This window comes from Salvia hispanica, chromosome 4, assembly GCF_029641045.1.
Source record: "Salvia hispanica isolate PSC_SH4W2 chromosome 4, Shi_PSC_v1, whole genome shotgun sequence".
Taxonomy (NCBI): Eukaryota; Viridiplantae; Streptophyta; class Magnoliopsida; order Lamiales; family Lamiaceae; genus Salvia; species Salvia hispanica.
The window spans coordinates 34,591,963-34,664,051 of record NC_142695.1 but is presented as its reverse complement, the minus strand read 5'-3'; the positions used below and the strand labels follow the sequence as shown (position 1 = coordinate 34,664,051).

Sequence of the window (72,089 nt, the reverse complement as noted above, 5' to 3'; positions counted from 1 at the left end):
TAGCTAATACAATCAAGATCAATGGTGTTGATGATGATATTGTGAGGGTAAGACTTTTTCCCTTTTCCTTAACTGATGCTGCTAAAGAATGGTATGATTGTCTGTCTACAGATAAAACCACCAATTGGAAGGATCTAGTGGTACTCTTTCTCGACAAGTACTACCCGCCTGGCACCATCCTTAAGCTTAAGTGTGAGATTTTTCAATTCATGCAAGGATCCGATGAGCCTCTATATGAAGCTCTCGCACATTTCAAAACTCTCCTCAGCAAATGCCCGAACCATGGTTTTGGAATAGACCATCAGGTAGGAATCCTTTATAATGGGTTTAACGAAAAAATCTCTAGTTTATTGGATTCAGGGGCGAATGGGGGATTCTTGAGGAAAGGAGGAGTTGCTGCTATGGAGGTGATAGAGGAATTAGCTACCAACAGTCGGGGATGGTCCAAAGAGAAGCACAAAGCTGAAAGGCTAGATGCAGTGAAGAGACCATGTGGGAATGAGACATCTCAAGAATTGGCATCCATCAGAGCAAGACTTGAAAAATTAGAAGCTACAGGCAAAGAGGGGAATGTCATCAAAGATGTTAAATATGTCCAAAATGGGGGTGATCCCAATAGGCTTCATAATAATAATTATCGCCCTAATCAGGGGGGTGGTAGTTTTAATAATTATAATGGAAATCACCCACATCCAAATGTATCTCATGCTAATAATCATAACTTTGTCCAATCACCTGCAGGGTTCAATGTGAACAAAGAAAAAGGAGTGGAGCCACCTACCAATGAAGAAAAATATGAGATGGGCATCCAAAAGATCTTGGAGGTGATGCTTGAGGATAGAAGAAACAATGAGGCCAGGATTGGATTTATAGAGGAGAGAGTGAACAACCTCGAGCAAGGAATAAGTACAATTACCACTGCCGTCATGAACATTCAAACTCTAATGGACCAAGTCCACAAGAAACTTGAAGAAGACAAGGGAAAGGCAGCAGCACGAGTGGCGGACATAAACAAGAAGTGGGTCGCAAAGCAGAAGAAGGACGAAGGCAGCACCTCCGGAACGAAATTTGAGGACTGCCCGACATCCAGCGGACCGCCGCACACCCCGCGGCGGGCCGCCACTGAGAAGGCAGAAACGTCCACTAAGCAGGAGCTCGTGCGGCACAACGGGATTGTACTCCCTTTTCAGCCAAAGAGGAAGTTCAAGCTTGAAGAGCAGTTCAAGCAATTCCTTAACATGTTTTGCAAGGTCCATACTAACATTCCACTTGTTGAATCGTTGCAGGAGATACCAAAGTATGCAAAGCTACTAAAGGAGGCGGTAATGAGGAAGAAAAAGCCGACTAAAGCCGACCTTAAGCTACCGCATCATTGCAGCGAGACCATCCAAAAGGAAAGGGCAGTGAAGCAAAGAGATCCGGGCCAGTTCATCATTAGGTGCCGAATTGGAGAAGGAAAAGTTGATAAGGCCCTCTGTGATTTGGGAGCAAGCATCAACATCATGCCGCTGAAGTACTATGAAAAGCTCAACATCGGGCCACTCAAGACCTCGGATGTGACCATAAGGTTGGCCGATAACACGGCCATCAAAACGGTGGGTATGATTGAGGATGTCTTGGTGAAGGTAGACGATTTCATCTTTCCTGCCGACTTCATTATTCTTGATATGAAAGTAGACAAGAATGTACCTCTAATCTTAGGCAGAGATTTTCTAGCCACATGCAAAGCTCTTATTGATGTAGGTAGAGGAGAAATCACAATAAGTGACCATGGAGGAAAGTCGACCTACAACATCGAAAGCGCGATGCTTAAGTATGAAGAGGCGAAACAAGCTAAGATGGAGCATGATTGCAGGGAGGTCATGGTGACCGATTTGTCTAAGCCTTATGATCCATTTGGAGGGGAAGATCCTTCTAACCCTACTATTTTCATTGTTAACACTTTACCTCAAGCTCCTAAAAAGGGCGAGCCTAATCCTACTAAGCCTATCTTGCAGGAAAAGCCCAAGAAAAAGAAGAGGAAGAAGACTTCACCTCAAGATGACCCTGAAATCTACGTGATCAAAACCTCGAATGGAAACTTCAAATGGTGGAAGAAAGTTCTCAACAAGTTGGTTCCATTCGCGGTGGCAGAGACTAAGATTGTTGGTACAAAGGCATCCCAAAGGAATCCTCACGATGGGGGATAACTCATGAGCTTCAAAGAACGTCAAGCTAAAGACGAAAAATAAGCGCTTGTTGGGAGGCAACCCAACCATTTTTGAAAATTTTTGTTTAAGTTTTTAATAGCTTTTTGGTTTTGGTTTAATTTTGTGCTTTGCAAAAATTTTCGCAGGTTCTGACCTCTCCGTGGCGACCGCCGCAAGCTCTGCGGCGGTCCGCCACCTGAACGCTGGAAAGCATCTTTGACGTGCGGCGACCGCCGAACAGCTGCGGCGGACCGCCACCTGGGCACAATTTTCCAGCGCGATTTTTTGAAATTCTTCGAAATTTCGCCCCGCTCAACCTCTATGCGAAATTTTTCAGGGTACGTTTTTGTTTTCAGTAGTTTACTCACGTCCCTACCGACTCTACAAACTTATTTTACACTTTGTTGTAAATAAGTTTGGGGGGATGAAGTGGTGGACCGTGAGTTTAGGGTTTTCTTTTTGTTTGTTTTTGCTTTAATTTTCCAAAAACCCGTAGGAGATTTTTGTGTTCTAAAAATGTTTTCTTGAATCTATGTCATGAACATAACATGAAGAACTTAGAAACACGCATGCTTAGGGACACATTAGACCGAGTTGCCAATGATATTATATTCCATCTATGTTTAAGTGTGGCTTAACGTTTTGATATGATGGTTGGGTGAAAAGGTGCATAATTAGTGAATTGCTTGTTCGCCTTGAATCGTGCTTCTATCTTGTGAGATTTGAGCCTTAAATTCTTTCTTGTGTGATTTATCTGTATGCATGTATATGTTTCTAGAACTTGCTCTTAGTCTGCCTAAGTTTACATAGTGTTTAAGCTGATTTAGGAGGATGTTAGGCCGTCTTTTCTTAGCTACTTTTATATCCAATTTTGAGCCTTTAAGCCTTTTCTTTGGAAGCCAAAATAAATGGGGGAACAATTCCTTGGGTTAGTATAGTTTTTGTTATCCTCTTTTGTAAAGGAATTGGAGAGATAAGGAGGAAAGTATAAAAAGTAGTGTGCTTAATATTAAGAAAGTACAAGTTGTGAAATTTTGAGAAAAATTCCAAATATGTGCTTGATCTTAGGAAAAAAAGAAAGGATGTGTAAAAGAAAAAAAAAAAAAAAGAAAGAAGGAAAAGAAGAAGAAAGAAAGAAAAAATGTGTGAAAGGTTGTGAAAAGAAAATAAAATCAAAGGATTGAAAGTAAATTGAAGGAGAAAAATAAAGTGTTAGAAGTGCCTTAAGTTTTAGAAAAGTGGAGTCATCTTAACTCTACTTGGGATATTTTTATATTTGAGTCACTTTTTAGCCAAATATTCCTCACCTACCAAAGAGCCTATGTTATAACCGAAAAGAAAGACCTTTCGGACTTTTGATGCTTAATCACATTGAGTAGAGGAGGGATTAGACTTTGAGCAAGCCTATGGTAAACTTTGCATGATGCATGATTTGAGTGATTTACACTTTACCTTTATACACTTTGAGAGTGAGAGAAAGAACACTTCCCATCTTTGGAAGTTTGCCACATGTGAGTGCTTGAATTCAAGGTGTTCCACGAGTTAGTAATGAAAGTGCACTATTAAGCCTTGCTTGATTTGATTGTGTTAATCCATGCTTAATCTATTCTTTCATCTTTTGAGGCAATTATGACGTCTAGTCTTTGTGCATTCCGTGCGTCTATTTTTGTGTCTTTAGTGTTTTGTTCGAGGACAAACAAAAATGTAAGTTTGGGGGAGTTGATACGCCCGGATTTTGCACTGTTTTAAGGCCATTATTTGGTCCGTTTTTGTCATCAAAATCACTCTACATGTCCATTATTTGCATATTCTATACATTTTGGTATTTTGACGTGTTTTGTGAGGAATGTGCATATTTGAGCCGAAAAGGGGAGTAAAAACGCATAGTCTGGAAATCTGGAGTCAGACGCGACCAGCGACCGCCGCGAAGTTGTACGGCGACCGCCGGCGCCCGGCGGTCAGAGCTATGTGGCGGCCCGCCTCGGAAATTTACGCTAGGAGAAGAGTCTTGCCCGGCGACCGCCGGAGGACATGTGGCGGTCCGCCACCGAAGGGTCAGAGTCTCTGGACTCCAACGCGGCGACCGCCGGCCAAGGTGCGGCGGCCCGCCGGAGAAAGGCGGCGAATCCGACCAGCCCTAGATTTGCTCCAAGATTTACCAAATTTTGAAGATCTTTTCCTTCTATGATGAGGAATAATCTTCCCCTATAAATAGGACCTCAAGCTTCATCAAAAAAGAAGTTTTTTTCCGACACACAACAAGAACACATTCATAGAGATCAAAAGCTAGAGTACTTCAATTGTGCAAGGAGTTGAAGAAGGATTTCAAGAACATCAAGAACGACAAGGATTCAACCTACGGGTTTTATTTGCTTTAGTTTTATGTTCAGATTGCTTTCCCTTCAATCTATGTTTTTAGTTTATTCAGTCATGTGTAACTAAACTCTCATAGGATTCTAGGGATGTGTTAGTAGCAACTTTGGTTATACAATTCCGTTTTCTATTTAATATCCGTTTTGTTTTTACTTTGTTTCTTCCCTAAGTTAATCATGATGCTTCATAATTGAGTGACACAATTATGTATGATTCAATACAACTTGCTTCATAACTGTGACAGAGTTCTAGCGAGTTAGATCCACTTAGTAGACACTACAGTTAGCTTCCTTTAAAACGGCACTGTTAATTGAGAGTGAGGACTTTTCAAGGGTCTTAGGAGCTTTTTGGAGTTACGTGTTAGGATTGACAACCCTAATGTTAGTAATCAACGTTTCTATCGCATGAGCATAAGCTAGGTGACTCGTCCTTTCAAAGTATTAACTGTGCTAGGGTATTGTAGTTTGGAATTTGTATAACCATAAAAGCGAACGCACATCCCTGGAATTCCCCTCATCTCTATACTTTTCTCTCCGTGATTTGCTTGTTTTTAGTTGTTTACTGTTTTTAATATTTACTGTTTTCAAAAAGTTTCCAATAATTCTTGTTTCTCCAGATAGTAATTGAGTTCTAGTAGAAGATAGACACTTTGCGTACATCTTCCCCGTGTTCGATACCCGGTACTAACCTTTTGCTATACTATACCTACTCTGTATACTTGCAGGTATTTATAGTGCAAATAAAAAGTGCATCAGGGATAGAAGTAGATGGATGGGATGATTCGGAACAAATCTTACATGCTAGGTTGGTTTCACCGGCTTTACTTGCGCCTTGGTTTATCTCTGTGGCTTATGGAAAATGCTTCAGGGAAGAAAGGCATGGGATGTGGAACAAGCTGCGGGAGCTAGCAACAAAGATGGATGGTTTGCCATGGATTGTGGGTGGTGATTTTAATATTTTTTTGACTGAAGATGAGAGACAAGGAAGTAATAAAAATAGATCCAGGGAAATGATGGACTTTGCAGAGGCAGTGAATGATTGCCAACTTCTGGATGTGGGTGCGGATGGCCCTAAGTTTACATGGGCGAGGGGGAGTATCTTTGAGAGGCTGGATAGAGTGCTTTTGGGAGAAGGCTGGGCGAATATGTTTGAATCTACCAGAGTGACAAACCTTCCTAGAATTCAGTCGGATCATTGCCCTCTTCTTATAAGATGTCAAGTTCCAGGGCCGCGACCTAGGCCTTCTTTTCGGTTTCAGAATATGTGGGTGAGGCATCATCTTTTTTTGAAAGAAGTTGAAAGGAGTTGGAAGGAGGAGACAGGCACGACTGGGATGATCAACGTGCAACTCAAGTTGAGCCGCTTAAAGAAATGCTTGAGAATCTGGAATCGAGTGGTCTTTCGTAACATTTTTGAAAGAATCAAGAAGGCAGAGAGTGAGGCTCAGGAGGCTGTGGAGAATTTTGAGCGAGATCCGTCCCCGGCTTTGAGAACTGAGATGAACAGATCAGCAGCTGAGTATTTACTACGATTGAAGATTGAAGAGGATTTTTGGAAACAGAAGGCAGCCATAAAATGGGTAACTGAAGGAGAAAGAAACACAAGGTTTTTCCAAGGATGGGTAAAACAAAAAAGAGTCAAAGCAAGAATCCATATGATAGAGGATAAGGGTCAGATTCTTACAGAAGAAACGGACATTAGGAATTCAGCTGAGAAGTTTTTTAAAGATCTACTAACTGAGGATGTGGGCCTCTGGGAGAACCGGAACTGGAGTTACTCTCAGCTCTTCCATCTCATGTTAACATGGAGTTGCTGGAGATGGCTCCTACGGCAGAGGAAGTTATGAAAATTGTGTTTCAGATCAGTCCAGAAAGTGTGGCAGGACCTGATGGGTACTCAGCTTTATTTTTTCAAGCTTGTTGGGAGATTATCGGATGGGATGTGGTTGAAGCTGTAAGGGATTTCTTCGCTGGATCTTTAATTCCAAGTGGAATTGCGGCTACTTTGATAGTCCTTATCCCTAAGAAGAAGGATCCAGCAAGGTGGGCTGAGTTTAGACCTATTAGCCTATGTAATGTTTTGAACAAAATCATCTCTAAACTAATTGCAACAAGGATGGCTCCTTTGCTTCCATTGATTACAGCTCCAAACCAGAGTGGTTTCATTAAAGGACGTCTCCTAAGCGACAATGTCCTTTTGGCTAAGGAACTATTTCATGAAATATGGAAGGGAGTTTCTTCTCCGAATATGGTGCTTAAATTGGATATGGAGAAAGCTTATGATCGGGTCCAATGGCCATTCCTTCTTAAAGTTCTCAAGCGCATGGGATTTTCTAATAAGTGGGTGAAGTTGATTGAGAACTGCATATCTCCCTGCTGGTTTTCAGTGCTAATCAATGGATGTTCAGCTGGATTCTTTAAATCGACAAGGGGACTCAGGCAATGAGATCCGATATCCCCATCCCTCTTTATTTTAGCGGCAGACTATCTGTCAAGATTGCTGGATCGTCTCATTTTGGGAAGAAAGGACATGATGTACCGTACAACAAGGTACACCATGGGGGTCTCACATCTAGCTTATGCGGATGATATCATTATTTTCTCGCAGGCACAAAGGTCGGCCATCTTGAATCTACATGAGTGTTTAAAGCACTATATGGAGGCCTCGGGGCAAAAGGTGAATGTGGGTAAGAGCTGTTTTTACCTGGATAAAAAACATTTCTCGTGGGCGGATGAGATTAAGGAGGTTAGTGGATTTCAACAAGGGTGTCTTCCGTTCATTTACCTGGGTGTGCCTATCTACGGAGGTCCAAAGAAAAATAGTTTGTTCATGTTCATTCGGGATAAGATTTCAGCGAGAATACATGGATGGAGTCATAGACATCTATCATTTGGGGGGCGTTTGACATTGATTAAGAGTGTTCTTGAAGCCATTCCAATTCATATCATGCAGGTTCTTGACCCAACAAAAGGAGCCATGAAGCAGATGGAGCAAGTGATGGCTCGTTTCCTATGGGGCTCCTGTACTACCTTGAGAAAGACTCACTGGGTCAAGTGGCAGAGAATCTGCCTCCCAACGAATGAAGGGGGTCTGGGGATACGGCGGTTGGTGGATGTGGTGGAGGCTTTTAGTATCAAAATGTGGTGGAGGTTTCGAGAACAGGGGTCACTTTGGGCAAGATATATGTTCCAGAAGTATTGTTCGGCCTCCATCCCTTTGGTGACATACCGATCTAACCGTTTCAGCCCGATGTGGAGGCGCATGTTCAGGGTTGGAGATTTGTGTAGAGGACAGATCAGGTGGGTGCTCGGGGAAGGTAATATCAGCTTTTGGCATGATGAGTGGGTGTCGAAAATGCCTCTGGCATCATTATGCAATCCAGATGCATCCTTACTGTTAGGTTTGGTATACTGAAAAGCATGTTTCGAGCAAGTTTCGCTCGAATAGAATCTTGCTTGTATACGTAAAACTCTATAATCCACTTTTAATCCGATTCAGTATTATTCGAGCAGTTCCGCACGAATAGAATCACTATTATTATTACATTGTGTTTGCTTGTGCATTTATAAGATGTTTTATAAACATTTAAATGCATAAGAAGTAAACAAAGTCTAATTTTTTTGCTTAGTAGACCGGTTGTGGGCGTCGTCCACTTTAAGGTAACACGGTCAGATCTATGCAATGCTTTGCAAAAGAAAAAGAAGAATTTCACAACCTAGATAGGCTTTGGCTACCTATCGTGAAAGGTTGCAATGTCAGTCCGATTATTTCTAAGCCTTTCTGAAATAAGATGACGTTGGTGTGGTATAGCACTGAATGGATCTAACAGCAAGACGTGTCTTTATGCTATCTACTGAAAGACTAGGTCTTGATAAAATACTATTTCTTAATCTACATACGTTAGCATTGAGCATACGGTATTGATTATGCACTACTTTGACTTATCAAATGGTGCGGGTTTTTCGCAACCCAATAATCCTGATATATTGGGTAGTGGTGATTAATATCTAGCGGTGCTAGGATTGCTATTATGTTGAAACGTGCGCGAGGTGAGTCTCGTTTGATAATGTCCTCAAGAGGAGCTCGAACAGGGTTTTATTATTCGGAAAACTGGCCAGTTGGAGTTTTATTACTCTATGAATAATAAATAAGTGTTTCTTGCTAATTCCACTCTTGGAATTAATAAGATATTAATTAATTAAGTCCATAGCAGACATTAATCAATTAATGGACATTTATATCTTAAGCGCGGGAAATAAATAATAAAAGTGGAAACCCGAATTACTTATAATTTCGGTTTTGGATGGAGAGAGTTCAATATTACTTCTGTAGTGGCTGCTCGTAATATTCCAATATAAGCTTTTATTAAATTGTGGGTTCAATTTAATTAGTAAAAAGATAATTGGGCGAGCCCATATCCAAAACCTTCCATAGATCCCTGTCTGGGCCCATAAGGAACTTAATATAAATAGGAGAATAAAGGAGACAGAATGAACACAATTTTCATACTTGAAATTTTCGAAATTTTCGCCCCCCCAGCTTAAGGAGATTTCGATTTCTACTCCTTTTCCCAAAAGGATTTCTTCTGTCTTCTTTATTCGAGTCCTAGTATTTTGATAAGATCAGCTCACCCTGATATCGAGATACAGTTCGGGAACCAGAGAGAAGATCCGTGGTCTAGTATTGAAGATCATCGTGGAGAAGGCGCAAGCAATCGACGATTCTTTGGAGAATCAAATCGGTAACCCTAAACCGTAGAATTCATGTTTTAGGATTTACTTTCTTAGAGCATAAATTATTTGCGTTCTAGCATGCAATTATCTGTTTAACATGTGAATTGAATAATCGCATAATCGGTCAAATGATCCGTATCTGATTTATTTGTTTTGTACAAGTCTTCCGCTGTGCAAGGGGCACCAAACCCCAACAATTGGTATCAGAGCCAATTTTTTGCTCTTATTTTGTGGATTAATTTCATGTTATGTGAATTGCTTGAGTGCATGTTTTGATTCGCGCCTAAGACTTCCCCTCCAACTTCGTTTAGTTTTTGTCGGCATATGACAATCCAATCTAATTCCTTTTATTTGTAATTATTACATGGTGGAATTATTTGGAATTACATAAATCGTTATTTGAATGAATTAATTTGTTCATGTCGGTATGTAATAGGGTCAGATTGCTTTAGTTTCAATTTGGAGTACATATAACTTGTGACGTGAAATTAAACCACGATCAGGCTCGGTACTCCATGCGAATTGATTATTGCAGTAACGGTGGGTTTCGAGTGGGAGCCCCTCGTGGGCAGTTTCCCGGGCTCGGAAAAACACCAAGGCAGCAGCGCCGACGGATTCAGCAGCTCCGATAGCGACTGCAGGCAGCAGCAGCGGCGGTCTGGCGGCGACGGGTGCGACAGCAGCGTCGGAGATCGCCAAGACAGCAGCCGCTGCGCAGGCAGCGTCGCAGCAGCAGCCATGAACGGAGAGTTTTTCCCGGGCTCGAACGTCGATGGAGATGGCTGCGTTGTGCACGATTTTGTGACAGCAGAGACGTCTCTGAGCAACGACAGTTTTTGTTCGAGTGGGAGGCCGAAGGTGGGGTGCGTGCAGCTGTGACGAGTACGATGCAGCAGCGACGTCGTCACGCAGGCAAAAGCGGCGAATTTCGAGTGGGAGTACGATGGCGCAAGATTAGGGTTTCCCTATGCACGAAGTCGCACTCCTCGTTCTCGTGACTTGGCTTTCCAAATTTGATTAGGATTTTCAAATCCTTGGATTCAATTTTGGAAATAATTCAAGATTAATTTAGAATTAAGATTTGAATATATCTTGTGGATTTTATATATTATATTTGATTTTGTATTAAATCATGGATTAATTATAGATTTTATCCTTATGGATTTGTAGGGATTTAAATCCTAGATGAATTCTAGTTAAATTTGGATAATGACAATCTAATATTATCTATATCCTATGGATTAATGTGGATTTATCCCTAGACAAATCCTAGTTGGATTTAGATAATGACTAATATTATTTTACTCTTATCCTATGAGTTTATATGAATTTATTCATAGATAAATTCTAGATGGATTTGGATAGTGATAATATAATAATTTATTCTTATCTTATAGATTTATATGGATTTGTTCCTAGATAAATCTTGGATAGATTTGAATGATTATAATATAATATTATCTTATTCTATGGATTTGTATGGATTTATTCCAAGATAAATCCTAGATGAATTAGGATAAATATTTATATTAATTTATTTTATCCTATAGATTTGAATAGATTTAATTCTATTAAGAAAAATCTTAGATGGATTAAAAAAGTATTAATCCAATTTATCCTTATTTAATTGGATTTAGATAAATTTATTTATCTAAGAAATCCTAAGAAATGTTTGATATATTCTGGATGTCTATTCTAAATAGAATCAAGATTTGTATAAATCTTGGTTGATTGGATTTTATTTATCTTAAGGATTATGATGGAAGTGTTTCTATCTAGTAATATCCCAGTACGATTTAAATAATGATAATCCTAGATCAACGTTATCTTGAATTGTAGGATTTGATTTTATCGAAATAAAATCTAGAATAATCCTAAATGGATTTAGATAGTTAACTCTATCTTGATAAATCTTATCAGTAATTGGATAATTATGATCCAATATAAAACCTAAATTATTTAATTGATTCTCCCTCTTGACTAGATTAAATAACTGTCGTTAATTATCCTGTGTATTTAAATGCCATGCATTAAATGGATTTATCTATTTATTTGGTGTTTATCTATTTTAAGAGGATTATCTGTTTTATCTGCTTATGTGATAATTATGCAAAAACCATACAAAATATCTAAGTGATGATTACAACAAGTGCGTTGTATACGGTCTCCATCGGTTGGACTGCAAAATTTTGTGAAGCTGATTTTCTAATATTATCGCCACCTACAAAGTAGGGACAATAATCCTACGAAAACAGTAAGTTCATAAGGGCGGACTTCTCACATAATAAATAGAATGAACTAGAAAGTGGTTCCCAATATTATTGCCACCTGCAAAGTGGGGACAATAATCCTAGGGAACTGCGAGTTTCAGAGTTCAATCAGAATTTATGAGATAGCTTGGTTTTATTATCAGCACATGAACATTGTTATGGGAGTGTGTTGTAGAAATAAAATTCTGTAATGCTAAATCTGATGGTCGTGCTTAGGCAGCATTAGACGTGTTGACCTCCAAAGGAGGAAGATATTGATGCGTCGGTGTTGTGACCAGTAAAATTGTCAAAATTTTAATGCGTATTAACCTCCAAAGGAGGATACAATTTATTAATTTTGCTGTTGTAAGATACATAATTGTTTTGTGGTTATTAGTGATTATGTATTGAGCATGAGTACGTGATAATAAGTTTCTTTGCCAAATCTTCATTATGTCATTTAATATTTGTCTGCGATCCTTAAAGAAAGAAAACTCGAATGCCTAAATTATGTAGACCGGAAACGAAAATGGATAAAATTCTCATCGCTGAAAGCTTGGAGTTTATACTCAATGATTCATGTCCTCCATTTCCTCGACATAATTCACGAAGAATGTTCGAGAATGCATTATGCATGTACTTGACAAGCTCTTTGAGGAATAAGGTCAAGCTATTTTCCTTTAAGTAGCTCGACAAGTCTTGGTTAATGACGATGAAAGATGGATATCAATAGAATCTGTCAAGATGATTCGATTGGAATATCCTAGAGTGACAGAATGTTTTGAGGATCTTTTGATCACTCAAATAGTTTCTGACACAAATCATCGCCTAAAGTAACAAGAAATGACTATAAGAAGGTTTAACTGAAAAGTAGAAAATCTTCAGAACAATAGTCGTTGTGTTACTATTAGAGGAAAGTAACATGATAGATGACGAATTCATAAAGGCTGCATTTTTCTTAAATCCTAGTTCATTTGAACAAAAGACTAGATATGAAAATGGGAGAGCCTGGATTGTCATCAAAGTTTGTTTAAAGCGAGAAAAGATGCTTTGTGAGTTTGATTGACCTATTTTATAGAAGGACAATGACTTACATGACAATGCAACTTCTAAGTAAGAGATCGTGATCCAGTTAGGTTTTTGTTGCAGTGGAAGCTATTAATGCTCAACTATTGTTTTATAGTTGATGCTTAAGGCATCATAGTATTAAAATAATATAAGTGCGACAAGGTTGAGTATTCAACAACACATCAACTTCTTACTCATTGAATGATAAAGTATTTATGGCTCTTAGCCTTAAGGCCAAGAAAATACTTAGAAATTGTTCGAACTGATCTAGACTATCAAGATTTTAATATTTCGTTAAATAGCTTGAGAGTTGAGAAAGTCTATTTGATGCACTGTGAGTTAGAATCATTTGATTTTGCAAGAGATTCAGAATACTTATAGAAGTGCAACATAGAAAGACTAGCAAGTCTTAATGGTTTACACCATAAGGAGACAAGCAAAGGGTTATGATCAGTAGCGGGAGTCTAATCTCCATTGACGAATCCAAGCATTCATCTAATGAATGGGATAGTTATGTAAGAAGGAATCGAAGTCTTTCTAAGACAAGTTTGATTATGTGATGAGTTGTACTCATTAAAATCTTATCATTGATGGGATAAACATTAAAGAAACTACCAACATCAGTACCTTCTACAAAACACGAGTTGTGGACTAGAGCGTCTCTAGTCTAGCACATCTCAAGGTGTAATGTTGTTCCAACACGTATTGGAAAAGTGTCCAAGAAATTGGAGTTGTGTACTGAGGCATGTTTTAAGGTTTGTCCCAAATGATGTAAGGTTATAAGTTCTGTAATCTTCAAAGATATAATTCTTGTATGAAGATCAGATCTAGAGATGAACTACAAGCCTAACAGCGTGATAACTCTCAAAATAAAGAGAGAGATATCAGATTTTCCACATTACCAATAAGTCATACCATTAGAAACTTTTGCACTAATAAAATCAACTTCAGTACCTTAGATTGTAAGAATCATATCGTAGTGGGAGCGTTCCACTGGAACACAACAAGTTCATGGGTCTAAGAGTGTCGTAAGACTAAGTCTTAGATCAACTTGAACATAATCCCTTTAACTACAATGTAGTATTGGTTCATTTGGATATTCATCCTTGAAAAGGTGATAGATTCCAAACTACAATCTAAGATAGACAACATATTTTACAAGACTTGCAAAACTACCTATAGGCTGTGTCAGTCAGGGGGAGCTAGTATATTTGCAAGTGTAAATATGGATCTCAAATGGCTAGACAATGACAATGGGTTATGCCCAAAGAGATTTCTCTTCTCGCTATCGTTGTGCCAGGATTTATTCGATCATATTGTCTATTAGAACTTACATAAATTAGAATGTATGTATTATGATTGTCAAGACAGCCTTCTATAAATAGAAGTCTTGAGGAAATCATCTACTAGAAACTAATTACATTCTTAGCATCTAAGTCCTTTTAAGATGCTAGAAAGAATGTTGAGATTCTCTTAGGAATCCTATATCTACACATTGCTTGGAACATTTAAGCATTAGAAATTCCATGGAAAGGTTTATACCTCTCAAGATGGAATTGTCTTGTCTCTAGTCAAGTGTCGTTTGACGCTTAGTGAGATCAAGAATTATGAGACTATTTTCGGAGATAGTTGTCTCATGTATGCTATAATGTGTACTAAGTTTGATATTAGTTGTGCTTATGCATAGCAAGTATATATCATATTAACCATGGCAAAGGATTTTGATTGAGGTAATGAATATACCCTAGTGCTTGAGAAAGACTAGTAATTATATTCTAGTTTACCAGTCATTCATGTATTGTCCTTGGGGTTACACTGTCTTAGTTTTATGACTAATCAGTGATCGAGTAAGTCATCCTCTGAATATGTGTTTACCTTAGGAATATCTTCCTAATAGCTTTAATTGTAAGTTTGAGTACGCCTACGAGTATTATTTTTGGATTACTCTAGTAAAGGCCAACTCAAGGGACACACGAGTTTATTAAGCTAAGCAATCACATATGGGGATGAAATTAATTAAAGATCAAGTACGCAGCAAAGACATTATGGTGAAAAAGATATAATCAGAGAACAACCAAGTAGATTCTTCTTTCACCTTGTGAAATGAATGGTAGTTCGATATATCTAGTATCAATACCTGCTTTGTGTATAAGTGGAGAGTTTTTGGCAGTGGGTATACTCGAAAGCATGTTTGAGTATAAGTGGGAGATTGTTAGGTTTGGTATACTGAAAAGCATGTTTCGAGCAAGTTTCGCTCGAATAGAATCTTGCTTGTATACGTAAAACTCTATAATCCACTTTTAACCCGATTCAGTATTATTCGAGCAGTTCCGCACGAATAGAATCACTATTATTATTACATTGTGTTTGCTTGTGCATTTATAAGATGTTTTATAAACATTTAAATGCATAAGAAGTAAACAAAGTCTAATTTTTTTGCTTAGTAGACCGGTTGTGGACGTCGTCCACTTTAAGGTAACACGGTCAGATCTATGCAATGCTTTGCAAAAGAAAAAGAAGAATTTCACAACCTAGATAGGCTTTGGCTACCTATCGTGAAAGGTTGCAATGTCAGTCCGATTATTTCTAAGCCTTTCTGAAATAAGATGACGTTGGTGTGGTATAGCACTGAATGGATCTAACAGCAAGACGTGTCTTTATGCTATCTACTGAAAGACTAGGTCTTGATAAAATACTATTTCTTAATCTACATACGTTAGCATTGAGCATACGGTATTGATAATGCACTACTTTGACTTATCAAATGGTGCGGGTTTTTCGCAACCCAATAATCCTGATATATTGGGTAGTGGTGATTAATATCTAGCGGTGCTAGGATTGCTATTATGTTGAAACGTGCGCGAGGTGAGTCTCGTTTGATAATGTCCTCAAGAGGAGCTCGAACAGGGTTTTATTATTCGGAAAACTGGCCAGTTGGAGTTTTATTACTCTATGAATAATAAATAAGTGTTTCTTGCTAATTCCACTCTTGGAATTAATAAGATATTAATTAATTAAGTCCATAGCAGACATTAATAATTAATGGACATTTATATCTTAAGCGCGGGAAATAAATAATAAAAGTGGAAACCCGAATTACTTATAATTTCGGTTTTGGATGGAGAGAGTTCAATATTACTTCTGTAGTGGCTGCTCGTAATATTCCAATATAAGCTTTTATTAAATTGTGGGTTCAATTTAATTAGTAAAAAGATAATTGGGCGAGCCCATATCCAAAACCTTCCATAGATCCCTGTCTGGGCCCATAAGGAACTTAATATAAATAGGAGAATAAAGGAGACAGAATGAACACAATTTTCATACTTGAAATTTTCGAAATTTTCGCCCCCCCAGCTTAAGGAGATTTCGATTTCTACTCCTTTTCCCAAAAGGATTTCTTCTGTCTTCTTTATTCGAGTCCTAGTATTTTGATAAGATCAGCCCACCCTGATATCGAGATACAGTTCGGGACCAGAGAGAAGATCCGTGGTCTAGTATTGAAGATCATCGTGGAGAAGGCGCAAGCAATCGACGATTCTTTGGAGAATCAAATCGGTAACCCTAAACCGTAGAATTCATGTTTTAGGATTTACTTTCTTAGAGCATAAATTATTTGCGTTCTAGCATGCAATTATCTGTTTAACATGTGAATTGATTAATCGCATAATCGGTCAAATAGATCCGTATCTGATTTATTTGTTTTTTACAAGTCTTCCGCTGTGCAAGGGGCACCAAACCCCAACAATTACTTCACTTAACTGTCAATAAATTCTGGGTGGGGGATCAGTGGAACGAATGGGAGCTGCGGATGCTGGCGGATGAGGTGGGTCTTCCAGATGAGGTTGTAGAGGAAATTTTGCAGGTTCCATTTGACAGGAGGGAGAAGGATAGAGGAAGGTGGAAACTATCCAGCTGTGGTAATTTTTCATCCTCCTCAGCTTGGGAATTGGTGAGATCCAGGGCGGAGAGAAGATTGGTGTATGAGATGATTTGGGGAAAATGTATCGGCCCTTCAATATCCTTTTTCTTGTGGGGGCTACTAGCAAATAGAATACCGGTGGACATGAAGCTGCAATGGAGGGGGATCTCTTTGGCTTCTAAATGCAGATGTTGTGAGAAATCGGGCATTGAGTCTAGAATCCATTTATTTGTTAATGGAGAGGCAGCAAGAAAGGTATGGATGCATTTTGCAAGATGGTTCCCTCAGGTGCCAACTTTTGCTGAGGAAGGTGAGAACATTGATTCGAGGCTAAGGTGGTGGCAGAGACATCTTGGCGTTCGTTCTAAGCTTCATATCTGTGTCATAATTCCTTGCCTTATTTTCTGGTTTATATGGATAGAAAGGAATGAAAATGTGTATAGGGAGAAAGTTTTTGAAGGGGAGAATGTGATTAAAAGAGTTAATGTGCAGTTGAGGAACCTTGTTTTGGCTAGATTGATTGGACCAGAGCAATGGAGAGGGTGCTGTCCGAGATTAGAGGTTATGACAGATCAACAAATAAGTGGCTCACGAACTAGGAAGGTGGGTAGAGTGCAGTGGAGACCACCAGATCCTTCCTGGATCAAACTTAATGTTGACGGTGCCTATCTATAATCGGTTCGGAGAGTTGGAGGAGGGGAAGTTATAAGGGACTCAGATGGTGAAATCCTAGCAGCTTTTGCTGCTGAAATGAAAGGAAGCTCGGGGCTGGAGGCCGAGGTTTTAGCTTTACTGATGGGTTTGGCTCTAGCTAAACAGCATGGAGAGAGGATATGGATTGAGATGGATGCAGAGATCGTGGTTCGGTGGCTGGATTCAGGACATCTGGGAGCGGCGGAGGTGTGCACCACTATGGTTAGAGTCAGGAAGGAGCTTGAGGGAGTCACCTGGAAAGTTTCTCATATATTTAGAGAAGGAAACAAAGCTGCGGACTTCCTAGCGGGGATTGGTATACAGACAGGGGTGACGAACCTATACACAAAAGAATCGTGCTTAGCAAGAGTGAAAGCGCTGTGTAGGCTGGACCAGCTCGGGCTCCCAAATTTTCGGTTTTGATGGTTATAGTTTTGGTTTTGCTTTGTAATAGTCTTGGCTTGGTTGTTTCTTTTTACAAGATGATCCACTTTTGGGATTGTCGCGTTGTAAACATTTCATTTGGATGATATATAGGGGATGAGGGTCCTACTCAACCCTCCACCGTGAAGGTGTTTGATAAAAATTTTCTTCCTATGAAATGTATAGCATCTCTAGACATTAATTATAATTTCCTAAGTTATCAAATTTTTTGGTCTATGAAAAATTCTCAGAAGTCAAAATAGTAGAAAATCAATGAGTGACGTATGCTTATTCACATAAAACTAGGGAATAGCCGCTTGAACCATGCTTTTAGTATAGAGTGATGATAAATAACTAAATTTTGTATTAATTATATATTAAAATAATAAATGTAGTAAGTGAATAAGTTAAAAAGACTTATTAACCTTTAATCTTATTTTTTATTTTTATATTTGAATTTCTTTTCCATTGTTATTAAAATTTGAATTAAAGTATGCACTAATTACATTTATGGTTTCAAAAAAGTAAAAAAACTATACACAAATCATAAATATATAACCACAACATTATGCACTTTCCATGTACTATATATGCATCGATATATTTTAATTAAATGCACAAATAAACCTATCTTTTTTTCAAATAAACTAGTTTTTGGTTGTACAAAATTTGGTCACATAGATTTGTTATTTAGTATGTACCATGATATACATGATGTTGGTGGTGCATGTTGAATACTACCATATATGTGTTGGACCAATCCAACCTGATTGTAGTACACCGAAAATCCGCTCAACGTTCTTCCTTGTTGCCAACTACTTTTTTTTTTCGATAAAAAGGCTCAAACCAAAAGAAGGTGAGCAGTAGTTCAACAACACAACCCTAACAAAAACAAATCTACCAAGACTAACAAAAAAACTACGCACCGACGAAAACCAAAGTAAAAACATATAACCGACCAAAGCTCATACCACACGCAAAAGCCACTAAGCAAGCAAGGCCAACAAAGCAATACATCAAACCAAGGACAAGATGAACCTCATTAGTGGTCTTTGATTGCAACCTTAGCCTTATGCTTGATGTCAGTCCATGATCTAATCCAGCTCAACTCCTCATAAATTTGCTCTGGTAAAAATGGAAACTTTGGACACCATCCTTTAGCCTACGAACCTAGCCTCCACAGTAACAGTCTCTTCTCAGTTTCCCAACTAGGGACAATCTTCTCGAAAACAATTTTGTTCCTAAGCCATCAAATGGACTAAGCTGTCACATATCAAATTTGGTGAAGGGAGCGTCCATCCAGCTGAGGAAGCACGGGACCGGGTCTTTGGGAAAACAAAGAGATAAATTTCAACAGCAGCAGCAGAAGTATCACAACCTACTAGAGCATCTGCATCCGAAAATGACATGATCAACAATCTTTGGCTCTTTGCAAAAGACACATAAGTTATCTTCAATCCCAGGGAGCCCAAATCTGAATAATCTCTCCTTCGTGTTGAGCCGTCCTTGGAGAATAAACCACACTAGGAGAGTTGTGCACGTGGTGGAGCAACTTTCCTCCATGCTAGTCTTCCATGACCAACCCGATTGCTCATGATCCCGCTCGAACGGGTAACCTGCAAATAAAAGTCAGAAACAGAGAACGGCTTAGAATTATCAAAGGCCCAAACTCTCTTATCGCTCTCACTCCCACTCTCTTATCAAAGGCCCAAACTCTCTTGTTGCCAACTACTTTGGAGAAAACAATGCTCTCTTTGGATCCACCGAACGCGTAATAGATTTGACGAACACCAACTACCGTGAATAGATTTTATCCACCAAGTAGTAGCCTATACTGTATAATTTACTATTGGTAGTGAATTTTAAGGCCAATATATTATCGACGCTTACTTTGTTAAACATAGGTGATTGGTTCAAGAAGTTGAAGTTTTTGTTCTACTTAGTCACAATAAAGTATGCATGTCAGATCCATAAACATTGATGAACTACTACTTTGAGAATCAACTTTAGATGTGTGTCACCAGTGTAGGCACGTCTTCTGCCAACGGACAATTCTTCCATTTCAAATGCATGCAATCTATGCTACCGAGCATGTTGCTGGGGAAACCACGTACCATCTCATGCAAATTCATCGAGAATTAGACGTCATGCACAGTCGACCTTCTCAAACAAGTGTCGCAAAAATCCTCGATGATTGCAATAAAATTTATTCACACGCTAATGACTTGTGGACTTAGTAACTTGGAGGCACTTGTTAAATAGGTCTTGAGAACTATTGCATGCAAGCTGCCGAATCAATGTGGTGCACTTCTGCAATGTCGAGAGTCCATCACTTCCAATTTCGTTGGGGCGCTACTGGAAATGCTCCTCATGCTCTGTCAAAGTGTTAGCAATGCGAAAAAACAACTATCTACGCATGCAAAACTAACACCTAAACAAAGATGGACATCTTTGGTGCTCGTAAGCAAAATAGTCATGGATGAGGCATGCAACAACTTCTCCCGTTCTCGTGGTACATATGACCTAGGTCGCCAAGGCATTGAAACTACCGCCCTCGGTTGCATCTGTCTTTCCACCATTCGGTTGGGTGCCAATAATTGAACAATATCCTCGATATCAGAAGTATCATCTTTTCCGTGAGTAACCATCGAATTGTAGAGATAAAATTATAGATGACGATGAATTGCAATTGTTTAGTTTCATATTTATAGACAAAAACTAAATAACAATGTAAAAAATGAAAATTTTAAATTAAAAATAGGTCAATGCAGTATTACGCCCTGCAAGCAACCGCTTCCAGTCGGACCCAATACCAAACCTCCACTACATCTTGCCTCTGGTATGGCTCCAACGGCGCGCCACCACCACACCCCACCCCACTCCACCAATCCGAGCGATGCTGTCTCATTTGGGGCTGCGATGAGTTCGGTGTGGTAACCAGTCAAATGTTCATTTTACTATGTGACCTAATTTTGTTATTTTTGTGTCAATATATGACCTTTGATTTATTTTTTGAAAATGCAGAACTTAATAATTTGTTTAATTTAGTCTACAATAAAAAACTACAACTTTCGAGTATCTAATTGCGCTCACCAATAATAAGCTACGGCGCAAGGAACACTATTCTAAGTGAGCCTAGACGGATATCCTATGCCAAAAGTTTTAATACATGATAAAATTACAGATTTTCTGAAAGAAATAAATTTGGTATAATAGTTTTTACAGATAATGGCAGACTGCAGATTAGAGATTTACCTACATGTGTTTCACTCAAAGAAATAACACAATGATCATTTTCGTTAAGTAGAACATCGTCATGCGTTGATGTCAAATACCCAGAACGCTATTATACATGAATTGCAAAAATCCTCAAACTATCTAATCATGAAAATGATGTGTGACCTGACTAGTGAAAACGTTACAATAATAAAAGAGGAAAAGAGAAAAAATCACTCCTACAAAAATGTCACATTCGAACAAAATCCGCAGCAAATTACTGTAAGTTAAAACAGATGCAGCACGAGATCAGGCTGCTGGTACACAGTAAGACGAGCTGAAGGCCGGAGGTAAGACGCATACCAAATGCGGCCCCGGTGGGTTGCAACTTATATTTGCCTTGTCGACATCCGGCAATCCGAGTTGAGGTGGCCGAACATATCCAGCAACAAGAGGAAGGCATAGTATTGAGATCACTATTCTGGAACCTGTTAGAATATCATGAACTGTGAAGTGTCCATAGCTTAATAGGAGATGGCAACGACAATCAGACGGCATTACATACCTTGTTTTGTGGAGAGTGATGTGTATCCTCTTTTTCTTCCAGCTACCATCCAGTTTTCTGAATTAACATTGACTTCATACAACACTTCATCCTGTCACACAGGAAAAATAATGATTTACGAGTATGAATGCTATGCGAATAGTACACAGTCAATGGTAGCTGACTGCGTAAAACAGAGTAGATTCTTTGAAACAGTGGGAACATGATATTCTCCAACCATCTATATCATTATGGTCTATAATCTACTATAATTAGCAATTCTTGTGTCAATTGTCCTAGAGACCGTGCCATTCAGCCACGGTGAATCCAACTTGGACAGCTCCATTTATCATTCCAAACTTGGGAATACTCGTTTTGGACCAATAGAATATTGAAATACAGAACAGAAAGTAAAATTACGTACAAGGTCATCAGAATCCTCGTCCTTGCCCGAGTCCTTCAACCTTTCAACTCTCCAGTTCATGGTAACAAGTTGCCCAACTCGGAGACCATTTGAAGGAAGAGGAAGAAAACCAACTGCAAAGCAAGGGTCAAGTACTGGTCTTTGTAAAACAAGAGCGCTCCTAAAGGTCAAAGGGTCTGTTTCACTTTCAGGTCCAGTAAGTTCCTTAGTTACGGGGCTATGAGCTCCAAGATTTCTTTCACCAGATATTGTATATCTGATATTTAATACACTGATTGGATCTGATTCCTCTCCTTCATCTGCAAAAGTAAGATTAATAAATTAGATAGAAACACATGGCAGTTATCTGTTATAGAATAAATTATAAAAGAATAGACGAGAAGCACCAGTTCATACTATAAGTATAGATACACATACACTTATTTTGGATATTATGCATAGATTATATGTGAGCCTATTTCAGTTATCAATAAGAAAATGCTTTAAAAGTGGCAGATATGAAAGAACGAAGAAAGAAATGTGTGAACTTAACCAGAAAGCTGGGCCTACCTTTGGCTGGTGTATCTACCACACAGATGCTAAACAGAATTCCAGCTCTTGATTTAGAAGAAACAATAAGAGGAAAGAACTTGGACACCGGTCTCCCATCACCTTTTCCAGTATGAGCAAAGCCATCCTGAAGATCTAGCCAAGCATCGGAGACGGTCAGCGAAGCTTTCACCTGTGACTGCAAAATTACCTGAGAAAGATGGGAGGAAAAGGGAACCAACAATTAGAAGGCACTGACCAATTCACACTGATGAGGTTGGTCGATATATCACTAAGATTTAGAGTCTAGCTTCATGTGAACTTCAACATGTACATTATTTTTCACATTTTCTGGTTCTAGTCATTTTTGTAGATCTGTTCTGTTCCGATTTATCTTCAGACAATTCCTTCAACTTCTATCATTTCCTTCTGCTTCTTATTCCCCACCATCTGTTTCATTTTATTTATTTGTTTATTTTGTTTGGGGAAACCGGGGGTGGGGTTTTAAAAGGACAGGATATCAAATGATCAGGTGAAAACTTGGTACAGCTGTAATATTATGCCATAACTTAAACAACTACTCCCTCCATCCCACTTTAGGAGTCTCGTTTACCATTTTTGGGTGTCTCACTTTAGGAGTCCCGGTTGGAATATTCCATAAATGGTATTAGGCCCCACATTCCACTAACCTTTTTCCACTCACATTTTATTATAAAACTAATATAAAAATATAGGACCCACATTCCACTATCTTTTTTCACCAACTTCCCTTTACATGTATTAAACCCCGTGCCGAACTCAAGTGGGACTCTTAAAGTGGGACGGAGGGAGTACTATTTGTTACACTAAAAAATGAAAAGAAAAAGAAAAGAAAAGTGTAGGGTAATTTGAAGAGTGTGCATTGTAAAGTTGCACAGTGAAATTGCAGCATATATACCTGCAAGAGCAAAGTACCATCACTGCATTTGTCTGCAACGCGTGTAGTCACATGGAAAGGATCCGTAAAATGCACAGCTACTGTCCTGTGATGTAATCCTATTTATTTCAGTCTTGAGTAACTACTAAAAGTAGGATTCAGAAGAAAACTAATAAAAGCAAAATAAAAATTCAGGTACTTCTCAAATGTCTGGTTATGAGAAACTCCAAAATCAAGTTTCAGAGCAATCGTCCTCAATCCATCCACAACACTTTGTCTCTGAGGAACTGTACCTGAAAAGAACACAAAAAAGAAATAGTTACTCAAAGTATTAAATCATAAATCTTTTGAAGTTCGAGGTATCAAAACTTTTGTGATACCAACCTGCAGGAGTCCCTTCAGCTAAGCCATGACTGATGGCCTTTAATGGAATCCATAAGACTGAAGTTATATTGCTTGTCCAGTCAGGCAAATTGATCTTGCCATCTTCTAGGCTCAATTGCTTAACGTCAGCAGATACTGGAGAATGATTGTCAGGTGGACTATCCGAGTGGTCAGAGTTATTTGCCCCAAATTCATGCTTCTCAATTTCGATTTCATGCTTCTCTGCAATGCTCAAGCCAGGGCCGGTGTCTATGTGCAGTACAGCACCCTTAAGGGAATAATTTATTGGTTTAACAATTATCCCAACCCACTGTGTTTCATTCATCAGTAAAGCAGATGAAACAGCAGCCGCAAGATCAACCAGAGACCTTGGTCTGGCCACCTATATAAATATATAAAGTTAGAAACCTCTATTCTTACTATGCACAACATACAGTATGATATGTAAATTAATGTGCCATCATCACATGTAAAATTCTATATCACCAGCTCAGCAGAATGTGTAGCTCAACTCATGAAAAAAGAACTACACACATAATACCTTCAAGACGGGTCTTGTTGGCTTTTCAAAACTCATAAAATCATCAGTGTCTGCAGGCCCACCTTTCGAGAAACTATGTGATCTAAATCTTAATTGACCAATCTGTCCTGTGAGAGCCCCTAACACATAGGAACCTGGTTTCTGTGGGGGCAAAGAAACTGTAATATTGTTCCTGCCGGGCCTTAGCACAATAGCTTCGGAGCTCTTTATTGCCTGAATACATAAGAAGCTTGGGTTACCCTTTTTATGCAAACGATGCAGGTGTGGAAACATGGCATGGAGGAAGTTTGATGATCACAAGGAAAGTGTACCTTAGCACCCTCATCAGTACTATTGGTAGCTGTAAGCATAACACTAAGTGATTCAAGAGTAATATCATCTGGAAACCCACTCCATAGAGCAACTGTGAGTGTGCCAGGGTCCCCATCACAAAGCTCTAGAGGAGGCCCCTGATTGCTTGAAAATGTTATTAAGGAGGAGACATCTAGTGGCACAGGATGCTCCATTTCACTATGAGCAAGACGGACAACTTCAGACTGAAATGCTTGTCGTTCCTTGGGTAAGAACAACCCTTGATCTAAGGACAACAATCTCACACAAGAAGATAAGTAGCCAGCTTGATCATTCAATATCTTTTGACACTCGGCCAAATTTGGAAGAACTTCTGCCAGCAAGTTCTCCCATCCTTCACCCGCATAAAGAGCACAAACTTTCTCATAGAGATTTGCTGCAAGATCATAATTTTCGTGCTTATGATGCACAGCTGCAATTTCACCATCAAGGACAACTCCATGTCTCTTCCACCAAGAACGATGATAACTGTCTGCAGCACCCTTGCACAGATCTAGATATTTTTTCTGGAAAATGAAAATGAAAATCAAACAGATATTTGATGAAATGATAGTAGCACATAGCTCTGGAGAAATTATAACACAGTAGAGGTAACTTAACATAGGTCAGTAAAGGACTAAACTTTAACAATTACGGACTACTATTAAATAAAGAAAAAGTGTTCTCTAAGAAGAGTTACCAATCAAACAATCCCAGTTACTCTTGATAACAGTGCTTCTATTTCCAAAGTACATTTAGATATCATTTTCCTATGCTTTATAAAACAATAGTAAGCTCCAAAATCATACGTTCAGACTTCTTGCGAACAATCTATCAACCATTTAGATAAAACAGCTAAATGAGCTTATGATGTTTCTAAGAAGTAATTCAACAGCTCTATTCTTAGAAAGAGCTTAATAAGGTATAAAATCTCATTTGTCATAAGCTCCCTCATTAAATACTATAGGATACGGTACTTAGATGCCCTCAACAAGTCTAAGTTCCAACCATAGATCCAATTACAATTTTGTTCAGATATCAAGTCATAAGGTTAATAACCAGACCTGCAGATGAGGTTCACAATTGTGTTATTGACACGGAGTAATCCAATCTATCGAGATCAGATTTTAAAATTAGACATCTACGCTGTATATTGTACTAGTTAACCACTTGATGTTGACAATAATTTGAGATAACTTCATTAGAATGTAGAGACATGAAAATCAATTACCTCAAATTCTTCAACAGAGGATAAACTTTTCCACAGCTCTGCATCAGAAATTGTATTCCTTAAAGCATGCTCAGCAGCAACAAATATCTCTGCAAGTCTCATAGGCCGGTCAATTGAACCATCAAAGTTTCCAGGTGAAGACAAGGTCCTTGACATGGAAACACTGCTCATTTTTTGCACCGCGGATGGAGTTCCTGAACTGTCTAACAGAGGTCTGAGAGGAATCGAGAAAATTGTCCATTTTAATGCAGTTATATGCATGCATATCCATACACAACTAAATAAAAGTAACAGTATACAGCCCCTACTATTTTGTAGAAGTTTAGTTTACCAGACAGGACAACTGTAAGCAGAGAATAAGAACTCAGAAAGGTCTTTTGCTTATTCAATTAAATAAAGTCTTTCGCTTATTATATTTATATTTACTGAAGTACATCCCATAACAAATGAATTCTTCCATGTCATATTTACAAAATTGAGCAAGGTTGTCTCCAATAATCTGCATACAAGTGAGACTACATGTCCCACCAGTGAGAAAAGAAACCATTTAAAAGACCAACAAAACCCAAGAGTATAAAGGCCCAACTCCCAAGTCGGTCTATCAAAACCTTTTTATAATGTACCTCAAGTGTTCGGCATCTATCTATTCTACCCATGATTTTGTAGGCATGCATTATCTCCATATCCTTCAAGATCTCTAAACTTTCTCCAGTATTCTTAAGTGATAGCAACATCATCAGTATTTCCAAACAGATATTGTATGTATATTCAGAACATTTTTTGTAACTGAATCAGGACTTTTTGGTGTTGAGCACTGTTTTGATTTTCCTTGGAAGAATCTCTATAGCTAGATACCCGAACCAAACAGAAATCTGGCATAGCTCATAATCATTTTTTTTATCTGTTTAGGTCATTTTCTTGTTTGTAACGTAACTTGATCAGATCAAAATGGGTAGAAGTGGTATTTACTAGTTTTGATTGTTTTTAGTCAAATAGCTCAGACTAAGGTTATAAGGCAAGCTTTGTTTACATTGCCTATGAAATGTGTATAGCTGAATCTATGCAAACCAGAAAGTTTCATTACCCATCACCAGAACTAGGACGACCGTCAAACAAGTCAGACATATTTCCAGCTGAAAGAGATGCTCTACGACGATTTGCCTCGCGCAAAAGAACAGACGGTTCCAAAGGAAGGGGCTTCCTCTGAATGCCGAAGTGCTTAAGTCGTGGAGATTCTTGGAGAATCATCTGCACAACCAGTGTAGAATATAGCTATTACATGCATTTTCATGATTATATCAATAAATATGTACCAATAATATTAATGCATACATCTTGAAGATGGGTATGCAGGAAGTATCTCCAATTATGAAGCTAAGCAATTGGTGAAAAGGGAAAAAATGAAGCTAAGACATTTTGCAATGAAAATTGTGAATCAGTTCTGTTGGTAGTTTGAATGTTGACAAAAAACAATCATATGATAAATCCTTATTAAAGCACAACCATTTAGCAACATGATTATCGTATCAGATAATCAGATAATGCCTCTTTAAAAACCCTCCGACTAAGCTATTTAAAAGATATACTGAAAGCATTTTGTTTAATAGTTTTTGCTATGTTTTGATGTGCAACATTCCATTGTTATTGTTCAGACTTACCTTTTCTTTTGCAAGCACCTCAGATGAAGCATCAGGTGGAAGTGGTGGCCAAACTGCTGGCTTAGGCCAAGGCAACATGCTGAGTGAAGCACTACAAGGAAGATACAAGAGTTATAGCAGTGTGCAGGAAAATTTAGAATTCTTTATGGTGATTAACAGATTGACTAAGGTTCTCCAGGCAGAAAACTTTCCTTTTGCAGTTTTGCCAACATTACCAACTATATCATTTCTGTATAAGTTCATATCAATAAGATCTTTCACAGAATAACAACTAAATAGTGCTAGATCTAGTTTTTCTGGGGAGGAATACAAAGAACCAATACAAGATTACAGTAAAATCGAGTGCTTACCTGTTAACAGGACTTCTTTCAATATCTGATCCATAGCCAACTAAATGCCCTAGCCGCATAAACTGCCACAAAAACAAATTATGTCAACTGAGAACTACCTTTACTCTGGTCAACAACTGGGAAAATAAATATGATACGTCCCTCTCCTAACAGGTTGGGCAAATGGGTAATAATGTTCAAACCAAATTAAAACAGTATCTCAAAGCCTACTATCCTAACAAATATCAGCATTTCATGACCTATTGCCAGGAAAATATACATTCTCTGCACTTGTGTTGGCAAGGAAACAGGAAGATGCTATACACTTTTCAGTAATCTAAAATTATTCTTGTGAAATTATGTTATGACCTTTGTATGGCATAAAGTATGTAACTCCCCTTGGACACGGTAAAACTCCTTTTCTACATCAGGTGCTGCTAATCCATCTTCGTAGTTAGAAGTAGTTGCACCAATTAATGCCAAGCAAGCTGTGATCACCCAGACTTCACGCATACAAAATGGCAACATACTCTGAGAAAACCCAAAATATTAAAGGTGAAAAATCCAACATAGTTTCTTAAGATAAAAAAGCCATCAGAACTTAATGCTAATACCTCATGCAACGCCAATGCTCCTGAGAAGCTGATTATGAATGAATAACCCCTTGATGCAACCTCAAATGGACGCTTTAATTTGAAGAGAAGCTGAAGTCACGGAAACCATTTTAGAGCATATGTGAAGGTTTTGAGCAAAATATAATTAAAGAAGCAAAAAATTTCTCTGGAGAAACCGAGAAAAGCAAAATGTTTAACTCATATGGAACAGCCACTTCCCTGAGATTTCACCAACATAATTTTTTATCTTAAATATTGTAGAAGAAAACAAAATAATTGAAAGGGAAGCCTGTATTATGACAGATAATCATGGCATACATGATACATATTGAAAACAGACTTAAGTACACATATACAACAACGTCCATACCTTTGCTTGGCAGGCAAATAAATACTGCCTGAACTCAAACTCCCTAAAAGAGTCATCTTGAACAATCTGCGCTAATGCTTTTTTCCCAGAGTCAAGCAGTGTAGCCTGATCATCTCCCTTCTCCACTCCTCCAAAGTCCCTCTGCTTTCCTGCCATGTTAACTGGAATGCAGGACAGTGAAATGAAAATTAAAAAAATACAGCAACCAGCATGTCAACAGCCTCCTTCCACCCACCAAAGCCCCTTTTTCCATGAAATAAATCAACAGTTTCATCTTTCATTTAAAAAATGAATCGTTTCATTCAGAAAAGCAAAAGAACAATGATGAGCACCAATTACACAAATACAATCTGAACTTTTTTTTTGTTCGAATCATCTTGAATTCCAAAAACATTAAAAAGTAAGATAGGACATTTGTGAAGCACCTGTTTCCAAATAACAGAGTTCAAGCTCGTCATATTCACGTAAAGCATCTTCATGGAGATGAGCAACTTCGAACATAAAAGCCAAACTTTCCTGTCATAGAGGGGAATATCATTAGTAATACTATTAATAGTATATGACAAGAGGCCTCACAAACTTTACAAGAGAGTTAAGTTGGTCTGAAAAGGGCCAAAGGAATCAGAAATTTGCACATAGCTTTAAAAAATTATCTATGTATAGTCGTCATTTTAGAATCAAGAAACATTTTGGTGGAATTTTGTGGCACTATATAACAGGATAAAAAAGGAAGTGATCAAGTGAGGGCATTAATTCGTTTGGAAAAATCAACATTCCCTATTAAGGCTTCATGCCACACTTTTAGAAACTAGAGACTGGACTCAAAATCAGGCTCCTCTGTATCATTCACCTAGATATCATTTGTTTCTTACTTTAAGACTAGATGTCAGTAGTCCCACCCCACAGTGCTATAATCTTTTGCATTCTTTCCCATCCCATGTAAAAAAAAGCTCCTCATATGTGTATGTATACTTTTTACTTCTAGGAATGAGATATGGAAATTCTATCTCTCCCAAATTAAGAAGCAACTTATACTACTGGATATAATACATGTATCTTTGAGCTATTGTCAATTAGCAATTTATGCAGGACCTCATTTGTTTATATTCAGCAATTCAGTTATGCAGCTTCACGCTTAACTATCTGTCTAGTATCATCATTAAAAGTATCCCTCAAGCAATCACAAGGCTTGTCTCCAATGTAATTTCCCTGAATCAGTATCAGATCTTAGGTAAATTATTGTGACTACTAAATGAGGGATTTTATTCTATTTTCTTTGTTCTTGGTCAAAGCCACAATTGCCTGAGAAAGGGGTTTGTCTGGGCCTGTCTCTGATGTTGTTAGCACTTTGGAAAAGGAATGTACAACTATATTTTCTAGAAAAAGTATAGATAGTTCCTAAGTAGCAAGACAGTGAGCTTACACAATATTTTCTGAATGGGCTTTTAACTGAATACTGATTTACAAAAATAACTTTAAAAGATCTGTAACAAGAAAAGTACCTTCAGAATGAAAAAATTGCAAAAGTTCCAAACCGGCATGAATCTCTGTTCGCTGAGCTTTCGAATTTCTTCTTCATAAAACTGAATACGTCTATCAAGTGTATTTCTGATGCATTCCATAATTTTAGCCTCCAAATCATCCCAGAAACTTGGATCAGGTCCATGAATATCCAATTTGCAGCACCTATGAAGCAATTGAGACTCTGTCAAATCAGTATTGCCTGTCTATGACTGTAAGAAATTTTGATTTGTATTCACTTGATCCTTTCCACTCAAAAAATTGTAGCCCGCATGAGAAAACAGATACATTATGTTACTGTTCTAATTCCACTATCAGTTAAAACATAGAATTTCACAACATTTGACTATACACCAGCATAAAGCTAAAGAAACAACATGTTTCCAGTGTAAGTCTAACCTTTCCCTCTTTTTGGAGCTGAAATCAACTTCAAGTTTTGCATATACTTTTTTGGCCATCTTGGTGGCCTGATCGTTGTGAGCTGGTGCTTTAGACACATAAACAATAAACCATTCTCGTTCATCATTTTGAACTATTAATTTGAGTCGTGGTTTAAGAATGTTCTTGAACTCATCAAGATCCTACAAGTGCAGGAAAGATTTGCACATTGAAAAAAAATCATACAAAATGAATAAGGAGAAAGATGAAAAACAGTTAGCCACAGAGAATAGAAGTCCCAGCAAGTGGGGTGATAGACTAATTAACCTGAACATATCTTGAGATGCCAAAATTCTTACCTCGCAAGTAACAAGAACAATAGTTGCATACGGCTCCCGGAACCAAAACAATGACTGTTCTTGAGGAAACCTACTACGTAGTCTTGCATCCGTTGTCAGTATAAATTCAGCAGGTAGTTCATCAACAAGCACAGGATTGCGGGTCTTGTTGTTAAGAGATGCCCTTTTGAAAGGCAACCTCTCTTCAAAGCCCTTCTTGATGGTAGGCCACAAATCACTTACATCCTCAACTAAAACAAAATAAAGCCATACTAGTAAGCTACCATCAACAATTACCAAAAGGCTTCATAATTCATCTCTCCCTTTCTCCGTTATATCAAGTAAACAACTGATTAAATGCGTAATATTGCTTTGTGTAAACAAAAAATCACAATCTATGGCCTATACCGAAGAATTATGCCGACTTCAGCACAGAGGCTGTTTCTTAGCTTTCTACATCCAAAACATTAGACATACAACATAATTCAAGTATCAATCTGCAATAGCTCATTCTGATACTTAATCAAAATCTGCAATGAGTAACATTTAACTATTCGAATTACGCAAGCAATTCTTCTTCAAGTGGATCAAAATTATATGCTCATGTACATAGATCAATGCAATCAATATATCTAACAATGAGCAGGCAATTAACTCTTAAAAAGACATAATTAAGCCCCAGAGACAATCAAATCCCCAACAAACAAACAAAAAAAACACTAGGCGGCAGCGAGAAGATAGAAAAATTGAAAATGGAGTTACCGGAGAGAACGATGTGAGCGAATGATGATTTGATACTCTGAAACTGAGGCAAAAAGGTCGCCATATCTTCAGCGATCTGCGGAGAGCATGAGTGAGTGGAGATCGGAAACGTGAGCACGGTGAGAGATGGGGAAACTCTTTTGCAGCTGCCGATTTAATCGCGGTCAGCAGATTTGCTTGCTGCCTTGCTCCCATCCAACTTGGGATCCATGGATTTTCATTTTGGAGGAAACACGTTTTATTTTGTTTACCAACTGAACTCGCTCTGCTAATAAAAGCGCTTTTAACTTTCACAGTTTGGTCACTCATCGCACGGTAGTTCATCAGGCCATCTCCAACCATTTACACCAAACTCAAACTCAAAAAATATTTCATATTTATACTTTTTCAATTATACCTCCATGCTTATTTAATTTACATATTAATCCAATAATATTTTAAGAATAATTTCTATAAATTAAATAATTAAGCAAAATTTTCTTATTAATATATTTTGTTTTAAATATACTCTATATTCAAAAAAATTACTCCCTCCGTCCCAAGGAAAATGACCCCTCCTTGGGCGGCCAGAGATTTTATGCAGTTATATTTTGTGTGGTAAGGGAGAGAGTAAAGTAAGAGAGAGGAAATAAAATAGAGATAAAGATGTTTCGATTTTAAGTAATGAGTCATCTTGATTGGGACAAAACCAAAAAAGAAAATGGAGCATCTTCAATAAAAAAGTATATTTGCAAATTCCAAAAAAAGTTATGTGTAAAATATGGCAAGCTAATTCACATTAATACTACATGATCAAAATATGGCCGATTGTTTAAACATCTCAAAATAATATTAAGGACTGATATGTAATATTCAAAAAAAATTGCAGTAGCTACTCATTTTTTGTGTTTACTCTAAATTTAGGGTTGTTTCATTAAAAAACTCGAAAATAGGTTTGGGTATGGTGTATGGTTGGAGAACTTTTTTACACCAAAAATGAGATTTGGTATATGGTTAGAGATTGTCTTAAAGGCCAAAATTTGACTACCATACAATTTGTAAAATACACGTATACCAGTGAAATTGAATCCAATATATTTGAGTATTATTGTACATCAACTTAATAACTCGAATAAATGATTAATTGGTAGTTTAATTGAAAATTAATGATTCTCAATTGAAAATTTATTTTAACTGTAAATTTATTTTCTGCAATAAGATTATAGTATCTCTTAATTAAAATTTATTAATCAAGATTGAATATTTTGTGTAAAGACGACTAATGCACAGAAAATGCGGGTTTAGTTAGGGGATATTCGGTTTAATAGACGTGATAGTACCGAGATACAGTATAAGATTATATTAATATAGGATTAAATTAGTATTGAATATGATTTTGTCGTATGATTGAATAGATTAAGTTTAATATTATTTTAATAGGATTATGTCTGATTTTGTTGTTATGGTTGAATAAAATCTAGTTATTATATTTAATTATTGTTCATCACGTTTCAATGAATACATCTAGACGTCACCACGGTTCAAGAACTGCCGGTTCCCGGTTCGGAACCGGCGGTTCAGGTTCGAAAAAATGCCGAACCTGAACCGGCCCGCCTAGCTTCCGGCGGTTCCGGTTCTTGAACCGGGTCAGCCACGGTTCCGGTTCTTGAACCGGGTCAGCCACGGTTCATAGTTGGTTCAAGACCGGCGGTTTCCAGACGGTTCAGGGGCGGTTTCGGGCCGGTTCTGGTTTGGACCGCCGGTTCAAGTTCGTTTTTTTTTTTTTAATTTATTCATTTTTAGTACTAATTACAAATTACACCTTGTAGACTTGTAGTTGTAGTCTTTTACTATCGAATAAATAAATAAAACGAGAATGACAATTGACAAATAGAGTAGAAGTCGACATTGGAGTTGGACAATTGGAATTTTATTGATACAATCATACAATCATACAATTATACAAATTCGAACGATATGTCGATATTACAAATACAAATGTTGAAAATTGAAATTACAAAAGAGTCAAAAGACTTAATACATAACATAATACATGCTTGTTACTTGTTAGCTTGTATAACAATTTAAATAAAAAAGATTGAAGTAAAAAACAATAAATTATAAATATAAATAGATAGTATATATATATACTCTTAATCGGCGAAGGAGATGTTTATAGATAACTAAATTGAGGATACCTTTAGCAATTCAACCTTAGTTGTTGAGTTTAATTTATATATTTATATATTATATATAGTTGTGAATCGTGACTTGTGAATTTAAAAAGAATTTGTAAAATTAATATTCGAACAACTTACTTGCAAACGTATAGCGGTTTGTCGGGAAACCTCATCCATAACCTCACGACGACTAGGGCGCCTTGATTTCTGACGACCACTTTCATCTTGGTCTTGGGCAATTCCCTTGCCCCGATCACCACCACGACGAGATGAAGACATTTTTTGCAAATTGAAAAATAAAGAGAGAGTATAACTAGAGTAGTGAGGGATGATATTATTATGATAGACAATTGAAGTAAATTATAAGAACAATTTGCACAAATATTATAGTAAACAACTTGAGCAATTAGAGAGAATGGAGATAGAGATGAGAGAAATTGTGAGATTGAGAAGAGAAATCCTTGTTAACACGAGAATGGGGTGAGTAGAAATGAAGGGGAGAGGGGGTATTTATAGGAGAAAAAATCATATTTAATAAAATAAAATAAAAAATTTGAATTTCAAAATTTTGAAATCGGTCGGTTTACCGCCGAAACTAGGTCTCCGGTTTCTGCCCGTTCTGCAACCCTACGCCTGCTGCCTGAAAAAGCTGCCGGAACCGGCGGTTTCTGGCCGGTTTCCGACCAAACCGCCGGTTTGGTCGCCGGTTTCTGACACGAAACCGCCGGTTTCTGCAGCCCTACGCCTGCCATCGCCTGATGCCTGAAAAGCCTGCCGGAACAGGCAAACCGCCGATTTGGAACCGCCGGTTTTCGGCGAACCGCTGGTTTCGACCCGCCGGTTACGGTTCTTCATTTCTTGAGAACCTGAATCGGCCCGTCGGAACCGCCGAACCTTATCCGTTTCCGACCCGCCGGTTCCGGTTCACGGTTCCGAACCGCCGGTGACGGTTCCGGGCCGGTTTAGCCGAGCCGGTTCGGTTTGGTGACCTCTAAATACATCCCATCAAAAATAACATTAATTAATTGAAAAATTAATTGATTGCATGATTTTTTGTTGATAAAAAGTGAAAAACGACGACTGTAATTAATTGGTTGTTTAATTGATTGATTATTAATGCACCCGTACCATAAATCGTCGTTGAAAACTTGAAACCATCTACATATACATGGGAACGAATTCCCTGCTGTGGAGCAATCACAGCAGGGGCTACTGTACATCCTGTAAAACGACGTCGTTTTCATATTCACAATTTAATTGACAAGTTGCTTTCACGTACAGCCGGTAAAACGGCGTCGTTTTCATATTCATAATTTAATTGACAAGTTGCTTCCACGTTTTCATTTAACGCTACTTCCTCTCTCTTTTTGAAAACTTTCTTTCCCTCTTTTTACTTAATTGAATATGGAAACTAAATCAATTTACTAAAAATAAGAAATCTGATGTTTTGTATACAAATTTAATTGTAAACTAAACTAATGAATAGCATTTGTCAAGGAGTTATAGAATTGTATTTGATTAATTTGTATGCGATAGTGAGTGTGTATGCATACCAAGAGCTCGAAGAAAAGATCAAGAGAAGTAATTTGCTTGGGATTTATTTAGAAATTAAAAAAATCTACCCACATTCCTACAATATTTGTTTGATAATTCTTCTCTCATTTTTCCAAATAACAAAATAATATAATATCATCTATTTAGAGAAACAGAATAACTTGCACAACACTATTTTTACATATGAAAAAGTGTGAAAGCAAATTACATAAAACAAAACAACAGTAAAAAATAATGACTTCATGTTAGATATTAATATATACTCCATGGAACAATAAGTCATGCTCTGATTTCCCAATTTCATTTCTAAAATATGCAATATATGATTTGGGAAATGAGATACATACACATCCATGGAACAATAAGTTATTTTCTGATTTTTCATTTCTAAAAATATGTCTTCTCCCATTTTTCCAAAATAATAATAACAAAAATGTTTCGACAGAAATAATCCAAACAAAGTAGATGTTTAAACATTAATACTCCATTCATAGTTGACATTAGGTATAACAATTATAATTCAGCACTTCAAAAGATGCTTACATCAAAAATATATATTTAAATGCATGAGATATCTATTATATCAAAAAGTACATGCATGAATTTCAATGATCTTGATAGTTGATATTAGATGTGCCTCTAGAGTTCCGTTCAATGCTGCATCGAATAATTGGATCCACGAAACATGTGCATGCTAAGAAGAAAAGATATACTAGAGGAGCACAACTAAGAACAAAGAATAAAAGAGGGTACCATCTCAAAGTTAAGCTTGTTGTTCTATTGGAATGTGTTCCATCAACAGAATATAAAGTTTGATCTAATGGTGCCTACATTGAAAAACAAAAAAAATTTAAGTTGCAACAAATTACACCCAAACGTTGTACTCTAGTATAAACAGTCATACAATTAACAATTCCGTGAAACTCAAATAATTTCTAGTCCTTTCAAGTAGGGGTGACAAATCGTGCGTGTTGTGTCGTTATCGTGTCAACACGATAACGACACGACACGATAACAACAAACACAAACACGACCCGCTACCCTCAGACACAAACACGACACGGACCCATTAACGACAGAAACTACTTCGGGTCAACACGACACGATAACAACATATATATGACACGACACAATAACGACACTATAATAATACGAAAAATGAAAAATCTATTTTCACGCTAATACTAAGTGCTCCTTAGACTAAACCTAATTTAAATCTTAAAATAAATAAAAATAAAAATAATAATATTATAATATACTAATATTATTTCTTAACGTATAACACGAACACGACACGAACATGACACGAAATTTTCATGTCGTTATCGTGTCGACACGATAAGGACACGAACCCAATAAGCTTTGACACATACCCATTATTTTCGTGTGGATTCGTATCGTGTTATCGTGTAGTACCAAAAATTGTCAGCCTTACTTTCAAGGCATGCATCGGATGTTGGAAGTGCCGAACTAGCAACATGCAATGAATTTTGTGCTCCAACAACCTACAGTTATTGTAAAATATGTAATTAGTTAACTCATTTTCAAATCTATAACCGTATAATAATTCTACTTACTTGTACTTTATGATTTGGTTTCCTTCGTTTTGGTTGAAGTTCTACCAAACTTTTCAATCATTTAGAACCTTTTGAACCATCTTTTTTCTTGTATGCTTTTGATACCATCATAGGAGAGACAACTGAGGTAATCTTCGCATTGTTCCTATTTTCTTTGTCATCTTCTTTTGGACGCATTTCCATTACCTTTTTATAGAGACCAGACATTGTTTCATGCACCAAGGAGAAGGTTGATTGGTGAACAAAAGCTTCATTAGCCAACCTTATAAGCATTTGACATAGTCTCCTATACCGCTCAACACTTTGCAATTTAGAATTTTCTTCAACTTCATTGCCTACATAGTCGTGCACTACACCAGTTCTAGCTTTTCTTGTCCATTATTTAATAATATAATTCTCCGGAAGCAACTTCACGTCTAACACATCAAACACTTTCACAGAATGACAACATATTAATCCTATCATCTCAAATCTTTGACAACTACAATGAATCATCTCTGTATTAGGATCATAGGTCACCTTCCATTCTCCATCATAATTGATTAGTCTGATGACATATTCAAATAATGATCCTTACTCATCTTTATGCTCTATGTATGCAGCTGCAAACAAGATGAACTCATTCTGGAATAGATCAAATACGGATGGAGTATAGATCATAGAAAGTTGTCGTAACATGGGAGAACTCTCCAATTTCAACCAGTCCAATTTTTGGCGTGCCTCAAAATCACACTTTAGTTTGCTATACCGTTTATCCTCCATGACATTGCTCAAAATTCTTTAAAAGTTGTGCAATGTTTAAGTTAGGCATCGTACAATCCTTGATACTAGAATTGACACTTTCACTAAGTTGTGTGTTTCTCATACTAAGGGTGAAGGCTTTTATATAGCAACATGCTCATTTTGCCTTCACAATGTACATATGTTTCAACCACGTGTTGTCATGGAGATTAAACTGTGTCAATAAGTTACTCCAAGCCTCCTCAAACTTGGCCTCATCCTCAAAGCCATACATACACCTTTTAAAATCTGTCAAGAAACACGATCCTTCGTCCATAAGATTTCCCAAGTGTTTGATTTCATTTTGCATTAAGTGCCATGTGCATAATCCATGAAATGTCTTCGGCATTATCTCGTGCAAAGCTTTTGTCATAGTTTGATCTTGGTCGGTAAAGACAGTCACAGGCCTTTTGTGTTTGTGTGCCTCCAAAAAAGTTTCAAGCAACCATTTCAATGACATTAATGTTTCATCATACAAAAGTGATGCACCGAAGATCACAACTCCTCTATGATAATTGAAACTTGAGAACACGACAAAGGGCCTATTATCACGATTAGTACAGTAAGTGATATCTAATGACACAACATCACTGAGAACACTACAAAGGGTCTATTATCACGATCAGTAAAATAAGTGGTATCTAATGACACAATATCGCTAAAGTACTCATAGGCAATCAACATTCTTGCATCTGCCCAGAAAATATTAGTTATCTGCTCTTCCATATCCTTTTGGTTCGCATGATAGAATGATGGATTTTTGGATAGCTGATCTTGAAACTATTTCATTAGATAACCACCTTCACCATATACCATGCTTCTTTGTAACCAATGTCATCTCTTCCTCTAGCTTGTCTACTCATCAAATTAAAAGACGATTTTTGATTGAGCCCAACATCATCTGCCAAATCTATTTCATGTGCTTGAACTTCTGTAATGTCACATTTAGAAGATAACATATGTACTGTCTCAGGGAGATGAATGGGATGATTATGCTCTTCAATAAACTCGTTTACTTTATAAATACCATTCACATAAGTCACCCTCAATCTTACTTTACAATCTGTTCGAGTCTCAAGTCGAGGATTTTTGTAACGACCCGCATTCTAGGGTACAATAATAATGGCGATCGCTATCTAGGAAGACTTAAATGCAACAAAGATCAAAGGCTAGGGTCTCATTTAAAGGTAATTTACCAGAGCATTTAATGAACAATTAAATAGGAAAAGAATAATGCCTTAGCAATGAAATCCAACAAAAGGCTATCACAATAAATGCTCCGAAATAGCAAAGGTTCCAAAATAATCTCATCTGTTTCATATCCAAAATATTCCCACGAAATAAAAGAATTCAACCCAACCAAAAGATCACAAGTTTTCATAATATAGCGGAAGCGACCAAGAGAGAAGTGAAGCTATGTGTGGAGACACAACGACACTTAAAGTTTCAACAGACCATGTTATTATTTCCTACTCAACACCGCCGCCCGCTCGTCACCGCTCAACCTGCACATAGGAAAAACACATGCAGGGCTGAGTACTATAATCATACTCAGTGGACTCATTGCCGAAAACAGTTTTATCACAAAAATAGTTATCATGCCATTTTCAAGTGTCCATCGGGGTTTTATCTTTAGAAAGGCCCGAGGCACCACAATATATATTCTTTATCAAATATCACGGTCGCGCAACCATTTTTCACATCGACGTTTACCATATCCCCATTCTACATGATAAGGAATGCGGCCGCAATCCAGGTCACTAGACCGGCCGACCTGTATGCCAGCACTCGGTCTAACATTGGTGTACACTAACCCAAGTAGAGTTTGCGGCTCTACAAGGATCCGAATTCGATTAAATCAATAGTGGCATAGCCACGAGGGATAGGCACGACAAAACAAATCAAGGCATGATAACACATATTTCATTCTCATCAACATCAGTTTAGGACAATGTCCTTATTTTAAAAGAAAGCCCACCTTGTCGGCTTAGCTCGAAAGTATTCTCTTCTCCTCGTTTATCACGCTGAGAGCGCAAAGTATCACCTTTAAATTAGGTGTATCACGAATCAGTTTCGAACATTGATTCAAAATCATGCATGATCCCACGTTTTCCCTTTTCCCATCGATAAATCTTTAATATCCTCATCCAAAATCAAGGTACAATTAGCATATCGTTTTTATTCGAATAACAACTCCAAATTCACCATCAAATCGTGTCGCGCAAGAGTGTTCTACACACACACACAACACACGCACACGAACACAACACATGTGCACGCCTTTTGAGGTGTGAACGCACACACACACACACTTATCACATGCATCCCAAGTTCATCATTTTAATTCCCCTTCACTCAATCTAAATGCATGTGGACTCAAGAACACCGATTGATCGGTAGAAGAAGAAAGATTAATATAGAAAATACCTTTTCCAAAAGAACGAACGGTAGAAACAAGTTATAGCCTTGATTCTTCAATAAATTCTTGAATTTCAACTTGGATTCTTCTCAATTGATGAAGAAATCTTGAAGAAAGTAGAAGAAATTTTTGGAGAGAGTGGGAGAGAGAGATTTCGAAATTTTGGGGGAGTGGGGCGTTGATTTGTGTTGCTAGGGTTTAGGATCTCCAATGTATTTATAGAGTGCCAAAATAATATCTTTAATTAAATAAATTAAAGATTTGAGAAGATATGGAGAGATTTGAATATAGTAGTTGGCGTGATTTTTGAGAGATTTAAGGGGAATTCGAAAATTCTAGGCTATTTAATTAGCCTATGATTTAATTCAAATATTTCACGGAGTAGAATAATATATCACGGAGCAAAATAAAATAATAAATCCTCCCCAAATAATAGGTAATAGGCGATTTCTATGCCTCTCTCAAAAGGAATTTAAATTCAAATCCTAATTTAATTAGGATATGGCAAGATCTTCTTAGATATGGCAAGATATGGTAAGATATTCTAGCATATCTATATTTATTCATGGAAGAGAATAAATAAGGGATTAAATAATATAGTAAATAATTCCTTCTTCTCCAATATATGAGATTTTCGAAAATCTCATGGAATTCAAAGGTGGAGTTTCGAAAATTCCAAGGTGGAATTAAAGAATAATCGCACTTTGGATTTAATTTGGATAATTATCCCAAACAAATAATTAAATCCAAGAAAAATATGATTCCTTCTCCAAATCATAATAAGAGGGATCGAAAATTCCACATACTTAAATAATGCTCCTATTAAATTCTCACTCATCCCTTAGGAAAATAATTCACCACAATTATATTACTCCGCATCAAATATTCACACCAAATCAATCATCTCTTTACTTTCTCTTCCTTTTCACAACGCATTGACCTTTCAACGGCCACGTCATATTTTCCAAAAGTTGACTATTCAACTCAATCTCAACTCCCATACACATTTAGGTTACAAAGACATCATGTAATTAATCACTCATCAATTAATCCACATATCATAGCATTTAAGGCATTTAATGCAAAAATTTTATAACCTAATAAAATTAGGGTTTGAAAAAGTGGGGCGTTACAATTTTTTCTCAATGAATCTCTTTTGTCTTCTTGACGCACTCCTTACAACAAACATATTTATATGATGTTGTTCGACCATTTTTTTGCATTTATTAAAATAATGTTTTCTAACTCCGAATCCAGCATTTCCTCCGTATTGAAGCCACAACATCCAATCATCATCTAAGTTATCAAATTCCATACCAATTCTAGGCTTAAAATCAGTATCTGGACTCATATTCATAGTGACAAATTATTACAAAAGTCTGTAATAGTCGCAAAAAGAAAACGTATAAGGAAAACATGAAAACATGAAATCACAGAATATGTATGCATTGCTATGTTCCTCTTAGTGTTATTAATGGCGTATGGCGGCTTACGGCGGTCGGTCAAAAAACCACCATAGGAATATTGCGGTCGGCATGGCGGTATTATGGCGTAAATGGTGGTCGATAAATTACAAATAAATAAAATATAATACATACCATAAAATGATTTTTTTCAAAAAAATATAATATCTCAAATAAAAAAAAATAGTTAAAACATAGTCTATGTTTAAAGTTAAAGTCTTTCACTTAAAATTCAATAATAAAAATGCAAAAACTGCAAAGTAAAATGCAAATTCATGTCTTCATTCTTTATCCCTATCCTCATCATCAAGTGCCATGTAGTCATCCTCGTCATCTTCATATCTTTCTTCCTCCTCCTCTTGCTCAAACTCTTGCTCTAATCCTTCTTCTTCTGATTCAACTACAAGAGTCCTTTCTTCGACCATAGGCAATACTTTTCTTTTCCTTTACCCTGCGGTCCTTGTATCTTTTTTGGAAGCTCGAAAATAACTTGGTGATGTGGAAGACTCTTTTCTTTTTTTGGACCGGGTAAATGTGGTAGGCTCTCCAATTCCTGAAGCATCACAGTTTCTCAATCAAGTGTATCATCATAAAAAACTAAATCTTGGCCAGTGCCAACAACTTCAGGATCATCTAGCTCGCCAACTAACCACTCATTGCACTCATCAATATCGTTGAGTGAGATAGGATCAATTTTGTCCCTAATACTGTACATTTCACACAACTTTTGGCTGTATTTAACGTACACCAAATCGTGCATCTTCTGATGTTCAAGCCTATTTCTATTTTTGGAATGAATCTATCACATAAAAATAACTAAATTTTTTTAATTATTGAATTATATTAGAACTAAAAAATTATACTTAAATAACAACTAAATGCTTACTTGCTCGAAGACACTCCAATTATGCTCACAGCCGGAAGCACTACAAGTTAAGCTCAAGATCTTTATTGCAAGCCTTTGCAAATGTGGAGCATAATGACCATATTTCTTCCACCATTGAGCTACAAAAAATAGAATAATATACTAGTGAACATTTGGTAATCAATTGTGGTAATATGTAACAATAATATCGATGCTTTTATATCATATTATAAGTTACGGTGCACATGCAAAATTAAACTAGAATAAATAAATTCTAACCTGGAGCTAATCTTTTCCTATGCCGCATAGCGAATTCGTGACCAAACATGCCTTCACTACTTGTGTACAGTACCATCTTGACAGACCAGATGGTTTCCCCACTCTTTCGAGTGTTGTGATGGTTTCGTATGTAATTTGGAGTGTACCCAACTGATCAGGAAGAGATTCCCGACCCAGCTGAGTCGTTGGTACGATAACCGGGACCTGGCTTCAAACAAGTTTCCTCAACCCACTTCTACTGATTAGTATAATGGAGGTAAGGGTCGATTCCCACGAGGATGGACACGTTTTGATAACTGCGGTGACTTTCTTGGGTGTTTTGGTTAGCTACCACGCTTGGGTTGAGATTTTACCTAGACAAGAAATAAAGGTGGTACTCTATTGACTAGTAGGCGTGAAAATAACAGACATGTGGGAGTGTTCGTGAAAATAGGGGACAATGTGTCTCAGAGGCATATGAAAAGTAGACAGTTGCTAAAAGGGGAAATTTAGACTACAAGGCATATTTGGTGGCTGGGTGGTTCTCTGACAGGTCTGGGCAGTACATCTGAAAAGTAGGGAACAAAAGCAAAAGTAACTTAAAAGTAAAGTGGTTCAAACTAAAGTTGATTTTGACGTTTTCTTCTTCACCAAGTATTATCAGAATTCAGATAAACACAAACACCATGACTGAACTTCAGATTCACAAATTCAAACTTAAGATCCATCGATTTAAATGCTCAAACTTAAATTAAACAGTGACACTGCAACTTTACTTCTACTGACTGACATGCAAGGTGGTAATCACGGCGCAAAAAAGAAACTCATGCACGAAAACTTGACTAAACATAGCTACAACTTTGAATCAACAACTCCCGATAAGAAAACACTTAGAAATTAGAAGCAATAACTAAATCTAACTTTCCTAGGCAGAATGAAGCAAACTCGAACCAAAGTGACATGCGAAATAGAATTCATAATGTAAAAGTTGGAAAATAACAAAGTACTTCAAAAGAGCACAGCGATGAGTGCTTGCAAATAACTAACGATGAAAACAAGTAAACTTTAAACTAGGAAAGTGATTAAGATTGTTTGTGTCACTCCGGGCGATGATACTACTACACTGCTACGATAACTGGCTGGAACGGCGGACTGATGACTTCTCCGGCAAACTCTTCGACGTCAAGTGACCATGGCTGTGGCGAGGAACGAGAGGTGGGATAATGCTGAAGGAACTGATCTTCTAGAGAGAATTCTACTAAGTGTGTTGAGAACCGAGAACTTCGAACCGAACTCTTAGGAGGCGTCTATCCGAACTACTTCTCTCTCTCCAAGTGGCTTCTTTTATAGGGAGGCTTGCCCTTGCTTTTAGGGTAGACTTCTCCCGCGTTTTGACCTTTTTGCCCTTGTCAATGATCATCCCAGCTATCCTCCTTCTCCATCTCGAGCCTTTTCTCTGGCATGCATCCTGGTCAGTATCGCACCCTTCTGGCGCCCTTTTCACTTTTGTCACCTGAATCGTCTCCTACTGACTTGGATCCTTTAATCCTGCACACTTAAGCAACTGTTTTGCAGATAATACATGCATTTCACGACATACTGACTAGTAACCAAGGCTTAGAATACGACTTATCACATCTCATCAAGTGCATTGTCTTGATCTTCTTTATTTGTCAGCAATCTTTCAACACATTCATATAATCCATTAGTAACCTCACAGTCAAATTCCAATCTCTTATTTTCATAAAAGATATCCGGTTTTAAAATGTGCCCAGCTGCATGCAGCGGCTTGTGGAGCTGACAATTCCATCCATCATCAATGATCTTAAAAATATTTGCATATCTTTGTTATTATTGTTGAAAGATTTCATAATGGTTTCTTTCGCCTTCTCCATTGCCTCAGAAATGTAGCCCATTGCTGGTTTCTTTTCACTATCCACCAATCAAAGAACTCGTACAAGGGGAGCCATGACTTTGAGAATGAATACCACGTGCCTCCAAAAAAAAAACATCATGATTGTTTTAGTTGCTTCTCTTCCTTTAGCATCCTTAGACAACTTGTTTTGCACCCATTCGTCGCAAGTAAACATTTTTCTGAGGTTGTCTCTTTGCTTGTGAGTCATTTCTAATGAAGAGAAAGTAGGTAGCAAAACGGATAATAGCTAGCCTCACTAGTTCCTTCTTCTTTGTAAAACTTCTCAACAAACTCAAGGTAAAAGTGTGGCTATAAATATATCCCACAAGAGATACAGCCGTTCGAATGGTGTTCTTAACTAAAGGAATCTTACCAATATCTTCGAATGGTGTTCTTAACTAAAGGAATCTTACCAATATCTTCTAGCATGAGGTCAATGCAGTGTGCTGCACATGGAGTCCAATAAAGATGTTTTCTCTTCTCCATCAACATTTTTCCCGCGGCTACATAATTGCTCCCATTGTCCGTTATCACTTGGACAACATGTTCTTCACCAATCTCATCGACAAGCGAATCAAGTAGCTCAAACAACTTCTCCTGTTTTCACTAAGCCGGTGGCATCAATAGATTTAAAAAACACAGTGCCACAAGGTGAATTAACTAAAAATTTAATTATAGTCCTTTGCTTACGATCTGTCCATCCATCCGACATAATGCTACAACCATGCATTCTCCATTCGTCCTTCTTAGGTTCCAACAAAGTGTTAGTGTATTCCAACTCTCTATTCAAAAGTGGAACTCGGATAACATGAAAACTTGGTTTCGACAAATGTTTTTCGCATGCACCAATGTCGTGAATCATATCTTCAAAGCTCTGCAAATTAACCAAGTTCAATGATAACCCCGCTTGGTACCAAATTCGAACTATGGACTGGTGAACTCGGGCCACTTCGTTTTTGTCCACTGATTGTCTTACGTTTAATTGCCACAATTTCTCTTTACGCCTTTTTTGAGCTGCAGTCTCAGGTTTATTCAAAAATAAGTCAATAGGCCCTTTCTTTCAACGATCAGAATTCTTCTTATGTTGAACTATTGGCTCATCTTCATATTCATCACTATCAAGATCGAAAGGTCTCGAGTTACTAAGCATAGCTGACGAATTTGCTTTAGCTTTGTTTTTATAGCTTTCCCAGAGTTCGTCTTTAACCTCTTTCGGACATTTTGCACATGCAACAACTTTGCCCGTCTTCCCCATTAAATGCTCTTTACCTCTAGTAATTCCACCATTCATAGTTTTTCCGCAATAGTTGCACATGACTTTGTTCTTAGACGTTGCTTCTAATTAAGTGCAGAATTTCCGGCCCACAACTTTTTTGCCACCAACCGGCATTGAAGAAGCTTCTTCTCTAGTTGACATTATTGCAAATTCCAACTACTGCATGTTTAAAGAAAAAGGATAACTTATTATAAATATTAAAAGAACAAAAACATCGATTAACATAGTGTGAGAATTCAATACGCATATTTTATTTTGAAATCATGCATACTGGAATGCATATATATACTATCTTTTGCACCGATCAATAAATTTTTATATTTTTTAAATATGGGCAATAAAGTCTCGGGAATTTGAACTCATGTTGTCATGCACAAAGACATGCATGTTCATATATGTGTGGCACATTTACATTCAACATTAGTAATGGAAGCACTTTAGCGGATACACTAATTAAATGGTGGAAGACAATAATTATGGAGACGCTTTCATCAAGTAGAATAGTTATAGGAAAAATAGAGAATTATACATTGGAATTAATACATGCATCGAGTAGAATAGTTATACGAGAAGAGAAAATTAAATAGTGGAATTAATACAAACTTTAACTAAGTAGCAAGTAGTACATAAAAAGTTATTGTTGTCATGAATCGTGAATATAAATCTAGAATCTGGAGTCTTGTGCGTGTGGAGATTATAAACCCTAAACTTGAATCGAGATTGACTGCAACAGTTATGGTTTTGAAGCCAGAAACTCCCATAATGGTCAATGGGCTAGGTTACATGTCATGTGGGCTGGATAGTGGGGTAAGTGGGCTCGTTTTACAAGGCAAAAGACATCTCGACCGCCATGAGAGCCATATCCCGCCACGACGCTTCGTGAATGGCGACCGCCATTCAAAAAAGGGATTAAACTGCCATAACACATGGTGGTGGTGGCGTTGAGCCTGGAAACTGCCACAGCTATCCGCCGCGGCGCCTCCATCTCCGTTTTTTTAATAACATCGGTTCCTCTCAATATTTAGATACTAGATAGCAAGCTCCATAACAATCAAAACCAATATTATATTCATGAGAAGATGATTTTGAGAAAATAGAGTATATCCCTACAGAATCTCTCCATCCCCACAAACATGATTTGTATTTCAATTGAATATCTGAGGCTTATCAGAATGAGAAGCTTTGAGAAAATAAGAAAATTGTATAGAGAAAGAGGAGAGCAGAAGTTGCGCGCGCCTTTTTGGTGGGGAAGAATAAGATAAAAAACTTAAATGATTCAATTTCTATATTTTAATGTACAGAAAAAGAGGGCAAAGAAAGTGCGGAGGTAAGTAGAGTATTTGTACGGAAATTAAAACGTTATTGCACTTTTTACTATTGAATTAAGCATTGCAATACAACGCCATTTTTTCAACACAGCAGCCCCAGCTATGATTGCTCCACAACAAGAAATCCGTTCCCCACATACAGAGCATTCGGCGACCTACACACGAAATCAACACCGTCCATCCCCTAAATCAGAGGGAATCGACGACGCACAAACAAGAAATGGCACTTACACACAACATCAATATCACACACACACAAAATTAGAGAGAATCAGCGCCACTGCCACTTAGGGTGGCGATGAAGTAATTCGGTGAAATCAGAGAGAAGATATCTAAGATAAATTTTGTCGCAAGGGTTGAGGTCAGACGACTTGTCGTGAGATAAGTGTAGAAAAATGACCGTTGCGACGGGCCAAGATTGAATTGTCTCGGGCCAAGTCTCGGGGGAAAATGGAACATAACTACAGATCAAAAAGAAAGAGATGAGAAGTCGTGAGATATCTCTTGAACTGAACGGACACTTAGTGTATTGATAACGTTTGCCTGATCAAGCTAAGTTTTTCCAGTCGTGAAGAAAACCGAGGCTATCTCTTGTTTGGCGGAAAAAAAAGGAGAAAGGGGAAGAGAGAGAGAGAGATGTAGAGCGAGAATGAGAATAAGAAGATGGAAGCGTGAGTGGTAGAGCACACTCTTTACTTTTATTTGTTGATTGACTCACATAATTATTTTGCAGTGGGCTTGGATGAATTATTTTGTTGGACTATAACTACATAAATCTTAGGCTAGAATAAGATAGCACGTGACCCCTTGTCTTTTAAGTTTCTTTAGACTAATTTAAATAAGTCAGCATGCATAATTGTATCCAAATAAATTTTTGGATTTATTTAATGAATCTCTTGATTAATTAACTTTCCACGAATTAAATCTCTTGATAATAAAAGCAAAAGAAGCAGCGTTTGAAAGAACAAGATGATAGGATGCATCATAGGTGCATATCATCCGCTTTTATTTACTTCCTTGAAGCTAAATAGATCGATACTTTAAGAGAGTTAATATTATTTTAAGGAGTTTGGAAGCATAAGAGGTGAACTTTTCTATCCTACATATAAACGTGGATAAAAATATGAAGTATACTTGAGATAATATTTATTTTTGCAAATGATGTTGTCTTGCCATAAATGATTTATTTTATGTGATGATGTCTATCTGCTTTGGTTATACAAAATGTGTTATGCCAAAATTTATAAATCGAATTTGGGTTCAGCAAGGGAAGAGTCCCTACTCGGAGGGTGTTGATCCAAGTGGGGCTTACTTTTTTGTTTATACAGTGCTCTCGGAGGTTCATGTCTTCATATGTGGAACTGTATTTAATTGTTTTCGTTGTGCTATTTAGGGCCGGGGAAAAATACTGAAAAAATGATATATCGCTCGTATCGTATTGAAAAATATCGAAAAATTATTGAATTTTCGATATATCGTAATTTTTGATACGATACGATATCGTATCGTAAGTTTTCGATAGGATAACGATATGAATTTCCTTATATCGCGATATATCATTTTATATCAAAAATACGATATATATCGAAAATTTTCGATATATCGATATTTTATTTTCGATATATATCGAAATTTTCGATATATATCGATATTTAACGATATATCGAATTTCGGTACGATATATCGAAATATCGATACGATAACGATATGAAAGTTCGATATATCGAAATTCGATATATCGAAACTTTCGATACGATAACGATATGAAATTCTTTCATATCGATATTTTCGATACGATACACGATACAACGTTTTCGATACGAAATATCATATCGACCCACCCCTAGTGCTATTCAAGAAAAATAAATTATGTTTCCCCTTGAGATTCTGACGGTGAATAAATCGTATTGTATAAACCTTTAACTCAAATCTTATTGATCGAGCGTATCCTATTCAAGTATTCCCTTTGAGATACTTCATTATCATATAAATAGTCCATGTACCTTTTCTTTGAAATTTTCACCCTAATCACGGTTAATTGTGTTTTACTATCCTTAGTAAAATAGGGTTGTGACACTCATCCCCAAAATCAGAGAGAATCAATGACGCACAAACAAGAATTGGCACTTACACACAACATAGATATCTCACACACGCACATATACACAGAAAATCAGAGAGAATCAACGCCACTGAGGGGGTGGCGATGGAGTAATTAGGTGAAATCAGAGAGAAGAAGAAGATATCTGGGGGTGGCGATGGAGTAATTAGGTTAAATCAGAGAGAAGAAGAAGATATCTGAAATAAATTTTGTCGCAGGGGTTGGGGTCAGCCGTGAGATAAGTGTAGAAAAATGACCATTGCAACAGACCAAGATTGAATAGTCTCGGGCCGAGTTTCGGGGGAGTGGGGAATGGAACCGAACAGCAGATTAAAGTGGGGGGAGATGAGAAGTCGTGAGATATCTCTTGAACCGAACGATCACTTAGTATATTGGTAAAGTTTGTCTGATCAAGCTAAGTTTTTTCGCAATCTGTTATATATGAACATTCATCTTCTAGTAAAAGTGGTCACCTTGCATGGACACTTAATCCGTCAACTTTAGGGAGGTCGTCGGTTGACTATGTGCATCTCATATACTCCCTCCGTCTCCGTCCCACAAAGATAGTCCCACTTTGACCCGACACAGGTTTTAAGAAATGTAATGAAAAGTGAGTTGAAAAAGTTAGTGGAACGTGGGTCCTACTTTTATATATTAGTTTTATAATAAAGTGTGAGTAGGAATGAGCTAGTGGAACGTGGGGTTCACTACCAAAAATGGTAAAAAGTGAAATGGGACAAACTTTGTGGGACAGACGGAAATGGAAAAATGAGACAATCTTTGTGGGACGGAGGCAGTATAATTTAGCTAAACAGATAGACATCACAAAATAAATTGTTTATGGCAAGACAATAACTTAGGGATGTCAGTGCAGCCCGCAACCCGTGGGTTGACCCGAATAGCCCGCCAAATTTATAGGGTTATGGCTGAAAATTTCCAGCCCAATAAAATTAAAACCGGATTAGCACGCACCCGATTAACCCGCAACCCATTAGGGCTAGACCTGAAAACCCGATGGGCTGACCCGAAAATCCGATAAAATATCTATTATTCTATTTTTTTTACTCCTAATTCGACACCTCATTGATTAATTTTATAATACAGATAACTAGGAAATAACTTTCAATTTGAAAAAGTTAGTGACATGTGGGTCTTACTTTTATATATTAGTTTTATAATAAAATGTGAGTGAGAATGAGTTAGTGGAATGTGGGGTCCATTACCAAAAATGGTAAAAGTGAAAGGTGACAAATTTTTAAGGACGGACGAAAATGGAAATAAGTGACAAATTTTTAGGGACGGGGGAGTATTAAAATACAAATTATATATTGAATTTTTATTAATATAATAATTGATAAATAAAATTAAAACTTTAGATTTACTAAAAAAATATTTAAATTTCAAAAACATGCATTAAAGTTTCACGAAATATCTCAAATATTAGTATCTGATCATGTTTATGATTGAGTTTAAGCATATATCTCAAATTTATTATAATTAAATATTTTATATTTTATGAATATAACTAATTTTCTTCCCTAATTATTGGATTTTTTTCTATTATTTTTTAAAAATAATTTCTATCGAAATTTAGTTTCATGTCGTCTATTTATTTGATCAGTATTGAATACACATATTCTGCTCGGTTACTTTGATTTCGGGTGTCAAACATTTATGTAACCGAAAGATAAAAGGGGCTAGTGAATATTTTATCTCATGAACTCCAAAGACATAACCCGCAATTGATTGTCGTTAAACTTATGAATCTGTTGATAAAATCCTATAATTAACCCATTCGAAGTTAACTAGGGACGTTTCCTACGATAACTCCAAATATAACTCCAAAGATAGAGGAGTTACTTTTCTAAGAAGTAGACTAGATTTGGCGAGAATTCAAAAACTATCAATGTGGTTCTCTTCATTTTGTTCAAATCTAAAACGACACTCCAACAATCTCTGTTTATTATACACTGCTCACGAAAAGAACTTCCTCAAAGTTTAATATTGTCAAATATTCTCATGCAGTCATGCTATCAGTTAATTTCGTACTGTATACGTCAATTCCATCAAAATACGGAATTGTAACCTATTCCCTTCAATAAGACTCACATTTTGTCATTTTAGTATGTCCCACAATAAGAGTCACATTTTACTTTTACCATAAATGATAAATAGACCTCACATTCCACTGACATTTTATTATAAAACTAATATATATATATAGGGGTGCACTAGGGTGCCACCATAGATAGGATAACACCATACCACCAATATAGTCCATTAGATCTCGTTTATGGACGCCTAGGATTAAGTTTCATGAAAAAACGCGGCTTTGCAGTCTACTGTATTAGATATTGCAGTCGTGGTAAACTGCAATATTGTTGTGGTAAGACTGCAATATTCAATGAACAGCTCTGCAATCTGGTAACGTAAAATTAGAAATTTCCTATGTTACCCCTCCGTGTTTTAACACGTGGCAGCATGACAAACACACGATTTTCAGATCCAATGGCCTAAAATGGTGGTATGGTGGTACAGTAAAGAGGGTTGTCATCTTAACACATCCATATATATATATATATAGAGGGTCATATTCTAATGCTTATAGCACCCTAATCCAAAATCAAGACTAAATCTCCACCCTTGGATTTTAAAATGAGTGGATGAGATTAAAGCTCACAAATCTCAATAAAAAATAGACAAAATATCAACAAAAGGGTAATATCGTCATTATGTTATCATATGATAATTTTCGTGAGTGTTTTTTTATATCAACATTGTGTATTACAAATATCAACAATATGACATTAGAATATCAACACAAGGACAAGAAAATATCAACACATTTTTATTGAGATTGGACATGCATAATATTGAGATTTTGCCTACAATATATTGAGATTTTTTGTTGCATTTGTTGATAAAAGCGGCTTATCAACATGTACGAAAATTTAAATATAATTTATCAAATTTCATCACCCGAACATCGTCGGAACATATGCAATTGAGATCTCGTTGGAATCCTTATTAAATTATCTTTAATTTGATATATTTTTTGTGAAAAAATAATTTAAATTGAGAGAGTTACATAAATTTAAAGATTTGGGATGATTTTGAGGAGAGAGAAAGTAGTTAGTTATAATTACTACATATAGGATTTGACATTAATACCCTTTTAATTTAATTAATAATTATTTAAATTTAAAATATATTACACTTGACATTATATCAACCACAAGATCTTCTAATCTAATGGTTAAAAATTGGTCTCAATTTTGGATTGATAATTAGTTAGCAATTGATCACATCCCTATATATATATATATATATATATATATATATATATATATATATACACTATATATATATATAGGGGTGCGTTAGGCTCCTTTACACCCTAAGTGTCCTATTTCCTTCTTAATCTCAGCCCTTGGATCCTTGAATTGGATGGTTGTGATCAATGCATTATTAGTCTATAATGTTGCATTATTAGCCGTTGTGCATAGGGGTGGGTCGATACGATATATCGTATCGAAAACGTTGTATCGTGTATCGTATCGAAAATATCGATATGAAAGAATTTCATATCGTTATCGTATCGAAAGTTTCAATATATCGAACTTTCGATATAAAAAAATTTCATATCGTTATCGTATCGATATTTCGATATATCGTATCGAAATTCGATATATCATTAAATATCGATATATATCGAAAATTTCGATATAAAACGATATATCGCGATATAAGGAAATTCATATCGTTATCGTATCGAAAGTTTTCGATATGATATCGTATCGTATCGAAAATTATGATATATCGAAAATTCGATAATTTTTCGATATTTTTCAATACGATACGAGCGATATATCATTTTTTCGGTATTTTTTCCCAGCCCTAGTTGTGCATTATTAGAATGAAAATGTGCATTATTAGTCTATAATGTTGCATTATTAGCCGCTGTGCATTATAGAATGAAAATGTGCATTATTAAATGACACGTGGCATTAATATAATTGTCAGATGACAAAATCGTGGGGCTAGGATTAAGAAGGAAAAAGGACAAAAGATATGAAAAAGATTTGAATACATCCCTATAGGGGAGTGATCAATTGCTAACTCATCATTTAATTGCTAACTACAACTAATTTAAGGCCATAGGATTTTAGAAAACGTGTGATCTACAATTTGCCACGTGTAATTTTCGTTTTTATTAATAAAATAAAAAAAGATTAAAAAAAAAACGCCAAATTAGGGTTTTAGATGAAAATGTCAATATAGTGTTTCGGAAATATCAACACAATGCTTTGAGAATGTCAACACGATGTTTTAAGAATGTTAACTCATTGCTTATATTGACATTCTACATGTATTATATTGACATATTTTATATAGTATGTTGACATTTCTGTTTTACGAAAAAATTAAAAAAAAAATTGAATTTTTTTTCAAATTTTGACGTCGGAACATATGCATATATGATATCGTTGGAATCCTTATAAAATTATCTTTAATTTGATATATGTTATATGAATTTAAAGTTTTGGGATTTCTTTTAAAAGTTAGTTATAACTAAACATGTAGTTAATTGACATTAATACCCCTATTGATATTTTATGGAATTAATCTTATGGCTTTATTGACGTTTTTTGTTGATCGTATTGATATTTCTTGGTTGATTATCTAGGCCCTTAATTTGAATATCTAATAGCTATTATTTAGTTGTAGTTAGCGATTAGGTATTGAGTTAGCAATATAACACTCCCCCATCCCTATATATATATATATATAGGGGTGCACTAGGGTGCCACCATAGTTAAAATAACACCATACCACCAATATAGTCCGTTAGATCTCATCTATGGACGCCTAGGATTATGTTTCGTGAAAAAACACGGGTTTGCAATCTACTGTATTAGATATTGCAATCGTGGTAAACTGCAATATTGTTGTGGTAAGACTGCAATATTCAATGAACAGCACTGCAATCTGGTAACGTAAAATTAGAAATTTCCTATTTTACCCCTCCGTGTTTTTACACGTGGCAGCATGACAAGCACACGATTTTCAGATCCAATGGCTTAAAATGGTGGTATGGTGTTACAATAAAGAGGGTTGTCATCTTAGTACGTGTAAAAACACGGAGGGGTAAAATAGGAAATTTCTAATTTCACGTTACCAGATTGCAGTGCTGTTCATTGAATATTGCAGTCTTACCACAACAATATTGCAGTTTACCACGATTGCAATATCTAATACAGTAGACTGCAAACCCGTGTTTTTTCACGAAACATAATCCTAGGCGTCCATAGATGAGATCTAACGGACTATATTGGTGGTATGATGTTATTTTAACTATGGTGGCACCCTAGTGCACCCCTATATATATATATATATATATATATATAGGGGCATGTTAGGGTGCCACCACCCCTTAAAATAACACCATACCACCATTTCTAGCTAATCATTTGTACACGTGGACGAATAATAAGCTGCCAAGTGGCAAAAAAAAAAATATCTGAAAAAAGACGGGCAGCAATCTGCTGTTCTTTAAACATCAATTTTTCTTGAACAGCAATATCCGACACACTATACAGCAATCAATAGATTGCTGTCTACCGTATTGAATATTGTTGTGTAGCGTTTATAATATTGCTGTATAAGCGTTGTCACGTTGTCAATTTAAGAGGAGTTGTCATTTTAACACAAACCATATATATATATATATATATATATATATATATATATGGGTGCACTATGGTGCCACCATAGATAGGATAACACCATACCACCAATATAGTCCGTTAGATCTCATCTATGGACGGCTAGGATTAAGTTTCGTGAAAAAACACGGGTTTGCAGTCTACTGTATTAGATATTGTAGTCTACTGCATTAGATACTGCAGTCGTGGTAAACTGCAATATTGTTGTGGTAAGACTGCAATATTCAATGAACAGCACTGCAATCTGGTAACGTAAAATTAGAAATTTCCTATTTTACCCCTCCGTGTTTTTACACGTGGCAGCATGACAAGCACACGATTTTCAGATCCAATGGCCTAAAATGGTGGTATGGTGTTACAATAAAGAGGGTTGTCATCTTAGTACATCCCTATATATATAGGTTTGTGTTAAAATGACAACCCCTCTTAAAATGACATCGTGACACCACTTAAAATGACAACCACGTAAAAACACGGAGGGGTAAAATAGGAAATTTCTAATTTTACGTTACCAGATTGCAATGCTGTTCATTGAATATTGCAGTCTTACCACAACAATATTGCAGTTTACCACGACTGCAATATCTAATACAGTAGACTGCAAACCCGTGTTTTTTCACGAAACTTAATCCTAGGCGTCCATAGATGAGATCTAACGGACTATATTGATGGTATGATGTTATTTTAACTATGGTGGCACCCTAGTGCATATATATATATATATATATATATATATATATATATAGGAGTGTACTAGTATAACAACTAATTTTAAAGTTACAACGTACATCCAACCACGTGCTGCCACATGGCACGAAAAATGCAATATTGTATACAGAAAAATGCAATACGCATTTGTAGAAGCTATAAATGAATTTCGGCAGATTGCATTTTTGTTATATGCAGATTGCATTTTTTATTGTTAAGTTTTGCATTTTAGATATTGACTGTTTAAATTGCATTTTATATATAGACGGATTGCATTTTTATATGTGAAAATGCAAAACTTAACAATAAAAAATGCAATTTATGTGAAAATGCAAAACTCAACACTATAAAATGCAATTTACATACAACAAAAATGCAATCTGCGAAAATGCATGTACAACTAGATTGCATTTTTGTGTTTAAAATATTGCATTTTTCGTGCCACATGGCAGCACCTGATTGGATGTACGTTGTGACGCTCTAAATAAGGGGGCACCCTAGTGCTCCCCTATATATATATATATATATATATATATAGGATATATATATATAGGGTCCTGTTAGGTTGAGATTTTTGGGCCTAATTGAGAATTGAGATGCAATCACAGCCACCCATTCACAATCTTCGCGCGATGTCAACAGCGTCTGGTTTATGTCAACAGTGGGGTATTTTTGTCATTTCAGTTCTAAAATGTTTCAGCTGTATTCAAAACACGCCGCAAAACTCTCGAACATTTCTCTGAGTTCTCTCCCAAATTTCTTCTACTTTTCTGCATCTTCTCTTTCTTCGTCGCAATTCATCTCCTAATCTTAGACTTCGTTCAGTTTTCTACATCAATTAATTTCAAAAAATGAGGATCGAAGAAGTAGTTGAAGCTGAAGCACCGATTGTAGCCAGAAAAAGGCATTCCAAATCGGCAGCCGTTGAAGCGAATTCTTCAGGTTAAGAAATTGATTCAAATTTTAAGTATATTGCTTCGATTTTAGTGTATTAAAACATATCTGGATTTGTTTTCTTCTGAATTCGATTTCTGCTGATTTTTTATTGTTGATTAGCGATGGTAGAATCGGAAGAGAGGGAAATCAACAAGGCTGCTGGAAAAAACGAAAGAGAACATGCATCTGCTTCCAGTTAAGGATTTGTTTAAATTTTTAAGATGATTGACATTTCATACAATAGCTATTGACATAGTTATGATAATAGACTTGTGTTTTCTATAAACAGCATATGCTTGTCATTGAGATGATATTGTATACTGTTGACATAGTGTATGCTTGTTTGGATTGCTGTTGACATTATAAACTTTAACAATTGATATAAAAGTAATAAGATAATTATGTTTGCTTTAAACATGATATACTTGTTATTGACATAGTGTATACTTATTAGAATCGTTGTTGACATAGTCAAATTGACATAATAGTAACCAGATAATTGTGTTTGCTATATATGAGATATACTTGTTATTGACATTGATTTATTATGTTCTTTATCTATTGACATAATTTTAAGAATATACATGCACTTGCTGTCGATAGGGTATACTTGTTATTGACATAGATTTATTATGTACTTTATCTATTGACATAATCGTAATAACATACATGCACTTGTTGTCAACAGGGTATACTTGTTATTGACATGATATCGTGTATAATTGATATTGATTTATTCTGTTTGATTTTAAAACAGAGAAAAGAAAAATATCAAAGCAAACTAGGAGTGTTATTGAGATTAGTAGTGTAGATCAAATAAAAAATTTGAAAAAATAAAAGAAAAGTATAGAGGAAATACGAATAAACATCGAAGATGAAGAGATGCACAATGAGAATAAAGAACAGACTCACATAAAGAGGAATGATCTCGTTGTTAACAGAGTTCACCTTGAGGATAAGGCCACTGTTCGAGGCCTTCGCCCCGATGTCGTTTGTGGAAAATTACTCAGTATTATTCCTCACTTTTGATATTTTCTATGATATTATCTTCTTTTTTCTTAATTTTGTATTTTCATGTCACAGTTTTTAAGAGGCCATTTTGCACTGATTTTCTCAAGTTCTGCTTTGAATGCTTTGAGGTTACTCTGTGGACTTCTGCAAGAGAGTAATTCTGATCTTCATTTATTTCTTTCTTTTCCATTCATGTTTAGTTATTTATGAAAAATGTTTTATGATTTTGAATGCATGATTGCTCAGGCATAACATAGAAGGTGTTTTAACCAATATTACTGATGGGAGTGCAAACAGAAACAAGTTGCTATTCATTTGGGTAAGTAATGCAGTCACAGACCAAATTTGCATCACAAAAAATGATTATAACAATTTATTAAGTTTCCTTAATTATATAAACATGACCAAATGTATCTCTTCCGTGGGCTACTAGGCTAAAAGTGGCACATGATGCTGCAAAAGGACTAGCATATCTTCATAGATATGAGGGCATGGAAATTCAAGTATAACTACTTTCTCTCTGTCGAAATTCGCCTCAACGTACCTCAGCAACGTAACTTTATATAAAGAGATGGTTTTTCGTGTAGATTATATCCAGAGATTTCAAGTCTTCAAACATTCTTTTGGATGAGCAGTGAAATGCTAAGCTCTCGGATTTTGGGTTGGCCAAATTAGGCCCTGCTGATGGATTAAGTCATGTCTCTATTGCTGAGGGAGAGATCACTCGGACATTGGAGGAAGCGGATGAAATCAGGTGTTACTGTACAAGACAGAGGAGCGTCTTTCCTTCACCCCCCTCGCAGTTGAGGCCTTACTTCGAGTGGGTCAACAAGAGGTGGGTTCCCCCTTTGGACCCCTCCTGCTCATCGTATAAAGCTGATGTAAGCATCCTTTAAATGATACTTCTGTGAATTCGAATTGGTGATATGTGGCCTTGATGATTAATTGTTTGAACTTGTATAAGTTGTGATTATAAGTACTATTGTAGTCTATTTGTTGTATGCTCGGATGTCCCATTTTGCTTTGTTGACAACTATTTCTCAAGTTAGATATATATATGAAGTATTAGAAGTAAATAAGTATCTTAAACCAATGCTTTCTTAATAACTGAATCAACCAATTATTTGATATTTCTCAAATGTGAAATTTGAAATTGACTTATCTCTAGATGTTCTTGCCTTTTAACACAGCAGTGATTGAACACGTCTTTAACTCAGGAGACCATGTTGAAGCCATGATTGATGGAGATGGTTTTTATGGTGCTTTGAAGTGGAAGCAGTGATTGAACATGTCTTTAACTCAGGAGACCATGTTGAAGCCATGATTGATGGAGATGGTTTTTATGGTGCATGGTTCCCTGCAATTGTTCTTATAAAAACAGAGGCTTATAACTACTATATGATTGAGTACAAAAAATTGATGATGGCTTATAATTGTTGTTGACATGGCTTGTACGTGTAGTTGAAGAACAAACATCAATGATTTGAAAGTGTAGTTGACATGACTTATAATTGTTGTTGACCTGGCTTGTACGTGTAGTTGACATGGTTTAAAAGTGTAGTTGACATGACTTATAATTGTTGTTGACATGGCTTGTACGTGTAGTTGACATGGTTTGAAAGTTTAGTTGACATAACTTATAATTATTGTTGATATGGTTTGTACGTGTAGTTGGTATGGTTTGAAAGTGTAGTTGACATGGCTTGTACGTGTAGTTGACATGGTTAGAAAGTTTAGTAGACATGAATTATAATTGTTGTTGACATGGCTTGTACGTGTAGTTGACACGATATGTACCGTAGTTGACATAATTATATTAGTTGTTGACATGGCTAGTATACATAGTTGACATGATTTTTAATTGTAATTAACCTTAAAAACATGAATTGTAATTGTAATTACCCCTCCAGGCAGGACTGGGGCAACCTGGACGTCCTCATCAGCGGGTAGCACGGAGGCAAGTCTGACTCCAACTTGTATTGAAATGTCAACAACTTATAACCAAATGTCAACAGCTTGTATAAAGTGTGTACAACTCAGAAAACAAATCTTAAAATTAAAAAACAAAATCATACAATAGATGTCAATAGAGAGCAAAATCAAATATCAACAACGGGTCTTGTTAGGTTGAGATTTTTTAGCTTAATTGAGAATTGAGATGCATTTGCAGCCACTCATTCACAATTTTCGCGCAATGTCAACTACTTAAACATTATGTCAACTAGGGGGCATAATTGTCATTTTCGCGATGTCAACTAAGGAGACATTATGTCAACAGCGAACATTATTTATGTCAACTACGATGTCAACAACAAACGTTATTTATGGGAACCACGATGTCAACAGCAAACGTTATTTATGTCAACAACAACATTTTACAAATAATTAATGTTAACAACGAATATTTTCACGTCAACGACCTATATTATTTATGTCAACAACAACGTTTTACATATAATTCATATGAACAACAATGTTTTACATATAATTCATGTCGTTGAAGCCGGATTTGACTGCAGAACAATACGGCAACGATCTAAGGGCCTTTGCTGCCAAGTCCACTATACGTTCCCTCACAGCTGTTTTAGACTTGTTAAATATCACATTCCCATAAAATAGTTCCTGTTTTAATTTTCAATCAATCAATCAATCAATCTCAAGTGCAGTTAGCATGTTTTGCAGCATTGCAATCTTCAACTAAGTAATTCGAGCTTTATACTACACAACCGCGCTTGAAGAAAAAGAACCATACACAAGATTTCATGAATTATAAGATCAAGAACTGATGTAGGAGATTCACAATGTACCTGATGGTGGAAAAAGGCTTCCAATACATGGAATGTTGATGAAGAGTTGATCTTATTAGCTATATGCAGATCCTTAGAAGTTGCAAATGAATTATCATGGTAACTGCAATCCAATCAGATTTATCTCTCAAATTATGCAAATTGCATAAGCAAGCAATCATAAATTGCAATAACAAATCCTACAACATAATGGGAAAATATGTAAACAAACTGAAACAGATAATGTCGACTAGCATATCTTAATCGACCCACACCAGCACCAACATCTCAGACATCATATCATGGACTCTCAACCCTATCCATAACACCTTCCTCCACCAACAAACACCACAGCAGAGGTCGTACAAACAGGGGAGGTTGCATTTTGCATACAACTATTTTGTATATCAACAAAATGTCAACAAAGAGTATAGCTACATAGAATATTTAACAGGTAACATGCATCAGACATCATATCATGGACTCTCAACACTATCCATAACCCCTTCCTCCATCAACAAACACCACAGCAGGGGCTGTTCAGACATGGGAGGGTTCATTTTGCATAAAATTATTTTGTATATCAATAAAATGTCAACAAAGAGTATAGCTACATAGAATATTTAACAGATAACATACATCATGCCAACAGATTTGCATTTATGTCAACAGAACATCAATTTAAATATCAACAGTGCATTTATATCAACAGAGTATAATTCACCAACATAACACAAAAAAATCATGTTAATGAAACAGAATATCAACAAAGAGTATAGCTACAGAGTATAATTCACCAACATAACACAAAATTTGACAGGTAACATACATCATGTCAACGGATTTGCATTTATGTCAACAGAGTATAATTCACCAACACAACACAAAAAAATCATGTTAATGAAAATCAAACCAAATTACCTCCACCATTCGTCGACGTCGACTCAAAATAAGATGAAGAATCCATTAGATAACACTTAGGTGTTGATTATGAAGTGAAATCGAAGCTAAAGATGAAAAAGAAAAATATAAAAATTGATTAGTGATGCACTTTTTATTAGCACTAAAAATACCTGCAAGTATACATGGTAGATCTAGTATATAGCTAAAGGTCAGTATCGGATATCGAACACGAGGAATATAGTTGCAACCGGCTATTATGTACTAAGCGTCAAATACTATCTAGAGAAACAAGAGAAGTTTTGGGTTTTTGAAAGTAAAAACAATTTAAAGCAATTAAACAACTAAATGCAATTAAATCACAAAGATAAAATATGAGAGATACGAGAATTTCATGGATGTGCGTTCACAGTTATGGTTATACAAATTCCAACTACAATACCCTAGCATAGTTTATACTTTGAAAGGACGAGTCACCTAGCTTATGCTCATGCGATACAAACGTTGATTACAACATTAGGGTTGTCAATCCTAACACGTAACTCCAAAAAGCTCCTAAGACCCTTGAAAAGTCCTCAATTAACAGTACCGTTTTAAGGGAAGCTAACTGTAGCGTCTACTAAGTGAATCTAACTCGCTAGAACTCTGTCACAGTTATGAAGCAAGCTATATTAAATCATACACAATTGTGTCACTCAATCATGCAGCATCAAAACCACTTAGGGAAGAAACAAAGTAAAAACACAACGGATATTAAATAGAAAAAAGAATTGTATAAACCAATAAAAGTTACTAACACATCCAAAGAATCCTATGAATTTAGTTAGACATAATTGAATAAGCTAAAAACATAGATTGGAGTGAAAACAATTGGAACATAAAACTAAAGCAAATAAAACTCGTAGGTTGAATCCTTGTCGTTCTTGATGTTCTTGCTTCTTTCTCCAACCCCTTGCACATCAGAACTCTCAAATTTATGCTATGGAAGTAATTGGCAAAAAGATGATGAAAGATTAGGGTTGGAAGAGGAGCTATGAAAGCTCCCCTTTTGGGGGCTAAGGAAGGGTTGAATTTTATGAATGAGGTTATGGGATATATATAGGCTTTAGAAGGATTTAAATTTGGTAATAAGTGTCCTCCAAGCATTAGGAAATATGTAATTTTCGTTCCCCATAGTAGAAGGAGAAGATTTGGCTTCACAGGGTAAGATCTTCTTTCCTTCTTCAAATTCCCGCATAGACTGCAGCTGGCAGCTTTGCGCGACTTTGGTAGAACGGCCACAACTCTCTTCACAGAACTCCGATTGAGTTAATTCTTGAACCATCTTGAAGCTCTTTTCAAGACGAAGTGAATGGTGTTTATAAAGCTCCGATCGGACTTCAGGATCGCCGGAAAATTGAGTTTGAATACAGCTGTCACGCGCTGCGTTTCTGTGGCGGGCCGCCGCACCTTGGCCAGCGGTCGCCGCGCGCAGTCCAGTAGCTTCTGACTCCTTGTGGAGGTCGCCACGCACTTCCCGGAGGTCTCCGGGCGTGTCTTTGTCTCCACTAAGCGCCGGCGGTCGCCGGAAGTGTTGCGGCGGTCGCCGGAGAAGCTCCAGATTCCCTACTTAGCGTTTTTACTCCCTTTTTTGGCTCAAATATGCACATATCTCACAAAACATGTTAAAATACCAAAATAGATAAAATATGCAAATAATGGATATGTAATGCAACTTTGACCTTAAAAACGGGCCAAATAATGGCCTTAAAACCGTGCAAAATCCTAGCGTATCAACTCCCCCAAACTTACATTTTTGTTTGTCCTCGAACAAAACAATAAAGACACAAGAATAGACGCACGGAATGCACAAGGACTAGACGTCATAATTGCCTCAAAAGATGAAAGAACAGATTAAGCATGTATTAACGCAATCAAATCAAGCAAGACTTATTAGCGCACTTTCATTACTAACTCGTGGAACACCTTAAATTCACGCACTCACATGTGGCAAAATTCCAAAGATGGGAAGTGTTCTCTCACTCTCAAAGTGTATATGGGTAATGTGTATATAATCACTCAAATCATGCATGATGCAAAGTTTACCATATGCTTGCTCAAAGTCTACTCCCTCCTCTACTAGATGTGATTTATGCATCAAAAGTCCGAAAGGTCTTTATCATTGGTGGTAATGTAGGCTCTTTGGTAGGTGAGGAATATTTGGCTAAAAAGTGACTCAAATAAAAATATCTCAAGTAGAGTAAAGATAACTCCACTTTTCTAAACCCAAGACACTTTTAACACTTTATTTATTTTTCTCCTTCAACTCACTTTCCAATCCTTTGATTTTCTTTCTATATTTTCACAATTATTTTCTTTTTTTTTTCTTTTTCTTTTTCTTTCTTACACATCCTTTCTTTTTTTTTTCTAAGATCAATCGCATATTTGGAATTTTTCTCGATTTCACAACTTGTACTTTTCTTTACATTAAGCACACCACTTTTTATACTTTCTCCTTATCTCTCCAATTCAATTACAAAATAAGATAGCAAAAACTAACTAACCCAAGGAATTATCCCCATTATTTTGGCTTCCAAAGAATAGGCTTAAAGGCTCAAAATTGGCTCCAAAGGGAAAATTTTTGAAACTTTGAGAAGGTCAATATTTTGGACAAAAGTAGGCTAAGAAAAGATGGCCTATCATCCTCCTAAATCAACTTAAACACTATGTAAACTTAGGCAAGACTAGGAGCAAGTTCTAGAAACATATACATGAATACAGATAAATCACACAAGAATGAAATAATCGGCTCAAATCCTCACAAGGTATAAGCATGATTCAAGGCGAACAAGCAATTCACTAATTATGCACATTTTTACCAAACCATCAAATCAAAACGTTAAGCCACACTTAAACATAGATGGAATGTAATATCATCGGCAACTCGATCTAAAGTGTGCCCCTAAGCATGCGTGTTTCTAAGTTCTTCATGTTAAGTTCACGACATGGATTCAAGAAAACATTTTAAACAACAAGATTCTCCTACGGGGTTTTGAAAAACAAAATCAAAAAAAACTTAAAGCAAAAAGAAAACCCTAAAACAAAAACCTAAACTCACGGTCCACCACTTCATCCCCCAAACTTATTTACAACAAAGTGTAAAATAAGTTTGTAGAGTCGGTAGGGACGTGAGTGAACTACTAAGAAGAAAACATACCTTGAAAATTTTCGCGCAGAGGTTGACGGGGCGAAAATTTGAAAAATTCGAAAAATCGCGCTGGAAACTGTGCTCGGGTGGCGGGCCACCGCGGCCTGGCCGGCGGTCGCCGCACATCGTCAGATTGTTCCAGCGAGCAGGTGGCGGACCGCCGTAGTGCTTGCAGCGGTCGCCACGTAAGGGTCAGAACCTGCGATTTTTTTTTTTCAAAGCAGAAAACAAAACAAACAAAAACCAAAAGATACTCAAAAACTGGAAATAAATGGTTGGGTTGCCTCCCAACAAGCGCTTATTTTTCGTCTTTAGCTTGACGTTCTTTGAAGCTCATGTTATCCCCCATCGTAGGAATTCCTTTGGGATGCCTTTGTACCTACAAATTCGCAATGTGAGCATAGAATGAAGAAAATTATAGTAGGATACAACACATAGTATTTGGCAATCCCCCAAACTTGAACCAAATCAAGGTGTAAGATAATCACATGCATGACAAAGTAATCCACATTGATCCAAAAATCATCTCCCATCAAGATCTCTATCCCCCACTAATTTGCAAGAATTTTCAACAATAGACCAAGACATGCAAAACAATATAAGCTCAAGTATATACACAAGTCATGCAAGATAAAATAGCCTCACAATGCTATGAACATGAACTATGCGTATCAACAATCAAATCAACGGGGTATTCAAATTTCATCCACAACAAGAAGTTAATTCCAGCACACCCAATAATGATCAATTCCAATAAATCCAACTCACAAATTCACCAACAAAATATAAAAAGTATATCATCCCCCATCAAACTCCATGGTAAACTACCAAAATATATACCAACAACAAAGTCATCCAATGAAAGTATTCAAGATCAAAGCTCAGAAATTATAAGAAGAATGTACCTTGCGTTGGTTGACAATTGAGCACAAGAACAATTCGGTAGAATCCAAAGAATTTAATTGAGTAATGCGAATTTGGAGTGTGGGTGTGTGAATAATGTGGAGAAATAGAATTTAAAGAGAGTGGAGGAAGTGATGCTAGGGTTAGAAAGAAAAAGAATGAAAAAAGGAAAGAAGGAACATACCTGATGTAAGAATCTCGCGTCTAACACGCTGCGGCGGTCGCTGACTGCAGTTCAGCGGACCGCCGTGGATGGCCTGTCCTTACTGTTCTTCTTTCGGCGGGCCGCCACAACTAACGCGGCGACCGCCATCCCTGCTCCAGATTTTTTATTTTTATTTTTTATTTTTTGTTTTTTTTTTTGGAGAAAAATGAAAATAAACACAGAGAAAAAGTTTTTTTTTTTTTTTTTTAAACGAAAAATAATAATTAAAACGAAAATTTTAAAACAAAGTGAAAATAAAAATAAAACTAGAAACTACTAAAAACAAGAAAGCTATCAACATTGGACTTTATACCTCACCCATGCTCTACGGAGCTTATCAAGTGCTGCAGCAGAAGATTGTGCAAACACAGAATGTGACAATGGACACAAAAGATTGAACCCACACAAATCGTACCTCAGATATTTCGGACAACTTCTTAGCTTGAACTTGGATTTTTCGGTTTTGCTCCAACTTTTCCTCCATGCATGACTTAATTGTGAATCTTCACCAAAATCAGCTTTGACAGCAATAAAAGGAATTAACATTATAGAGAGAGAGGGTTTGAAAGAATTAACCACAGTTTTATTTGTCTCGTCTTCTTCAACCTCATGGGAAGGCATGGTCATGGTGTCATCGTTAGGAACCTGCGACTCTGGGGACTGACTTTCAGGCGGCGGACCGCCGCAAAGTGGTGCAGCGGCCGCCGCCGGCTGCTCTGCATCTATGTCCGAATCGGCCCCGGATGGCTGTGACATTCCCGGCGGACCGCTGTGAAGTGGTGCAGCCGGCCGCTGAGGATGATCAACGGCGGGTGAGGGGTCAGTTTGTTCCTTCTCTTTTTCTTTACTCCCTATTGCAGTGGCAAGATTCCCCACATTGTATTCCAATTCCCCCACTTGTGCGACAAGACTTGCGAATCCTTGCTCTAAAAGGTCGGTGTTTCTTTCCAAATTCATCAACCTCTGATTGGTCACCTTCCTATTTTCTTGTACCTTAATGATGCAAATTTCTAACCGTTCCTCCCAATTGGTGTGGGGCTTTTCCTCCTTTTCTTCTTCAATGATTGATTTTTCTTCAAAATATGGAAGTATCGCCTCAGTGATCCTCTTGCTAATGTTTCCAAGTCCTTCATTGATCTCTTTGCATTTCTTTTCCATGGACTTCATCGTTTTTTCCATTCTAATTCTTGTTGTAAACTCTCCTCTCTATGTCTTTCAAGTTCTTGTACTATGAATTCAAGTCCACGGCACCTTTGCTAGGATTCATCATTGGTGGTGTATGCCCATGTCGGCTGTCTCCAATATTGAAACGCATCCATTGTTGCTCTCTTTGCTCTCCTCAAGTACCTAAAAAAAAAATCAAAAGAAAAATAAAATTAAATAATATTACACTCTAAATTAGAATAATCAACTTTTCTACAATATCAACTTAAAGCAAAAATATTCCCCGGCAACGGCGCCAAAAACTTGATGCATTTTTTATTAGCACTAAAAATACCTGCAAGTATACAGGGTAGATCTAGTATAGCTAAAGATCTAGTATAGCTAAAGGTCATTACCGGATATCGAACACGGGGAATATAGTTACAACTGGCTATTATGTACTAAGCGTCAAATACTATCTAAAGAAACAAGAGAAGTTTTGGGTTTTTGAAAGTAAAAACAATTTAAAGCAATCAAACAACTAAATGCAATTAAATCACAAAGATAAAATATGAGAGATAAGAGAATTTCATGGATGTGCGTTCACAGTTATGGTTATACAAATTCCAACTACAATACCCTAGCATAGTTTATACTTTGAAAGGACGAGTCACCTAGCTTATGCTCATGCGATACAAACGTTGATTACAACATTAGGGTTGTCAATCCTAACACGTAACTCCAAAAAGCTCCTAAGACCCTTGAAAAGTCCTCAATTAACAGTGCCGTTTTAAGGGAAGCTAACTGTAGCGTCTACTAAGTGAATCTAACTCGCTAGAACTCTGTCACAGTTATGAAGCAAGCTATATTAAATCATACACAATTGTGTCACTCAATCATGCAGCATCAAAACTACTTAGGGAAGAAACAAAGTAAAAACACAACGGATATTAAATAAAAAAAGAATTGTATAAACCAATAAAAGTTACTAACACATCCAAAGAATCCTATGAATTTAGTTAGACATAATTGAATAAGCTAAAAACATAGATTGGAGTGAAAACAATTGGAACATAAAACTAAAGCAAATAAAACTCGTAGGTTGAATCCTTGTCGTTCTTGATGTTCTTGCTTCTTTCTCCAACCCCTTGCACATCAGAACTCTCATATTTATGCTATGGAAGTAATTGGCAAAAAGATGATGAAAGATTAGGGTTCGAGGAGGAGCTATGAAAGCTCCCCTTTTGGGGGCTAAGGAAGGGTTGAATTTTATGAATGAGGTTATGGGGTATATATAGGCTTTAGAAGGATTTAAATTTGGTAATAAGTGTCCTCCAAGCATTAGGAAATATGTAATTTTCGTTCCCTGTAGTAGAAGGAAAATATTTGGCTTCACAGGGTAAGATCTTCTTTCCTTCTTCAAATTCCCGCATAGACTGCAGCTGGCAGCTTTGCGCGACTTTGGTAGAACGGCCACAACTCTCTTCACAGAACTCCGATTGAGATAATTCTTGAACCATCTTGAAGCTCTTTTCAAGACGAAGAGAATGGTGTGCAGAATGCTCCGATCGGACTTCAGGATCGCCGGAAAATTGAGTTTGAAGACAGCTGTCGCGCGCCGCATTGCTGTGGCGGGTCGCCGCGCGCAGTCCAGTAGCTTCTGACTCCTTGTGGCGGTCGCCGGGCGTGTCTTTGTCTCCACTAAGCGCCGGCGGTCGCCGGAGAAGCTCCAGATTTCCTACTTCGCATTTTTACTCCCTTTTTTGGCTCAAATATGCACATTTCTCACAAAACATGTCAAAATACCAAAATAGATAAAATATGCAAATAATGGACATGTAATGCAACTTTGACATTAAAAACGGGCCAAATAATAGCCTTAAAACCGTGCATTATCCGAGCGTATCAATTAGGAAGAAATTTGACTGGGCATCAACAAATAAAACATAAAAACAGAATCAAAGTAGATAATATCGACCTAAAAACTTCAGATTCAACACCGAAATCCGTATTTGTCTTCTGTTTTTTGAAAATTGATATCATGAGGAATCGTCGAATCAGATATCGTTCAAATCGTTGAAATCGTCTGCGTTCTAATTTTTGAGTCAATTGAATCGGAAATCGTTTCAATCAATTGAATCAGAGATCTCACGAAATCGCAATTCTCACCAAAATCGCAATTGAAAGCTGAAGAACTTCAAAATCGGTAAAATCGACCGAAAAACTTCAAAATCAACACAGAAATCCGTCGAACTGGTCGCCTGTTTTTCGAAAATTGAATCGCAAATCAGATATCGTTGAAATCGTCTGAGTCTAATTTTGCGAATCAATTGAATCATAAATCGTTAAAATAAATTCAATCAGTGATATGATTGAATCGTTAAAATCTCACCAGAATCGCCAATATCAATGGAATATGCTGAAGAACCCTAAATTAAAATGCGAAAAGACAATTTTACCCTTTCATATTAAATTAATCTAATAATATTTATTGTGTGGCAAAATCTGGACCACTCATTTAATAAAAATGAGTGGCTGATATTGCATCTCATTTCACAATTAACCTAAATAATTTCAATTGATCATGATCCTATATATATATATATATATATATATATAGGGTTTTGATCTATGAAAACCATATTTAAATACAGAAACGCAGAACCATATCATACATAGGGCATTTTTAGGTCATAGTTAGTTTATTTTTAGGTCATGTTAACAAAGCATGACCTAAAATGATCTTAACATGACATTAAACCCAAATCTTATAATATGACCTAAAACAGCTTAATTATGACCTTCCGTGTTTTTAGTTAATTATTGACCATTAGATCATCTAATCCTAGGGCTAAGATTTGGGTTGCATTTCTGGATTTAAACACATACTTATTTTGATCATCTCCGTATATATATATATATGTATATATATATATATAGTAGAGTCCTATTAATCACAAATCCATCCTTAAAGACCGAACTAGAGACCAAATTAGGGTCACTCATTTTTCTTAATCTTATGGTTATGATTAATTTATAATTAATTTAATATTTTATTAAATAAAATCGTTTTTTTATTTTTTAGATTTTTTAATTTTTTTAAAAAAATTTTATAATTTTTTTAAAAATTTTTATTAATTTTTTTAAAAATTTTTAAATTTTTTTTAAATTTTTTTATTTTTTTTTATTCGATAAAAACTTGCTGGAGTAAATAATGAACTATATTCACTACGTAACGAACTAAATGAATGTATGTTATTAACTTATTACTTCATTCAGTCGTGCTATTACTTCATTCCGTTAGTTTATTACTTCATTTATTCATGCTATTACTTCATTCTATTAGTTTATTACTTCATTCCGTTAGTGTATTACTTCATTCAGTCATGCTATTACTTCATTCCATTAGTTTATTACTCCCTCCGTCCACGAATAGGAGTCCCGTTTTTCCATTTTGGTCCGTCCACAAATAGGAGTCCCGGTTCATAATTACTATAAATGGTAAAGAGGCCCCACATTCCACCAACACATTCCACTCACATATCATTTAAAACTAATATATACAAGTGGGACCCCTATTCCACTAACTTTCTTCCACTCACTTTTCTTAACATTTCTTAAAACCCGCACCAATAAGAAATGGGACTCCTATTGTTGGACGGAGGGAGTACTTCATAATGTGTTATGACATAATTATCTTTCAGTTGGGTTTAGGGTTATTACTTCATTCCGTTAGTTTATTACTTCATTCAGTCATGTTATTACTTCATTCCGTTGGTTTATTACTTCATTCAGTCATGTTATTGTTATGAGCTTATTACTTCATTCAGTCGTGCTATTACTTCATTCCGTTAGTTTATTACTTCATTTATTCATGCTATTACTTCATTCTGTTAGTTTATTACTTCATTCCGTTAGTTTATTACTTCATTCAGTCATGTTATTACTTCATTCCATTAGTTTATTACTTCATAATATGTTATGACATAATTATCTTTCAATTGGGTTTAGGGTTATTACTTCATTCCGTTAGTTTATCACTTCATTCAATCATGTTATTACTTCATTCTATTAGTTTAGTACTTCAATACGTTAGTTTATTACTTCATTCAGTCATGCTATTACTTCATTCCGTTAGTTTATTACTTCATTCAATTATGTTATTATTTCATTTCATTAGTTTACTACTTCATTTCATTAGTTTATTACTTCATTTCATTATTTTATTACTTCATAATGTGTTATGACATAATTATCTTTCAGTTAAAGTAAATTCAGTATATAATGAATGCGAAAAATTACTTCATAACATACATTCATTTAGTTCATTATGTAGTGAATATAATTCATTATTTACTCCAGCATGTTTTTATCGAATAAAAAAAAAATTTTAAAAATAATTAAAAAAAATAATTAAAAAAAAAATTAATTTTTTTTTAGTTACAAATTTTTTTTTAAAATAAAAAATAAAAAAAATTTAAAAAAAAATTAAAATTTAATAAAATATTAAATTAATTATAAATTAATCATAATCATAAGATAAAGAAAAATGAGTGGCCCAAATTTGGTCTCTAGTTCGGTCTTTAAGAAGGGTTCGACATTGATCACAACTCTATATATATACATATATATATATAATATATTGTGATCAATTGAGATTTTTTATGCTAATTGAGAAATGAGATGCAATATCAGCCACTTATTTTTATTAAATGAGTGGTCCAGATTTTTCCACATGGAAAATATCTTTAGATTAATTAATTATGAAAGGGCAGAATGGTAATATCATAATAAATTTTATTCAATAAATATTTTTTTAAATTTTTAATTTTAATTTTTTATTAATTTTTTTAAAAAAAATTTTAAATTATTTTTTATTTTTTTTAAAAAATTTTTATTTTTATTTTTCAACTACATATACAATTCATGTCAACTACACACATATAATGTCAACTATGTGTACAATCCATGTCAACCACACACACAATTCATGTCAACTGCACAATATAATGTCAACTACATTTACAATTCATGTCAAATAGTATTTATTGAATAAAGTTGTTGACATTTGATGTGTAGTTGACATGAATTGTATATGTAGTTGAAAAAAAAAATTAAAAAAATAATAATAAAAAAATGAAAAAAAAAAGTTAAAAAA

At 36.2% G+C, this 72,089-nt stretch overlaps 2 protein-coding genes and 2 pseudogenes across 3 annotated transcripts; all 4 read right to left on the bottom strand.

Annotated features, from left to right (window-relative positions):
- Positions 1-20,926: 20,926 nt before the first annotated feature.
- CLUB (TRAPP II complex TRAPPC10/CLUB) lies at positions 20,927-31,956 on the bottom strand. Of its 2 annotated transcripts, none has more exons than XM_048092730.2 (21): positions 31,732-31,956; positions 30,991-31,220; positions 30,653-30,834; positions 30,235-30,418; positions 29,158-29,248; positions 28,733-28,893; positions 28,363-28,452; positions 28,118-28,279; positions 27,770-27,831; positions 27,420-27,510; positions 26,846-27,009; positions 25,762-25,975; positions 24,512-25,057; positions 24,201-24,413; positions 23,660-24,041; positions 23,475-23,568; positions 23,297-23,381; positions 22,381-22,570; positions 21,832-22,130; positions 21,429-21,519; positions 20,927-21,351 (listed from the first exon to the last, which is right to left on the bottom strand). In XM_048092730.2, exons 1-21 carry the CDS (start codon positions 31,793-31,795, stop codon positions 21,173-21,175), a joined length of 3,774 nt encoding a protein of 1,257 aa, XP_047948687.1. In that variant the 5' UTR covers positions 31,796-31,956; the 3' UTR covers positions 20,927-21,172. The 2 variants fall into 2 exon arrangements, with proteins under 2 accessions (XP_047948687.1, XP_047948688.1); XM_048092731.2 differs by having other exon boundaries at positions 25,762-25,960.
- Positions 31,957-36,261: 4,305 nt separating this feature from the next.
- On the bottom strand, positions 36,262-38,760 carry LOC148928529 (protein FAR-RED IMPAIRED RESPONSE 1-like; annotated as a pseudogene).
- A 3,204-nt stretch (positions 38,761-41,964) lies between these two features.
- On the bottom strand, positions 41,965-45,535 carry LOC148928527 (uncharacterized). Its single transcript, XM_089056702.1, has 7 exons — positions 45,101-45,535; positions 44,457-45,060; positions 44,300-44,331; positions 42,828-42,883; positions 42,570-42,688; positions 42,299-42,482; positions 41,965-42,098 (listed from the first exon to the last, which is right to left on the bottom strand). Exons 4-7 carry the CDS (start codon positions 42,874-42,876, stop codon positions 41,965-41,967), a joined length of 486 nt encoding a protein of 161 aa, XP_088912828.1. The 5' UTR covers positions 42,877-42,883; positions 44,300-44,331; positions 44,457-45,060; positions 45,101-45,535.
- On the bottom strand, positions 44,439-45,433 carry LOC148928528 (uncharacterized; annotated as a pseudogene).
- Positions 45,536-72,089: the final 26,554 nt, after the last annotated feature.

Bases quoted from the DNA above. Each gene is read 5' to 3' on its own strand.
- CLUB (XM_048092730.2), bottom strand. From the start codon at position 31,795: ATGGCGACCTTTTTGCCTCAGTTTCAGAGTATCAAATCATCATTCGCT. The intron at 27,832-28,117 runs GTCATAACATAA...TTTTTGTGGCAG, and splicing joins ATACTTTATGCCATACAAAG to TTTATGCGGCTAGGGCATTT. The intron at 21,352-21,428 runs GTATGTAATGCC...ATATTCTAACAG, and splicing joins ATCACTCTCCACAAAACAAG to GTTCCAGAATAGTGATCTCA.
- LOC148928527 (XM_089056702.1), bottom strand. From the start codon at position 42,876: ATGTTTGGTCACGAATTCGCTATGCGGCATAGGAAAAGATTAGCTCCA. The intron at 42,483-42,569 runs GTAAGCATTTAG...TTTATGTGATAG, and splicing joins ATTGGAGTGTCTTCGAGCAA to ATTCATTCCAAAAATAGAAA. The intron at 42,099-42,298 runs GCACTGGCCAAG...CTATGGTCGAAG, and splicing joins AGATGATCCTGAAGTTGTTG to AAAGGACTCTTGTAGTTGAA.